Consider the following 72,089-nt stretch of genomic DNA (forward strand, 5'->3'; position numbering starts at 1 on the left):
AACCGGGTCTCTAGAAAAGAGAATGAAAAGCAGGGAAAGGATTCTCCACGATGACACTGTAGATTAATTTAATATGTAGTGCAGCTTGGTGGTGCTTGTTTTGGGGTAAAGAATGTCACTAGTTCCAATCCTGGGCTCCAGTCAATCGACGAAGGCTTGAGTCCCCTACGACCAATACAATGCTCCTTAGATGTTGTTGGAGTAAAGTATCGTCAACAAGAGCGTTCTAGATTCTTATCCAAGACTTGTATCATTTGATGATGTCATGTGAATTGCTAGGGATTGGTCATTCACGAGCCTTCCTTTCTTTAAGAGATCAGGCTAAAAAAAAGAAAGAGTAACACTAGTTAAGCAAAAAAAGGTTGCACAGTAAGAGACTTCCCCAGTCAACAAAGGGAGCACTCATGGCACACTTACTATATCCCATTACAGCCTCACCTTGTAGGTTAGTCCCTTAATGAGAATCCAAATTGAGCCCCTAAGCTACAGGGAGCCAGATTGGCAACCTAGGAGGGGTATCAGCCTACTTGAGCCATATTTAGTGTTGTGATATAGGTTGGATAATTACGCTTTCGATATCGGAGATTTTTTGCCTTTCTTGTTTGTTGCTCTTCTTCTTTCTAAAAGATATCTATTTTTCACCTCTTAGGATTTACTTTAGAACATATTTTGACTCAAAAAGGTTTTGGATTTAGACTTTTGATTGTTCCTCTTCAGTCCAGACCAAATAGGACGATGATATGTTTCATCATTATGTGCTAGAAGGAAAGACAAATTTATGTGTCTACAACGATAATATTAGATTATGCTTTCTTTACGTTATACCAGAAACTTACTGCTTATTCTCATCATAATTGTATTAGAAAGACTATAATAGAAATGTTCTTATCACCCACTCCTTTTTACATTTACTTACAGTCCATATATCTTCAATTTTGTATTAGAAAATTATGAAAAAGTGATAATTGAAAGTACACGGTGAGAAGATTCCAACAAAATCACATAATTTTAATTTATATTATATATTAGAGTCTAAATAAGATCGAAGTTCAGTTTATACAATTAGTCATACTATATCATAAAGATACAAACTAAACAAACCAAATCTTGATAGATTCATTCTTAAGCACCTTATTTTTGATAAAAAAAGAACATATCTTTATATAATTAGTGTGGATTTTAATAATTTTTTTTTAATAGAAGGGTTTTTATAATTTCTTTTATAAGTATGCGAGGTGAACAACTACAATATAATATGATAGCCATCTATTAGCAAGTACGGAAAAGTCGTATTAAATGCGAATTTATATGATCTAACTATTTCTATCAATAAATTACAAGTATATATATGGTATACCTTGGTGTATATAACTCTATGTACACCCAAGCCAATCATGAGTATGTATCTTTTCATATGAGTACCTACACATCGTTTGTAAATGAGCATGATTTTTTCGCAGATGATTACGTTTATTTGCAAATTCAAATGTGTAGGTATGGAGAATATGTATTTTTGACATGTCAGTGTTAGTGATTGTCATTGTTACACAAATGTGTAGTGTGATTTGTGAACGTATAAAATTTATTTGAAATGATCTCTTTTTCATACTTCCAAAATAAGTATTTGATGGTGTTATATTTCAAAGTTAACTATGCAGGCAACTGTAAAGTTATTACTCAATATAAAAATTTGCATACACAATTGAATATTTGGATATTCATTTGTAAATTAACATATATATTCATAATCATTGAAAAGATCCATACTCATTTGTTACATACTCACTTGATCATAAACTTACTCATTGAAAGGATGCATAATTTGATTGATACCACAGTTCGAGATCGACTAGACCCCGAAGCAGCTCGAATAAACCTAAAAGTGATAAAGAGCCAAACCTGTTCGTGAACATTTGGAGCTCGACTTGTTTAAAATTTGGCAAAACTCGATTCAAATAAAGTTCAGCGAGCTCGAATAAACTTGAATGAACACCGTCGAATATACCACAGTTCGAGATCGACTAGACCCCTAAGCAGCTCTAGGCATGACCGAATTTGATTTAGTTTAATAACGATGCATTTAATTTTCCTTATAAGAGAACTAAAGTCAAAGACAAATAAAAAGAACCAATTAGACTCTAGCACATGTCAGACAAGTTTTCATTTTCTTTAAAGAGTTGGTCCCCAACCCATTTGAGTAGTCCTATGTATTCAGTTACAAACTTTTGTATGCAATCTCTTCACTTGATCATAGTTGTGGCCTGTGGGGGCAGATTCCTCCAACTTCCATAGATTGTAGATAGTGGTATCATTACTAATTCATATCATATTAATAAATATTTTTTGTACTAACCAAAGAGTCCAAGATCACTATTTTATGGAGAAAGAGAGTAAAAGAAAAGCCAATCTTTTTCAAAAAAACAAAAAAAATTAGAGGAAAGTCTTGTACGTTTACTCGTTTGTTGTTGTTGGTCTTCTAGAGTGAAGTAATTTTCATGTGCCCTTTTTTCCCATGTTTATCTCCCCCTTTTTGACAAAATTCTACCTCTTTCTTTCAATATTCTCTCTTTCAGTTGTGCACCCATTTCTTCCGCCGATCTCAGGTTAGTTTTTAATGGGTGTGGAATTTTATTATTGAAATTTACTGTTCAGCTTATGATGTAGTTCTTCAAAGTTGGTATTTTTTTCCTTATGATTTGGATTAATTTTGTTTGAGAAAGATGTTTAATTACTTTGATTGATGCTTTTGTAGTACTACTATGATTAATTTGATAATTGAATTGGGTTAGTGTGATGGAAGCTAAAAATGGAGGAAAAAGTGATTTGTACGGACCTTTAGTGAATGAAATGAAGGGTGTAGGAAAGAGAGCATTAGAATGGGATTTGAATGATTGGAAATGGGATGGTGATCGTTTGATTGCGAGTTCGTTGAATCCTGCACCATTGGATTGTAGGAGTAAGCAGCTTTTCCCCCTTGGGCCGGAACCTGGGGCGAACTCGAATGTTGCAAACGGGTCATTTTGTTCCAAGGATGTTGACAAAACTAATGAGAAGGGGAAGAGGGAAATGGAGAAGAGGAGGAGGGTTGTGGTTGTTCCGGAGGAAAACGAGTTTAGTGATGCTGAGCCACTTAATTTGAAGTTGGGTGAGCAGGTTTATTCTATAGTAGAGTGTGAGGTTGATAAATTGGAAGGGAAGAGTGTTAAGAAGAGTAAGTCGGCTGGAACTTCGCAACCTGTCTGTCAGGTTGAAGGTTGTAGGGCTGATCTTAGTAATGCCAAGGATTACCATAGACGTCATAAAGTTTGCGAGGTGCACTCTAAGGCTGGTGAGGCTTTGGTAGGAAATTTCATGCAACGGTTTTGTCAGCAGTGTAGCAGGTTCCATGCTCTACAAGAATTTGATGAAGGGAAGAGAAGCTGTCGTAGGCGTCTTGCTGGGCATAATAAGAGAAGAAGGAAAACACTTGCTGATAGTTCTCCGAATGTTGGCTCCATGGCTGATGAAAGGAGTGCTAGCCACCTACTAATTAGTTTGCTGAGAATATTGTCTAATCTGCATAGTAAGTGTCTTGTTTTTTATTTGTATATTCACGTATCTTTTCAAGTGCAAACTGATTGCTGATGACAGAGTAGATCGACATTGTGAATTGCTATATGATTGTCATGACTCATGAACACATTGGATCATTATATGTTGGTCTGTTTATCTGCTTCTTCTCACCCTTCTACTCCTCAAGGATGTTGACTCTATCACTAAGGTCAACCTCTTTGAGACAATGATGGTTTGATGTGTGATATAGGGTACACTTCACCTTTGTTTTGAATTCATTCATCTTGAAAACAAAAAGATAATGCTGCATTGACTAATAATATCCAGCAAACATCTTGAAGGCAGAAGCCAAAAGTCCCTTTGGTCTCTTTTTTGTATCATACTGTTCTTGTGAAATCTATGTACATGTTTTGACTTCAGGCTTTCCTTTGCCAACCATATTGAATTGAAGAAAAGAATCTTGGTGTGGTTGTTGTGGATATCTATCTCTGTCATGTTGCCAAGGAGACATTCTATATTAAGTGTACGCTTATTCATGACAGACATAATCTCTTCGCTCATATCAACATCATCAACATAACCTTGCCTAAGAGACACGTGCCCATGTAGGGTGACGGACAGTGGAAATTTAGGGGTGTAAATGAGACGACAAAGATTGCGAGCTACACGAGATTGACTCGATCAAAGCTTGACTCGATCCAATCGAACTTGAGCTCGGCTCAAGATATTGCGGGTCGAGTTGAGCAACTTTAGAACTCATGAGAAACTCGAATACCCAATTATTAAGTACCATGAAAAGTAGAATACCTAAATCCAACATATTGTCTATCTTAGGGATGCTAATAAGACGAGACTCTTGTGAGCTACTCGAGATCGACTCGCTCAAAACTCGACTCAAGTGAGCTCGACCTAACTCGAGCTCGACTCGAGATGCTAGCGAGTCAAGTTGAGCTGCCCCAAACTCAAATTAACTCGCATCATCTAGACCCTTATGTTGGATGTATGCTGTTTCCAGTTGAAGTTAATCCAATACGCGAAAACTATATGTTACTTCATACTAAGTAAGAAGTGCCAACACTTCAATTCAGCCTCTTATACTCCAAAAGCATAAAAATAATGGAGTTTTGAGTTTTGGATCCATGAGAAGTTCAACGGAAGGTTGTAATCCTAATATGGGATTGCGATGATGGCTGTAATTCCATTCTCCAATTTAATAGAAAATCTGTGACAAGTTTAGAAGTCTTTATCTAGGGAGGCATAAGTTTAAATGCATCTATGTTACAAGCTACATTGCTTAACAACTTTTATTGACGAAAGGAGTTGGTAAACTAATCAAGTTGCTATCTCCTATATCCATTATAAATGATTCTGCGTGCTGGAATTAATGAAATACATGTGAAATGCAGCAAATGCTTCCAATGAGTCAAAAGAGCAGGATCTGATTTCTCATCTTTTGAGGAATCTTGCTAGTCAAGTTGATGGAAGCAACTTGCCTAATTTACAGCAAGGATCCCAGAGTTTACTGAATGCAGGAATATCTGTTGGAATTCCAGAAAAGGTGTCAGATCTTATCTGATTGTTCATTTGCAAATTTTCTCGTTCTTCTTGCCTCTAATTTTTTCGCCTTTTCTGATAATTAGAATCCTTCAAGAGCTCAAGAATCATCTCATGATGTACCTTCATCAGAGGCAAAGCTTGGATTATTGACGAGGGAGCATCAGCATGAGACACAACAAACTCCACCACATCCCAACCAGGTGTCTACCAAGCAGCTGGCGGCTCTATACCAGCAAAAGGCAGTGTGCAAGAGGCTTACCTTGGGAGACACAGGCTCAGTAACATTGACTTGAATAATGTTTATAATGACTCAGAAGAATGTACAGATGATCTGGAAAAGGGACAAGGTACTGATGCCTGCTCATTAAGGCCAGAACTACATTTACAGAAATCGAGTCCTCCTCAAACAAGTGGAAACTCGGATTCAACTTCTGGTCGTTGCAGTTCTAGTGGCAGTGAAACACAGGTACTATTCTTTTCCTTATGTGGAGCTCCTCTAGTATACATGTACTAGCTATTATGTGCCTGGGCTCGCCCCCTACTTCTCCTCTCTCTCTCTCTCTCTATGCAAATTTTTGTGTTAGATGGTCTGATGGGCAGACCAGGTATTAGTTGAACAAAAAAGTAAAAGTTGCAAAAAAATAGATAAAAAGGTTGTCTATAAATAAGCTATACAAAAGACCTTGAAAATCAAAAGGCTATGCAAAACTACTTAATAGTTTAGCTAATTTCATACAAAGTTAATTGGTTTAACAAAAATTATTTGGTGAGACTGAGAATAGCTACTCTAAAAATGTATAAAAATTTTTAATTGGCAAATGGAATGAGGTAGAACATTGTAGTCTAGGATCAAACTCATGACTTCATGTATAAATGCTTGGCTTTTAAACCAGTATTATGCCTCTAATGAAGTAGATGAATTTTCTTGTTGTCTTTGTTATCACCTGCATCCGCCGACTAAGAGACATGACACTGGGAGATTGATCCAAGAGTATACGTTGTCTTTAAGCTGAGGAAAGCTGGATGTATGACCATAAGATTTTACGGACATGAGTTAAATTATCTTGTGCTTCTATTCTGCTTGCATAATGTTGCTATCTCTATCTAATCGTATAATTTCAAGATGTTATGTAAAGGTGCAAGTACATTCTCAAACTATTATCTTCTAGGAAGAGGGGGGGGGGGTGATACATGAGTCAGGTTGTAATAATTTTTTCAACCCTTCTGGAAACTGTGGCCACTAAAAAAGTCGTGTATGACCTTATGTCATTCATGCAATTGTTACTTTGTCTTTTCTCTTTCCCTTATTATTCTATAATCTTGTAGGGCCGCACTGATCGGATTGTTTTCAAGCTTTTTGGTAAGAATCCAAATGAGTTGCCTCATCTATTGCGAACACAGGTAACGCCTACCCCCTATCCTGATCATAACATTATTTAGCCACATATCTTTTTGATGTTTTATAGTTGAGGTATTTGACTTGATGCTCTCCAGATCCTTAATTGGTTATCTCGCAGTCCTACTAACATTGAGGGGTACATTAGGCCTGGCTGTATTGTTTTGACAATATATCTCCGTTTGAACAAGTCTTTATGGGAGGAGGTTTGTTTCTCATCCTTGACTAGGTGGATTGCCTAATCTTTTTGTGCTACACAATGATTCTGTTGTCATGGTTGTTATTATTGTTCTTGCAGCTCTGCTTTGACATGAGCTCCAGTTTGAGTAGGCTCTTGAGTATGTCTGATGACCCGTTTTGGAAGACAGGATGGATCTATACCAGAGTTCAGCAACGTGCAGCGTTTATCTGTGATGGTTGGTTTTCATCACTCCCATCCCCTCTATCCCGGCTGTTTTTGTTGATTAATGTATAAAATCAGATCAGTTTATTACCAAATTTATCACTTTGAGCATCTTGGACTTTTTATAGGACATATATTTGCTAGCGTCCTTTTTGAACCAACTCTAATTTAATTTCTTTTGAATCTGTGCTGAAGGCCGAGTTCTTCTAGATACACCTTTACCTTTTAAAAGTCGCCAGAGTCGAATCTTAAGCATCAGTCCTATTGCGGTTCCTGCTGCTGAGACAGTGAAGCTAGTAGTTAAGGGTTCTAATCTCTCTGGACCATTTTCTAGGTATTTTTCTTTAACAATCATGTTAATGTGAACTAGTTCAGTTTCTATTCACGAGGATTAATTTATTATTGTTAGTTTCTTACCACTCTGTATAGCTTGCATACAGTAGCTTGTATCTCAACTTTGAGGTTCACTTTTTGGTCCTTTTAAGCTGTTGATAACTTTTGAATCTCTCAATGTTACTACTTTTAGGTTACTTTGTGCTATAGAAGGGAAGTATTTGGTCCAGGAGAGTTGTTATTGCTTGGTGGAGGGAACTAATGCTGCTTCTGAGCACGATGGGATCCAGTCTCTCAGCTTTAATTGCTCTACACCAAATGTTGCTGGGAGAGGATTTATTGAGGTAATACCCTCACATTTTTTCCTGGTTAATTTACTATTCAGTTGTCACATTCCCCCGAGTGTCTCATAAATCATTACAGTAACTTTCTTGTTCAAATAGGACGGTACAAACTAAACAATTCTTCCATATTTTGATCCGTTGTTCATATGTCGCTAATGCTATGCAGTTCTTTTGGTGTTTGAATAAACTTTTGGTTATAGTTGTATTGCATGCTTTCAATCCACTTTTTGTGCTTGTAGTACTTGGAATCATTTCTGCAAGAAATGAGTATTTAACCTCTGCTTCATTTTATCGCAAGTACTCATATTAGATGCTTGACACTTTGAGATACTTCACAATTGTATTTCTTAGTTTTTTGTGCTTTTAATACTCCGGAATCATTCCTGCAAGAAATGAGTATTTTACCTCTACTTCGTTTTAATGCAAGTACTCATGTTGGATGCTTGACACTTTGAGATACTTTACAATCGTATTTCTTAGTTTACCCTATTACTGTCTTGAACCATGGATTGATTGGTACAGTATAAAATATGAAAAATTGGGATAGAGGAGATTAAGTTATGTCCGATATGTTTACACCTTGGTTTGAGATTTAAATCTCATAAAGAAATAGCAAACAAATGATTCTGAAATAAGTATGTTCAATTTTGCGATCAAATTGATTTCAGAGGCTCATGCCAAAGTCTTCTATAATCTGGAATATGTTTAATGCATAATGTGCTCCTCACTCCTGTCCAATTATCATCATAAAGTACCTTCGCCAGAATTTGTGCCATTCTGTTTCAGACACTCAGTTATGTGCTTGTGTAAAATTGTCACTAGTCAGTAATATCATATTAAATTGCCCAATGTTTCTGGATCAGCCTGTTGCTCTTTGTCCACTTACATTTTTCCGGTAATATTCCGTGCAGGTGGAGGATTACGGCCTCAGTGGTTGCTTTTTTCCGTTTATAGTTGCGGAGCCTGAAATTTGTTCTGAGATTTGCATGCTGGAAAGAGTAATTGAGGTGGTTGGTACAGATGAGCATATTGATAGAGAATATGGCACAAACGATGCAAGAAGTGACGCCTTAGACTTTATACATGAGATTGGTTGGCTGCTTCATACGAATAGTTTGAGCTCAAATCCAGGTCAAACTGATCTCCACTTAGAGCTCTTCCCTTTCAGTCGAGTAAAGTGGCTGATAGAGTTTTCAATGGACCATGATTGGTGTGCTGTTCTAAGAAAACTTTTAGACTTCCTGTTTAGTGGAACTATAGATACAGGGAATCACGCTTCTATTGAACATGCATTGTCAGATATGACCCTCCTTCACACTGCTGTCCAAAGAAATAACAGGCAAATGGTGGAATTTTTGTTAAGGTACATACCCAAAAAGGTTAAAAATACTTTAGTTTTGGAACAGAAGCAGCCAGATTATGGACCACCTAGCAGCTTCTTATTTAGACCTGATGTCACTGGCTCCAGCGGGTTGACGCCTCTGCACATAGCCGCTAGTTGTGCAGGCTTTGATAATGTGTTAGATGCCTTGCTTGAAGATCCTGAAATGGTAATTGAAATTATTAATGCTTGCTTTGATACGCATTATTAATTCACTTTTTTGATATATCTTGCTCTTACACATGTAGAAGGCCCATGCTCTTTTGTGAATTATTCTCTGTCTGTGTCTTCTGTGTCGTGCTGTAGAGAACTTAAGATTTAGCTCGGACCCCATATGTTGTATTTTTTGTTGGAGCTAGTCTCGTGTGGACCACATCAATGTAACATAGTGACCCTTTTTCTTCGTATAGTTACCTTTTACAATAGATTGTTACACTAATCAACCATTATTTTAATATAGTGACAGTGTTTTTTCATATAATCACATTTTCTTACATTAGCCTATTATAATGGAAGTCATACTTTATAACAAGTAACTTTTTTTTTCTCACATAGTCACCCTTTAGAATATATAGCTACTCGCCTACTCCTCTCTTATATCTATTATTTTTTAACATATTGACCTTTTTTTCCATGAATCACATGTACGAGCATTAGGTCTACACTAAATTTAGTGTGGACCTGGTCCATATAACTTTTTTACTTTTTGTTACAACTCAGATGAATCTCATCTCTAATGCGTTGAGATTTCGAACTAAGTTTTTTTTATAATCTTTGGTGACCATTTTTAACAATCTAAAGTGTGAGTATGTGTGGTAATGAAAATAAATGTGACAAAAAGTGCCATCTAAAATGATGCATCACCTTGTGCATTGAGAATTGGACATTTTATATGGAAATTACACACAAATATCTTGACTGTTGCTCATATTAGTTGCCCAATACATGAGCCGTTCTTCTTCAAAGATTAAACAATGATTGTTTTTACTAATCATACCGGGTTCTGATATCTTGCTTGCTTAGGTTGGTATTGCAGCTTGGGAAAACGCTCGAGACAGCACAGGGTTGACCCCTAAAGATTATGCTTGCCTGAGAGGTCACAACCATTACATCAGTTTGTTCCAGATGAAAATCAACAAAAACTCATCTGGCAAACATGTAATACTGGATGTCCTTGGATTTTCCGACATAGAATCCAAGCAAAAGCAATCTGATAAACTCAGGTCTGCAGAGTTTGATAGCTTATACACTGAGATGCTGCAAGTTCGTCAGAGTTGCAGACTCTGTGAGCAGAAGCTTGACTATGGATTTAGAGGAGCAACACTAACATATAGGCCAGCAGTGCTTTCGCTTGTTGCAATCGCTGTAGTTTGTGTTTGTACGGCTCTGCTTTTCAAGAGCATGCCTCGAGTTTGTTATGTATTCGAGCCATTTAGGTGGGACTCGTTGAAATATGGAGCAATGTAGGTAGCATCTAGCTGTATAGCGGTACAGATTTTTCGCCTGCCTCGGAAAAAATGTTCGGGGCGAGGGGCTGGCTGTTTCTGAAGAAGAGAGGGTAGCTAACTTATCTAGTTTATTGAGGTATGTTAACTGATGTGAAATACACTCCTTGTATATGTCACCTTATCTTTCGCCCTGTATTTATAAAGCGAAGATAGAGATCAAATGTATAACTCACATAAAGTGTTACTGTGAAGGATGATTATTTGTGAATGTGAATGTGAATTGTGAAAGACTTGTAAATGCTGGTGTTACCATTTTAACTTTGGATCTCACCATTGGCCATTGGGGTTATAGAGCTTCACTCAGGTACAGTTATGACTTATGGTAAGGAGATGTTTGCTTCAGTTTAAGGTGATCTAAATTTTCACACTTTTTGCTCATGTTATTACCACTTTCTGATAAATTATGGATTAAGCCTAGAGTCTCTGTCAATGCATAACAATCTTTAATGCTACTTCCCATATAACTAAGATTTGCAAAATTACAAGATTGGTATATAAAGAAAGACAAATTCTCATACGATGATTTATGATAAGATGTAAGATAAGGGTACTCATTGTCTAGGAGTCACTTGTAGTAGAATTTACTCCGTTTAAAATTCAAGGTGACTCGTTATCTAAAAAGTGACCTCTTTAGCTTATAAAGTGGTCTTTTTAACTTACAAAGTGATCCCTAGATGAAAGACTTAGGCTATGTTTAGTTCACCTGAAATTTTCTGATCTTAACTTATATGATATGATATGATATGATTTGATCTGAACTTATTTTTTCTTATATGATCTGATCTGATTTACAAGATCTTATCTTTTATAAAATATATCATTACTTTGTAATTCATTATTATGCAATAGATTACAAGATCTTATTTATAGTATTACTATTATTATCATTTTATTTCTATCACAACTTTTATTAATAATAATAATAATAATTTTTTTTTTTGACAGGAATAATAATTATTATTATCATTATTATAATAACAACAATAATTATAATCATAATAATAATAATAATTATTACTAAAATAATTATATAACCCAAGTCATTAGTTTATAAGAACACTTATAAAATGTTTCACACTTTCCCTTAAAAAAAATTGTTTCACACTTGAGAAGTCGGCAGACTAACCTCTTTTTTATCATATAAAATAAAATAAGATATACAAACAACTATGACTTGCGCAAGAAAGAAATGGATAGCGTGCAACTTCAAATAGCTAGAAAGATTTGGAATTCGATAGGAAGAGGTATACCAGATCTAAATTTATAATTTGTATCTCGCACTTAGCTTATTTTGAAATGTAATCCGAACTTAGTAGTTTCTTTTCATGAATTTGAGCTATCATATTTTATATATTTCTTATTTTTGCGCCAGTCTTACGTTCTTAACATGTGGCTTTTAATTTTCTATTATTTCATAACAACAAAATAACTTAAAATAATGATAACAATGACATTTATAATGATAACAACAAGATTAATAATAATTACCATTATTAATAATTAATAACTACAACAGCAACAATAATAATCACTTTGAACAAATGTACTAGTAAATAGTAGTATTAATAGTAATAATGAGTTTTTTAATATAAGCATAATCTGATTTGAACTTATTTGATCTGATCTGATCTGAACTTTTTTTTTTTGATCTAATTTGATTTGATCTGATTTGATTAGATCTGAAATAAAAAAAATAGGGTGAACTAAACATAGCCTTACTAGATTTTATTATAAGGTAGTCTTACAGAACACTTACTAGATTTTATATTCAATTAGTTTCAACCTCTTTTTCATTCTCTCTCAACTACCTCATTAGATTAAAAATAAATAAAAGATAAAATAGAAGATGCAAATAATGAAAAGGTATAACACCCCGATAATTCTCTTTTTTTCAAAATACATTTTCAATATAAAATTTAAAGAATCATCAAAGCATTATCGCCCATGTGATAACGTATCGGCTTACTCAAAATTTTGCAGCAGAAAAATATAACTGAACTTTAGATTTGAAATATAATAAATAATCAAAGTAACTTTAAAACCAAACAACATTGTTAACTTTACTTCAAACCAACTTAAATATAAATGTATCTACTATAAAACAATAAATATATCAATCTGTTACACAAGCTCTTCATTCCCAAATCCCCATGATGCAACATCTGCACACCCGTAGATGTCAATGGACAAAAGAATCTGCTCACCAAGAATAGATCATCACAGGATTAATAAGGCGATCAACACATACAAACAAAGCACGTAGTTAGCAAAGCTGAGTACTACATAATAATAAATAAACTATATAACATGATACCAATAAATAATAAGCAGGGATAAATAACATCATAACAATCTAACAAATCTGCAGATAACTTTTACTGAACCAAACTTTAACAAATTTAGTACTTTAATGGAATAGTCATTGGATCGAGTTGTCTCATCTAAAAATCAGCCTTTCCTTTGGAAGACGAAATACGGGCGCGACTCCGTATTCCATAATGACCTACGATATCGAGGAGCCTTTTAATAAAAATAGGAATGGTGATCAGTCCAATTCCCAGAAAAAGTTATGGCACGACCATCATGTACCCCGACTCCTGATTGTCCAACTTCAAACGTGCACCAGTCTAAAGTTTATTACTATCCAAGTTTCATTTTACATGATTTACCAACTATTACTTGTTATGACACACAAGCAACACAAATAATATATAATCAAACATTCACAACTTTATTCCTTTTTATCTTAGGATTAAATAAGTTATTATACAACGTACAACCCAAGATTAATTTATTCTTTAATCCAATCCTTTTTATTTGTTGAACCTAGCCAACAACCAACTTACATTTCAAGGGTAGAAATTATCAACTTACCAAATAAGACCCACAGTTCTCATAGAGTAGTGAAAATAATAATATAAGGGAACACGTGATTCAATTATGATCCAACTGATAAATATATTAATTCCCCCATGTGAATTAATAAATAAAGTTCTCAACCAACATGTTTGAATCAATATTCCATACAACCATGATATTAATCTCATACTTAACATGCTCGCACACAGGCATAAAACATGTAAGATCCAACATCATAGCAATCATATATGAACTCACAAAGTTCCTATACATTATACTACATGACTTTGCTTCCTAAAATCATGATACTACATAAACAACACATATGTATGTACGTATCTTGCGTAGACAAATTGATAGGCCACTTTTAACATTAATCTTCGCCTAAAACAGCCAATAGAATTTATAATCAATACTCCAAATAAATTCCAGCAACTTTAAAATACTTTAAATTCCCTTTAAAAATATTTAAAAGTAATTTTTATCATTAAAACCTCAATTACTCATATTACTATTATACTAGTCATGAAAACCCATACAACTCCATTAATAACAACCTTTCTAAAATTCCAGCAACTTATAAATTATTAAAATTCCCCTTTAAAATACTTAAACATGCTTAAATTCATAAGTTAAATCAATTTCATGGTCTAATTTATAACATGCTACTATGATTTTTCAATCTTTAACACCCTAAAATCTATGCTTTGATAATTAAAAATCCAATTTAAACATAATAATCAAATCTGGATTTTTTATTCTCTCAATACATAATTTATATAATTCTAGACGCTTCTAATCATAATTAGTACTAAAACAAAACATAAAAATATAATCTTTAATTAAAACTTAAGGAAGAAGAAAAGAAATCAAACCAACACAAGAAGGGAGAGGAAGAGGACCGTTGGCGTGCAAGCCAGCGCCGGACAGCAACAGTCGGCGGTGGTGGTCGGCATGAAGTGGTGGTGATGTTTCTTGTGGAAGAAGAGAGAGAAATCACGTGGAAAGAGGGAGATTCAGTGGCCGGCTATTGTGAGTGGGAGGAGCGAGGAGAGAGAGTATTTTGGTGGATAAAATATTTGGATTTAATGATATTTACAAGCAAGCTTTCCTGTTGGGCTTAGGCTAAGGCAATTGGATTCTAAATAGGATAGAATAATGAATAGGATTGATGAATAAACTCCTAACGTTACTAGAAGTTCCTTTTCCTAGTCCAATTAGTATTTGGATTCCAATATTTTTCAAAGCATGCCTTAACAAAATATTTTAACTTTCTTAAATCTTTAAATAATTCCTTTGAGTTTGAAAATAGTCAAACTTTTGAATAAATAAATTATTTTAAACAAAATTATATTTAAATATAAATATATATATACTAAAATATATTTATAAAATCCATAAATTTACGGGGGATTACAAAAGGAGGGTTGTAAGTTGCTTTCACTAGTCTCGTTAAAAGGATTAGCTCCAATAAGTTTCGATTAAGATTTGCCATGACACGAGCCCGAATCGAATCTAATATGACTTGCTCTATATAACATAATTTTAACTGAAATCGAGCTTGATCTCACGTCAAACATATAATCCATTTTTGAGCTTGGCTTGATAATGATAAGTGAATTCGAGCTTCACTCCATGCATTGGGATCCAACAATAAGCAAACTAAAATACTAATAATATCACTACTCGGCGCTATACTACTATTTAACTTGAACGACTTCGATTTGAAATTACTTTCGTTTTGTACTAATTGGAAATTTAGGTCTTAGGATTAAAGAATATGTAAGATAAATTATCAGAAAGATATTTATCATTTTTTAAAATAAAGAGCTCACAAATCCAACACAATTGAGTTTGGTCTATTAAGTATCAAAACTATGATTTCAAGCTTAAACTCAGCTCGTTAGCAAGCAAGCAAGCTCAATACGAGCTTATATCAAACTAATTTCGAACTGGTCATGCTATTGTGCTTGTATCCACCCTTAATTTTAATAAGTTCAGATAATTTCTAACAGCATAAATACCAAATAAGATGAAAGATGAAGTCAACCTACCCTAAACTTATTTTTGCTAAACTTAACATTATTTGGTTGAAGTTGTTTTTTTCTAAACTAATTTTTTTGAAACTTATTTGTTTTGGAGAGATCCAATAAAAAAAATTCTTGACATGAGAAGATAGAGAAATCTATATCTGCATACTCTTTGAACTGAATATAAATATCTTAGTTCCGAGCTTAAAGTACTTTATTGGAAAAAAAAAATCACATACAATTTAAAAAAAAATGCACATACATGATAGAAAAAACATATACACTTAGTATTAAATAAAAATACACATATTTAATTTCAAATATATGAAAGAGAAAAATATCTTCATCTTCTCTTTTTAACGAATTTTCTCTTTTGACTCCAAGAAAACCCTTATATACGAGTCAGAGCCAAACAAATCTTATTTTTACCTGTCTTTTTGTTCATAAAATTAAAAAAAAAACCATTTTAATATATTTGCATAACACATTAATAAATTAGTAGTTTCTTCTTTTCTTTGATAAGGATAAATTAGTAGTTTCCCATTATTTTCTTTGAAAAAAACCAGCATTTGTAATTTTTTACAACACCAAAATCCTCAAAAGAAAAAGTAAAAGAAAACAGGACATCAAGCAAGAGCAACAATGGCAACAGCTTCTCTCTCCTCAATATCTTCCCTCATTCTCACTCCATTACATCCTCAACAAAAACTGACTTATCCCACTTACATTTCTACAAAATACCCACAATTAATCCGGTGTAAAATAGCCTCTTCTCCTTCTCGCAGTTCAAAATCATCATTTGAACCAAAAAACAAGAAGAGAATTTGGAAAGAAGGTGAATTTCCTGCACTTTCTGAAAATTCAATTCCTGGGTTTCCTAAAACAAGAACTCAAATTAAGAATATCAAGAAGAAGCTTGATCGCAAGGCTAAAGCTAAAGCTTGGGTTAATACTGTCACTGAGTCTCTTTCTGACCTTATCTTCAAGAAACAATGGCTTCAAGCTCTTGAGGTACCCCTCTCTTTCTCTCTATCCTCTGACTTTTACTGTCATATCCTTAGTCCAGTCCTACTCTATAGCTATGTTACTCAAACTTTTCATTTTATTTTACTAAGTACCCGTGTTAGATTCTCGACACTTGGACATGGGCATGGGCGTGGATAAAATAGATGAGTCGGACACTAAGACATGTACGGATGTACCTGTGTTTGTATGACATGGGTACCCGAGTCTTGAGTAATGTAGACCATAAGAGTGTATATGCATTGGAAGTTGTTGTAGAATGTTCTGATATTTTTTTCATGGGTGAATTGTTGTGAAATTTTACTTCAATTTTTCTAATACACATTTTAAATTGATTGCTGCTGGTTATGAAGTGGAAGAGAAGTATGTCATATGCTTGAATCGAATTGAATGGAAATGATAGTGATGGTTTGAATTGCTTAGGTGTTTGAGATGCTGAGAAAACAATCTTTCTATCACCCAAAAGAAGGAACTTATATGAAACTACTTGTGCTGCTTGGAAAATCAGGACAACCTCGCCGAGCCCATGAACTTTTCGATACTATGATTGAAGAAGGGCTTGAACCTACATCTGAGCTGTATACTGCCTTGATGGCTGCTTATTGCCGTAGCAACTTGATTGACAAGGCGTTTTCGATTCTTGCTAAAATGAAGGGGCTTCCGCTGTGTCAGCCTGATGTGTTTACATACAGTACTTTGATCAAGACTTGTATTGATGCTGCTCGGTTTGATTTGGTTGAGTCCCTATATAAAGAGATGGATGAGCGAGGAATCATTCCGAACACAGTTACTCAGAACATTGTACTCAGTGGATATGGTAAGGCTGGGAAATTCGACCAAATGGAGAAGATTTTGTCTGAGATGCTTCAGAGTCCCACTTGCAAACCCGATGTGTGGACTATGAACACAATTATAGCCTTGTTTGGAAATAATGGTCATATTGAAATGATGGAGAGGTGGTATGAGAAGTTCCGGGATTTCGGGATTGAGCCGGAAACTAGGACTTTTAACATCCTAATTGGTGCTTATGGGAAGAAACGTATGTATGATAAAATGTCTACGGTGATGGAATACATGCGCAAGCTTGAATTCCCTTGGACTACTTCCACTTACAATAATGTAATCGAGGCATTTTCTGATGTGGGTGATATGAAAAACATGGAATTCACTTTCAATCAGATGCGTACTGAGGGCATGAGAGCAGACACTAAGACCATTTGTTGTCTTGTTAAGGGATATGCAAATGCGGGTGTCTTCCATAAAGTTGTGAGTACTGCTCAGCTGGCTGGGAGATTGGAGATACCAGAGAACACTTCTTTTTTCAATTCTGTTCTTTTTGCATGTGCAAAGGCCGAAGATTTGATGGAAATGGAGAGAGTTTATAGGAGGATGAAGGAGAAACAATGCCAGCCAAATGACACTACTTTTGATACCATGATAGAGGCTTATAGGAAAGTAGGTATGAATGACAAGATATATGACTTGGAGCAGGAACGAGAGAAGACGATCATTACCATTCCTGGAGAGGAGTTGAGTGAACTGATGGACCCTGTTAGTGATGTCTGATTGGGGGATGATCTAATGTGATTGCTGCTCCTTTTTATAGAACTGGTGCAATTTCTTGGTTTTGAATCCTGCATTCTGTTCAATCCTTTCTAAGTACAGTAAAGGATTCCTGCTGCAGTCATCCTGTTTCAATGGCCAACAAAAATCTTTTATAGAACTGCATCAACCGCAGAAATACAGGAGGTCCTTCAATCACTCGAAAAGCGTGTAGGATAGGGAACACATGGAAGTAGCCAACGCATACTCTTCTACAAATTAGTATTCTTGTTGGTGTATCTTCTTCCACTAAAGAGCGGAGATGAGATACTTTGTTAAAATGACAAATTTACATTGGAAAATATGTAAGATAACAGAGTTGATAGGAAATTTTTTACAATTTCAAGTGAAATGCTGTAATATAGGTAAACCTCTTTTAATGGATTCCATGTCTCCAAACGTAACTTGTTCCTGCTTGTCTGCTAGAGCACAATACAGAACTTCTGCACGGTTCAGTCAAATCACTACTATCACGATCATCGTCGCCCATGTAAACATTAAATCATCAAAAACGGCAAGCCTCTTTAATCTTAGGGAAGTGCCGAGAAGAACATTTTCAAATGGGTGGATTACTAGAGAAAGGTGAATCATTATTAAGTAGGGTTAGAAGTGACATTATTTGAGAGAATTCAGCTAACTAGCTTAGCTATACTTGTTGATGCTAGCTAACTTATTTGAGTGAAGTTTCTGACTCACTTGCGATAAGAAACAAACATAAACATTCAGTGCACCACCTGCAAGACCTGAAATCGTTTATCTACATAATGGTCCTTTGTGACTCCTTATAAGTTATAAACCAAAGAGTTTGTCACGATTATTTTATAAGACAATTTAATAGCAAGTAGACAAAGGGGATGAATGCTTGAACGGTTGAAAGAATCCAATTTCTAGCATGCACAATAGAAAGAATTACTTGTTCTCAATTCACGATAGACAAAAGGATTTTACTTAGTCACACTAAAACCATAAGGTTACAAGGCTCAGCTACATCATTTTATTTAAAAATCCTTGCCATGCATGCGAAATTCCTTACTAATATGCTCTTCCACTTGTGGTAAATTCCTTCCAATCGAGAGTTAAGAAAGTAGAAGAATATCATCACATACGGGGAGCGTAAAACAGATTATAATTTCATCAACTTTCTAAATATATTGACCAAATACTATGAAAAAAGAATACTTTTTCAATTGAATGATTCATATTCTTGCTTAAAAGAATATGGATACAGGTAAGCTAGTGTAATTTAGTAATTTACATAAAGCTATCTTCATATATAATTACACATCAAGAATGTACAAATGCAACAATTACCGTCCTCTTATCTCTCTCTCTCAGAGTCCCACTCCTACAGTACCCAACCCGGAAAAATGGAGGAATATGTTGTAAACTTCAATCTTGCATCATGTGTTCATCGTCCATGGAGTAGATTGGTGCTTCCTTCAATCTTACTCCAAAGGACCTTAAGTGTATAAAAACTAGTTTTCACTAAAATCAGCTCAAGAACAAATTTTCAGCTGGCCATCTTCTGTTCCAACGATAAACAGTCGTGAAAATGGAAGAATAGCTATGCTAGACAACACAGACATGTTTCTGGATCCTCGGTCTGTTGTATGTAGAGCCTGACGAACAATACAATGCTGGCCATACTGCAAAAAATGCATCTATATGGTTATACAAAGGTCAACCATTCAAGAAAGTGAAGCCAAACAAATCTTCCATTGAAACGTCAGATGCGTAAGTGCATCCATAAAAGAAACCATGAAAACAGATAGTTGATGAAATCACGTAATATATATTGTTGCAAACAAAGCAATACAATGTGGAACCTACAATCCAGATAATTATGGAATTACCTATTTGTGAAAAGTAACAAGGCCAAACATTAAATAACGACATATACAAATTTTTTTTCCAAATATATAGATGAATAGAAGTATTTGGAATCACTAAAATTTTAAGTCAAAAACGGGGAAAAAAGAAGTCCCTAAAAAGCCTACCCTATCCAAAATGGAGCTTCCTACAAGCCTTATCAGGAGCCAAGAACTAAGCTAAAAAATGAAAGGACTCACAGAAGACCACCTTAAAAGAAAACTAGGCTAGATTAGGAAACCTAATTGAAAATCAGGCCCCTCCCTGGGCCAGCGCAGGCGGGGCTCCCGCCGAGGGCCCATACAGAAAAGATTAAGGAAAGATAATAAAAGCTGCTAGAGAATGTAAAGCAAATTTTGAAAGCAAAAAGAACAGTTACAAATAGGTATTTGGCCTACCCTATCCATTACCACTTTGGACAACAATATTTAGCATTAATAGACATTTGTGAAGAATAACACATGGGCATGGAGTTCCATTGCCAGGGGGAGGGGGGATTTTTCTTACAAAAGTTGCACTAGTAATTACTATTACCATCATTTACTACTGCCTTCAAATGGAGTATGAGCACTTACTTCATCTGCAGTTCCAGCTAGTGAGGAGAGTCCAATTTTATTTTTGGAAATTGAAACTACATCTTGGCCCCAAACAGAAAAATCCAATATGCTATCAGTGTGACCTTTATAGACAGTAGGTTGTGGCGGCATACTCCTGAAAAAAAAGAAAATAAAAAGCAATAGCTAGCAGTTGCAGAACTAACAGTTCAGTAGAAAGTAGCACTTATCAAGACAGAATATGAGATAAGTACCAAGCACTACAGAGCAAGCTGACGATTCAGTGCCCCATAATCAGATAGTAAATAAGGATTCACCTAAAAATCAACTAAGTATTGATCATCATCTATCTGGTGGGGAGACATTTTGCAAACTCTTCATGCTAAATTCAGTGCCTTACTTGCCAATTGGGATCAGCCTTTATAAGGAAACCGAGAATATAGACAACTAGGACATGTGGAAATTTGAAGTCTCATTTCCGACCTTCTTTCAGTAGGTCTGGATGCAAGTTGGAGGAGATTAAAGTAAATGTATCTTCTCTGTCAGCAGCCAGAGTCTATGGGCATTGAACACAATGTAAAGGGCTTCAAAAGATAACTAAAGCAATGAATACATTTACATTGAATATTATCCCTTGTGGATGATCAAAGCACTGGGAGTAATATTCCAATATTTCTAAAACTTGGACAGATTTATTAGCTAGTGTTGGTATAGCTGTTCAAATTATAAATTTACTGCAGAGAGAGAAAATGGAAACAAAGAAAGCTAAAGATACAGATTAATCATCCCTGCTGTAGCGAGGTACATATAGATATAATCAGGAGAGCCTTGCGCTGTTCCAGAGTGCCATCAACCAAATGGAAAAAGATGCAAGATAGATCCAAGAGTACAAGACTCTCAAGTTAGATATGAAGCCCAAATAATTATCTTTACCCTCTTTACCAATTCATCTAAAAGTTACTGTATGAAGAACTAAAACCTAGTTCCTAAGTCCACTAATCTAGTGATAGAATGTCACAAAAGATACAAGATAGATCCAAGAGTACAAGACTCTCAAAGTGGAAAATTATCATTCTCCTGATATGACACAGCTTTGCAAGCCATTTCAGTCAATAATTTTCTTTCAATTTGAAGAAAGATATTCCTTCTTATATGACAAGCCACTACAGGTTCTATCTTCCTAGAAAAAAGGAATGATTTCACCCTGAGACCAGCTCAATCCACTCAGATCCTCGTTACAGCCTTTCAGGGCACTTGTCTTGTACACCACTGAAATAAAGAGCAGTCAAAGGATCAGTCGTTAATGAGATCAAAGGGTGGGAGTAGATCAGGTGAGGGAATGCTAGCCTATCTCCTCAGTTGAGATCTGAAAAGGTCTTCTTGGTCTAACAGTCTCCACTTTGCATCTCTTGCCAGATACAAATCTCAGCAACCGCATATTCTAGTATGCTAGTTTGATTCATTTGCACTCAACATCATGCACTAATCCTTCTCAATCAGCCATCAGAACGCAAAGAGTGGAGAGCGAAGAAAGGATGAGGAGAGAGCAACAAACTATCCTCCCATATCAGCCTGAGGCAATGACTGTGCTCCCATTTGCACTAGACTTTGGATGCGTGCCATGGAGAAAATTGATACAGCCCACTGATAATTTAGTGTATCTGGCTCCAACCCTATGCTATTTAAGATTCTTATGAGACCAGTTCGTCATCAGGCCTAAGGTTTTATGCAAGATTGCTGAGCTCGTGCCTAGTTGACTATTGGATTAAAAATCTTCATGAGAAACGTAATACAGCTTTCAACTCACTCCAAAAAATATACTACATATTATAAGCAGGCATCCACAAAAACTTATATTTACCAGCGTACTATAGAGAACAACTAGTGTTTTAGCTGGGGCGATCAGGTCAATTACAGTTTTCAAATATATTATTATTCTTAAATTTCATAATTGATTTCATTAGCTTTTCGTAATTTTCTATCTAGTGCAAAATTGGAAAATGGATGTTATGCCATGATAAGTTGTTTTTAAAAACTCTAAGGAATTGGGATAAAAATAACAATTTCAGTGGAATTGAGGTAAGATAATGTTATTACCTTAATAAAAGTGTTCGAGATTAAAAAGTTTGTCCATGTCTTTATAGTTACATATAATTACAAGACTTTATTATGTTTTACTTTGAAACATTAAACATTACAAATTATAGTGGATTGTCGATTAAACTCTCACACATTTCATCTCAAAGGTCATGTGTTCGATTCCTAGTAACTGCACATGGTTAATATTTTTAAATGAGACCATAAAAATGTATATTAAATTATTAATAGCTTGAGAAGAGTGCCACATGGCACAGTTTCTTTGATAAGAACACCTTTTAATATATTTGTATAGATATGACCTAGAAAAAAAATGTCAAGACTGGACTTGCTTGCCGAGAAAGCAAAATAAGCAAGGGAAGCTGATTATATCATGCAGGCATTACAGCACTTAAGATTGAACATCAAAGAACACCCAGCTCAAGACTTACTTCCTGAGGTCCCAGATTCGTAAAGTTTTGTCCAGAGAGCTGGAAACAAGTAGATGATCTTCGGGTGCAGCCAGCTGCAGGATCGAGTTATTCACATAAGTAAAAGTGCAAGTTGAAAGACTTCATTTCTATAAAAACATACCTTTGTTACATATCCATCATGAGCACGCCAAGAAGCAATGACATTACCACTTCTGGCATCAAGCAGCCTGCAATTACCAGAACCCAGTCCCACTGCAATCCAAGAATGTGATGAAGCTGATTGCATTTTGTCAGAACCACAAGAACATATGGCAGAGACAAGAGAAGGGAAGCCATAATCTGTAGATTCACTGCTCCACATATGAAGCTTCTCACCGAGTGTAATATCAACAAACCTGTATATTAGCAAGACCGTGAATAAACAGGAAAATGATCAGTTCATATATTTAGTATAAACGGATATTAACGTCTCAATTTCACATACCTAAGAGAACCATTTCCAGTACCAACTACTAGCTTGTCCACAGATTCTAAGAAATGCATACAGGTATACAAGCTACCATCAATGCCACTAAAATTTCCACTTGAATGTGGGTATGAGTTCAGCATGCTGGCTTGGTCAGAATTGACCCTCATTGCAGAGGATGAAGGGACAGAAGGTTGAGCCAAATTTGCAGGTGATTCAGAAATTATTGACATTGCTTTTCCTGTTTGGCTATTCCAAACATGTATGGTCCCATCACAAGAAGCCACCCTTCCACTGTAAGGAAGGATACAGATGTCATTCACAACCTGGAAGTAGCAAGATCAAAAACACCCCGCTTCATCAGATTAGTGTGAAACAGATAACAAGTCACAAGATGACATACAGACAGCACATCCAGAAACTAGACATGCCCAAACTTTTGTCTTGATTTGCATCAAGGAAGAAAGAGCACGAGAGATCCAGAAGACTCATGGTCAAAGAAAAAGGCATTTACAAACACCAGAACAATGTAACAATATATAACAAATTTCAGCAGCAACACTGGTTGGATCACGTGGTGTGGAAATATACTGATATGATTCAGTTCACTGATTCCTGATGGGAAGAGCTCAAAAGTTGCTGTCTAATATGAATCTTCTGGCCGCTTTATGAAGTCATATTGGAACATTGCACTTTGTCATCAAATGCTTGACGTAATAGATGCTTCACAAAATTAACTTTGAAATAAACATACATGCCCAACTGTGTAAGACAAATTATAGCTTTTGCGATTCTACTAATCTATTACTAAGAGCATGTACCTTGGCTATCATGACTAACAGTTGGTTTGGGTATCTTACTGCTTTTGGATTTTATTAAAGGACCGTATGTACGCCTTGCACCACTACTGATAAGTTTGTCCAAGCTGTTCATAATTTATGTAGGTCCCTTTAAAGTTCAAATTCTCATTGAGAACCAAGGGAATATATGCACCGTATGGAAGTAAAGTACATGCAGTTCTCAATTTTAACATCTGATTCCATGGACTATTTTTCATTTTTTTTATCAAACCAATCTAGTGTAATGGACAAAGATGGACACCCAAAATCTCCCCTGATTAACGTCAAAAGTCCACCTCAGAATATGTGTTTTATTTTTAGACCTATGGATGGTCCATTTCTTTCTCTAGTTGATGATCAATATGGTCATCTCTTTCAACTCATGAGCTGTGGAGTAGTAGCAGTCTAGCAGAGCAAGTTTCATTTATAATAGAGCATAATAAACAACTAAACCCACCGCTAACTGCTAAGTGCTAAAGGGAAAGACTAGAAATGGGAAAAGCACTAAAAAGTGCAAAAGTTTAATAGGAAGCAAACCTCGTCATGCCCATAGTATCCTGACACACAATCAACAGTAGACAAGTCCCACCTTTGAACCATTCCCTTATAACCAGGACCAACTCCTGCAGTAAATACAGTACACTCATCTTGGTCCACAATCAAAGACCTCAGTGCTCCATGATGAGCACGAACAGAGTGTACTACTGATGCCTTGATCTTCCATGGAAGTTCATCTTTCAGAGTACCAGCACGAGCAAGAAACTCTGGTCCTTGCCAACTAGAAGCAGGAGAGGGGAACCAGAACCATGGTTCACATTTGCCAACTTTAGATGATTCTGAGTTTCTTTCGACTGAAGTTTGATGAACTTCATAAAAGTGTTCATGAAGTACCATACCATTGCTTCCTTTAATTCCCTGTGATTGAGGTACTGCCCATCCAACTCCATTCATTAGCAGTTTGGTTGGGTTATACTTAGACTTAACATTTTCTTTGTTTGTGGCCTTTATAGCATCCATGTTCCCTGAAATGCTCCTAGAACAATCTCCTGTAAATTCCCACTATATCTTAACAAATTTAGACAATTGAAGTGCACATACAAACTCTATGATATCATTGAAGTCAACATCATCTCTAGTAGAGAAGAAAAAACGTACCTTCCATTGATGACGTACAAGAAGATATTTTTCAAGAAGCAACCATGTAGCACAACATTGCCGCAGTTTCTCTATGCCAAGAAGAGTCGCAAGACTAGGATACAAAAGTGACCTGCACACATCCAAGTAAATCTTAAACATGAGATAGGCATAGACCATGATTCCAAATATCTACAAAGAGCTCCAGAGGTTAATGTACAAGTGCTCGACACCCACACAAGATCCATACGACTTTCAATTTGAGCCTCCTCGGCTGGTCTGAGTTTGGAAGTCCTATAGCTTTTTCCCAGAAAACCAGGTATACTAGATGAATCTTGAGAAAAAGCAAGATCATCAAACAGCTCTTTCAGCTGAGGTACGACATGCACAGCTGTTAAATCTGGACCAATCTGCTGACAAACTGTGATGAGGGTGGCAGCAGCAGCCTGGAAATGGAGTAGCATATTCCATTGAATGACTAAGTAGCTGCCACTTAAATGCATACAAGATACTTCCAAGGGAACGAATAAAATAGAGGAACCAAAAGCAAGAAAGCATAATTACTTATAAAGTGCAGGCCGGACAAGGCTTGATACAAGCCGAGTATGAAAAGTTCATGATGAAGGATGCAGGAAGACCATGCATTAAGCATTTATATATGATTTAAATACAAAGAAAGGTAAAGGACGAAGTTTAGGTGATAGAGTATCGAGTTCAACTTCAAATTTCTACACACATATTCTTGAGTGTCACGAAGAAAGCTACGAGATATATCTCTGCACCAATTATATGGTAAAGCACCAAGATACTAGCATTCCCCAACAAACCCACAAGAAAGATGAAAAATATAAGCATTAAGTGTGAAAATGAATTTGAAAAAGTATCTGATTCACCAGGTCCACAGGGTAGTAGGGATCAAGATTTAAGACTCTGTAGTTCCCAAATAGTTCAACAACAGAGGCCACAAACTAATCCAAACTTTTGAAATTTACTGCTTTGTCATAAAATCTGTCAAAAGTCAGCTAGTATAATGAGCAAACCTCAATATTACCTATTAACTGTCATGATCAAAGTCCATGGAACACAAAAAAGGGCCTTAAAAGTTAAAACTGCATAAACTTTGTCCTGGCAATTGATATGAGTTGGTAAAAGCAGGGCATAGTTCATGCCTAAGAACAGGGTAATAGTATCTTCATTGAAAGAAGGCCAATACCAAAATGGAATGCAGAAACTTCACTTAGCAATTTCTCTTGCCATTCAAGGTGGAAGGACCAAGAATATCACAACAGGAGACATGAGTAGCTTTTTCCGCTATAAGTTATTGATGGGTGATCAGAAAAGACAAGACAAAGAGACAACAGAAAAAGTAGAAATGATTGAGTAAGCAAGCTTGCCACCAGGAATAGGCATCTCAGGAAGACAAGGACATGTCTAAGTAACCACTTGATTAGTACTAGACATTTTTTCTTTATAATGGATCCTCAAATATTTACAGCACATTATGTACACTAGACATCCGCATTCTCCCAACACTTTGCGCAATATTTATTTACACCATGCTACATTTTTAACTCTTATTTGACTAAACTTGGCCTCAAAAGGAAATTTATAATAGAATAATTCCACTCATATAATTGTATTAATGTAACAAAATTTGTACCTCACAGATTCTCTTAATAAGCAAAATTGCTGCAAGTAACCTGAATTAACATGCATTAAAAAATTAAAACTAGGTTCTTACGTCAAACAAACATCTAATTTGCCTCTTACCCACAGGAGACACGACACACTCACAGAATAGATGCCTCCTAAAATAGTTTTTCATGCAAAATCCTAAAGAATAGCAAATTCCTCGAGAAAATCCTAGAACTGTAAAAAGATTGCAGGAAAAAGAAAAGAAAATAAAAGAACCTGTAGAACTGGAAGTTCGAAATTGCTCTGCATAAGAATCAAAACAAACAAGCAACTCTGGTCCTGCATGGTTGCACGTACAGCACGAGTAAAAAAAAGTCTCCAAGTTAAGAAAGTAGGGGAATATTACAAGATCTAATAAGAGAAAATAGAAACAGTTATGAGGAAGGCAAGTACTTCAAGCAGCTCTCTGACCACCACCTCTTTCTGCAATAATGCAATCAACCCATTTAACACAAAGAGACAATCAACAAGAGCTAAAGAGTTCCAACTCTGCAGAGGCTCAGGCTTATTGATAGCAGATGTGTCAATGCAGGAACGAACAACATTTTTGAGTAGTGGTAAAATCTGGGAGACGACAAAACTCTCACCCATAACAGCACCTGACAATGAAAGGACGACTCAAGCTCAGAAGAAGTCAAGGCGAACTTATCACAATCAAATACCACTTTCAAAGTTTAGTGATACCGATTCTAACTAGAGCGTCAGTTCCATCAGCACAAAGTCCCTTGCCAAAACAATATATCAGAGGCAAGATCGTCTGCAGTAACCAAACATTGCTCAGTTCTGCATGATAAAAGAACAAAGAGTCCATAAAATGAGAAGCATAGAAACACATGGCTATAGCTAACCTGCTGAACGGAAATAGGTACACCAAGCTCTTCACTAGACCCAATTAATAGCACAGCTGCAGCAGATGCAGAACTTTTATGAGGAGAGTTAAGCAAGTTCAATATAACCAATGGGTGAATTGCTTCAAGGTATATTTGCTTTCCAACATGATTCCACATTTCACGCACAAATGAATCTTGAAGAAGAGAAACCTTCAAATGTGAATAGCCTGTTGCCTGAAATGAACATATCAGTAGCCGGAAGAATAAATCTTACAAAAATTGCACAGTCATATAAGTTATATAACTAGCCTGTAAAATCTTCCGTATGGAAGGCAGCACCAGTCTCTTGACCGCTTTGGGTTGCAGACATTTTAGGGTTTCTTTAAGAAGTATGTATGCCCACTCAACCTCAGCATCTGATAACGAATTATGTAGTAGAGGTAAGCAATAAGTAGCACAAATTTCAGCTGCGAATGTTCCCATGGCTCTCAACGCCCCTTTCTTCGCAAAATTAGCAGCATAATGGAGACGTGACCCATCCTTTGCAAGCAGCTGAAGGGGGGCAACAAACAAGTAGGTCGACTTGACTGTTGCAGGAAAATACGGAGACTCCAGAAGAGTCTTCGCAGAAGGCCTTCTGAAATTTTTTCAAAAGAAATAATGAGCTGTGTAAGGAGATGTGTCTAGAATAAATATAAAGATAGTCAATGGAGAGAGAGAAAATCAAGTCATGAAAAGCACTTGATTAGCAATAAATTCAGTTACAGATCATAAGGCATAAGAAATTTACCTCATCCAGTCCTTCTGCATGCATGCTTCAACAAGAATTTTCACATGAAGAGGAAGTTCTCTCAACATTCCTGGCAAAGCGCCATTGTCCACATATGACGATAAAGAAACTGAATCAAAAAGAGGCTTCCTCAAGTAAAGTTCAGCAATAACACAGCCCAGAGAAAAAATATCCTTCGCAACAGATGTTGACAGTCTCTTCTGACAGGAAGACTGCTGGGCCCAAAGCAACAGCTCTTGATAACCTCCTCTGCAGCTTTCATCCTCCTCAAGATACTCAAGAAGACAGCTGGCATCAACATCAGGCAACCTACAAATGCTGAATGTGTTGTTCGTTGCTTTAGTTGCATGACACTCACTATCCTGATTCAATGACTCTTGACCAACTGAAGAACGCTTGACAATGTCCTCTGAGTACATGGGAGTCAAATGCCTAGAATGTTCACAAAATGCAGCAGCTTCTTCTATCTTTCTTAAGTAATCAGTTCTGCAGTATACAGGTTTGTCACTATTATCAAATAAGTTCTCACGAAGCAGAGAGACAGGCCCCTCAACAACAGTGTCTCTGGTTTTCTTGGTATAACCCCAACGAACAGGGTGTGGTTGAGTGAAGAGCTGACGACGCCCTATTGACCTTGGAATAGTGGGCTGCGATGAAGGCAACATAACATTCTTCGCAGCTACAGCTGGCTGGCCAGACATTTTGTATCCAAAGGTGATATCAATCCAATTGTGAATTTCACGTGAAATGCGCTCACTCTCGAGTGCTTCTCGATGAAGTTTTGTAAACTCTTGGGGACTTCCAGCCCATGTAGGCACTGCTAAATCGCTCATACCAGAGTGAAGAGAATAAAAGATTTGGTGATCACAATAGAACTCCGGAATGCACTCGTCAGGAGTCCATTGATATAATCTTTGCATGGTGGAAGGATACTCATTAGGTTCATACACTGTACGTACGGCCATGCGCAGGACACTCAGAGGTAACCTCCTTGCTTTGTAGCTGCAAACAGCCAATTCAGACAGGCACTCATCTGAGACATGATGTGGAATTTCAGAGGTTGCATATGTAAAATCCAACTGTTCATCCCCTTTTGCCAGACGCCACTTGCTTTTGCTCAAATCCCTCCATCCTACATTACAGTTTTCATCAGGCTTGACACTAAAATCTATGATCCACGGCATTACTGTATGAAATGTGTAGTCTCCCCATCTTCTGCCAGCTAGTCTGTTTAAGATGAGTAGATATTCGAAGTTGCTGATCTCTCCTTTCCACCACTTATAGAAGTCAGTGGGCCAATCCACTGATGAGGAAAGATTCAGATCAGCATATAGGCTTTTGGAAAGACATTCATGAGTTGAACAACTTTCTCTTGTGGGGGCTGAAACCAAGGAATCTTCATCATTTTTATCTGATGCATACTGCACGTGGGGTCTATCAAATATGCTTAACCAGGCCCATGAAGAACTACCCAACATCACCATAGAGGGACGAATATTTCCATGGGAAAGCCCTAAACCATGGATATAGTTGAGAGCTGAGACTAACTGGTAGATCAGAAATCTTGTATGCCACTCCGAATTCAGTGCTTCAGGACTGTAATGAAGAATGTTTTCCAAAGTATGAGGAGCCTTGGGGTAAACTGCACTAGTATATCCAGGCAACTTTAGCAATCCCAACACAGGGACCAGATTTGGATGCCTCAGGCAACCAGGGACTTGATCATCACGAAATGAAGGTATTCCAAGTAAGCCAAGAAAATTTTGACTAGCACGACCTGTTACTTTCCCTTCCATCATGACACTGAGAGAACGCAAAATGTCATCCTCCAACCATCCAGATGATATGTTGGAAGCAATACTCTCAATCGCAGAGAAGGTGCAATTTCCAACGAAAGCACATGGTGCAAGTGCAGTAATAGTTCTCAAGCAAGAAAACCTTCCAGAATAGTAACAGAAAGAATTCTCGCAATAAAAATCGCAAGCTCCAGTCCTCATTCCAGCATATAGCAATGCAGTGGACTTTTTCCACGAAGAAGACGACGAATAACTGTTGTCATCACCGACTTCTACATCGTTACTTTGGCAACTGTACCCTTGTTTCTCAATGTGTTCATCATCATAAATATGACCATCCCTAAGCCAAGACTTCGCATTAGATGAGATGCATGAAAAATTAATGATTAAATGTAACTCAGAGAAATGAATGTTCTGTATAACCTAAACTTGGACAAGCTACATCAGCAAAGTGAAGTTTAGTGCCTTCACCAAACTTCACATTATGACAATGTTACAAAATGAGTATCAACATATTACCTAGATCGGAGCATCAACATATTACCTAGATCAACATGCATAAGAACATAGGGCACACCCCCACATCCTCATAGAAAGCCTTTCTTGCATACATAGACAACTAGCATCTCCCCAAAAAGAATTGTATTTTCATACCCCAGTTCAAGGTTATCATTTCAGTCTAATGGTCCGAATAAGTTGAGATCTCAAGACCTCGCATCGAATCAGTATATCAAAAAAAACTATAGCTTTGTGATCTTCTGTTCTAGCACCTACTAGGTCACTCCAGCCTATAATGGAGTTTCCCACAAAATGATTGTCATTTTCCGCATTAAGAACCATTATTAGGCCAGGCCTTAGAATTTATAAAGACTATCTCTTTCAAGGGGTTTAAACTTTCATCAGAAGGTCTTACACAAGGGAGAAACTCGTAACTTCTAACAGTTTTTTACTTGAGGTTAGCTCAACTTGTTTTACAATACATCCAATAGGATCCTGTATGCTTACAGTTAGAAACTATTTTACGAAATGCAAGGTAATATAAAAGTGAACCACAAGTAACCTGAGAGATAATATAAGTTCCAAAGAAGCCATCTATATGTTTTTAATTTGCAAATGCATTTCAGTAAAACTTGTGAAGCACTTTAAGCCTAACCACAAAACACCACTTGCCCATATAGCTCTACTCCTAGGGGAAATATATAGATGAAGAGCCCCAACTCTTAAGTAGTTGCTTCGAAGACCATAGAAAACATAGCAGTTCAAAAGACCTAAGTATCATTCCTGTAACTAGTATATTACTACTTCATAGTATAACAATCTAGTTGAGTGATGCTATAGCTGGACCATCCAACCCTTCTTTTTCCCCTAAGTCTCTAAAAGTACTCCCTCCACTCTTCTTCGTTCTTTCAACTTCATTTCCCATGATCTCTAACCTCCAGCTTTGACCATTAATAATACAATCATGCATCAGCAAATCTAACAACGGGAAATCTAACAAGATATACATAATAATGTTTTTCCTTATGACAAATAGCGGTCAAAGTTGATCGCTTTGATCATGAATACAAAAGATCAAAGAACAACGGGAATAGACAATGTGAGATAAAGTTTCTTCCTCTTCACTGTTGATTCAACCGGAACGACATAAGATAAAATCAATATCCAATCTAGTGAAATTACAGTAATCAAACTCCAGTAATATGCCACTACACATAACTTTTCAAGTAATAACCTAGCAAAATATGAAGTGATCATTAAACCAACTACAGCAAGATTATACCCTCAAAATTACATATAAAACTAATCAAAAAATGTGCATAAATTCCATAAACTTGAAAAAAATGACATGAAAGAATGTGAATTACACGTATCTAGTGATGCAATCATCTTCTTGCCGAGGTAAGTACACCAGCATAAATTCAGAAGATACTTCCCCATCTGAATTCGACATCTAAAATACACAAAATTGAAAAGAAAAAAAAATTAGCACCCACAAAAAAATTAGAGAACAAAGAAAGTTGTAATAATTGCTAAAATGGGAAAATGAAAACCCACTTGAACAACAGCCCTAGATGCAAAAGGAAGAGCAGAATCAGAGATTGGATAAGAGAAGGTGAGTTTGTTGGAGAAATCTGATTGAATTCTGCGTTTAAGGCAATCAATGCACATATTTTCTTCCATTGTTCTAAATTTTTGATTTTGTAAGTTGAAGTATGATATGGATTTTGAGGAAATTAATGTTTTAGTAGTAGCTGATGTTGTTGTTTGTTGTTCTGGGAGTTCATAGTTTTGGAAGTTGTTCAAAGTTTTAATTATGTTGAGGTGGAAATTTTAGTGAAGAACTATTGAAATGCCAAAATGGGTGTCCCCGGTTAATTTGGGGAGGTGCCGGAAGTGTCTTTTGCCAGCTCGGAAGTCTTGGTCACACTCAAATACTCAATGGACCTTTCTAGGAGAATAAAGTAAATGACTACTTCCCCTAAAAAAAAAAAAAAGTAAATGACTACTTAAACTTGAGGGGTTTGGTATGATGGTATCCGAGCCAAAAAAATCGCCGGGTAGGATCTGTCGATATTAAGCCTAAAACAGTCTAATTACTCATACTAGTACTATTAATAGTGTCAAAATTAGGATGGGTTGCTATTCCGTCCTTTTGTAGTTTTGTTTCTTAGTAACTATGATGTACATCTTCACTTCATACGTGAAGTTGCACTTCACTACAATTGCTTGATAACTTCTACTATATTAAATTAGAATAGTTTAAGCCTTGATTATTTAAAAGAAAACTTATTATCTTTATATATACTAAGTTTAGTTTAACTATCTAGTGTTAGTACTTTTCACTAAAAGCTACCTACATCATATAAAATATAATTTTGTGGGTTTAGTAGTTAAGAACATACAGTAAGTGTTGGTCAGACGTTGGTCAGCCCTTGTTAAATCCGTTGGTCAGCCGTTAAGAAGAGAAAAGGTGGTCCCGGTAAGGGTGGTCCCGTTGGTCCCATTTATATGTATTTACTTATCTGCTACGTGCACTAAATTTTATTAGTATATGATCATGGCTACTTTTGTTAGAAAGTTATTTTCACATGATAGTGATAACTCAAACATAGTACAAAGTAAGGAAATATCTTTTCCGATTAATTTTCAAAACTGGACTATACCTAGGAAACATATCGACACAATTTATCAAATAGGGAAACTTGATTTTAAGACTGCTTTTTCTATTAAGCATCATGAGGAAACTACGAGTTTAAATCAGGAATTTCAAAGTATTAAATTACTTAATAAGACATCTATAGATAAATACTTGAAAACATATAGGTATATTCATTTTGGTATGGTTCAAATAGCCTTAAAACCACTATTTAGAGAAGGTCTTGATTGTCCAATATATATAGCTCTTAGAGATAATCGCTTTGTAATCCCCCACATTTTTAAAGGATTTTCGTAAATATATTAAGTTATTTATGTAATTATATTAAATCCAAATGAGTTTGGAAAATGATTTGACTTTTAAAAAGGGTTGACTATTTTAAAAGTCAACTAAAAATATTTTTCTTAGCTTAATAAAGTTTGTAATATTTTAATTAAGCGTGTTTTAAATAAGAATTTAATTATTAAAAGCATTTTTGAAAAGAAAACTTAATGGAATCGAAAAGCCCAAAAGAAATAAAAAGGGAAAGGATAATTTGATGACTAAAGTCCTAACAAGCCCATCTTGTTAGTCATCAAAAGGTTTTAATTATTGAATTCCTTTTCCTAAGCCCAATAGGATTAGCCTATTGTTTTAATTATTGAATTCCTTTTTCCTAAGCCCAATAGGATTAGCCTATTTAAATATCCTAAAACCCAAATATTTTGCCCTACACTTTATTTTCTCTCTCCTCACTTGCACGTGATTTCGAGCCTCCTCTCTCCACTCGACATTTTCTCTCTCCTCTTCCTCTTGAGCGTGACTTTCATTCTTTCTCTCAAAAATCGTTTCTTCTTCGCTAAGTAACGTTTATTGTTGAACAAGAAACGTCACAAACCTTTTCTTGAAGCCGAAAAGCGTGATTTCCGCCGGTCCTTACTGCTGTCCCAGCCTCGGCGCCCTCTTTCCTCCTTTTATTTTGGTTGTTTTCTTTACTTCTCCTTTAAGATTCCATTAAAGTTCTAATTTTTATTGTTATTTTATTATTATTTGCATGATTTCGATTTGAGTTATTATTTTATTATGAAATATGTATTTTTCGGATCATATGTATAAAAAGAAAATTTCAGATTTATTATTTTTAGTTTTAATCATGAAAGATGTGATTTTTAGGGTTTTAAATCACTAGAAATCGTATATTTAGAGTATGAATATGAATTTTGTTGGAATACGATTTTTATATTCATTTAAAATATTTTCAGAAGGTTTAGAAAATTTTATAGTTGCTGGAAATTCAGAAAGTTAATTTTTAAGGTTTTTAATGGTTTTTAATCACTAGAATAGTTTATATAATAGGGATTAAAAATAATGAGAGTTTAAATTATAAAAACGATTTTTAAAGAAGTTTAGAAGGGTTTGGGACGTTTTAAAGTTGCTGTATTTTTTTTAGTACAAGTATTTACTTGATTTTTGGTTGTTTTAGGCGGAGAATTCACTGTAGGGGACTTTTAGTGCTTAAAAGTGGCCTACCGTTACGTTTATACGAGGTACGTACATAGTCTACGTGCTAAATGGTTAGAAACATGCTCTGAGGGATGTTTTTAATTTGTAGTATCATGTATAGGACCTTGTAGTTCATATATATGATTTACTGAGATGGCTTTACATGTTATTTGCTTGTATGCTACATGTAAACTAAGAATATGTTAAGTATGACTTGTTTGTATGGAAGTTTGATGCAAGCAACTAAGTTTAGTTTATATTAATTCGTGAGTGAATTAAGAGAGTAAATTGGAATCATGGATTCTTTGAGATTATCTAATTATTATAAGAACCGAGGATCTTATTTGGTAATTTTGAGTTATACCTATATAAAGGTACAGTTTACTGTTGGCTAGGTTCAACAGGCAAGTTAGTAAAGAATAAAAGAAGTTAAAAGAGTCTTGGATGTAAGTTGTGAACACTTTTAATTCTAAGATTAAAAAGGAGTTTTGTGATGTTATGTGATTATTAGTTATGTTGTATGTGTGCTTGGTTGGTGTCAACACAAGTATAAAATGAATGCAACGTAAAGTGAAGAGAATAGGTTATAGACTTTAGACTGGTGCACGTCTAGAGTTGGACACTAAGGGTTGGGATACATAGTCCGCCGTGATATGTATTTCGAGGTTGGATTGATCACCATTCCTCTTTAGTTCAAAGGTTCCTCGATATCGTAGGTCATTCTGGTTTACGGAGTCATGACCGTATTTCCTATTTCAGTATAGACAACTCGTCCCAATAACTATTCCATTTAAAGAAGAAATAAAAGTTAGAGTCTAGTTCAGTAAGAGTCATCTGCAGTTGTTATGTTATTATTATTTTATTCTACAAGTTGTGTTATAGTATCATGTTTAGGATTATTGTTGTCTGATATGTAGTACTCAGCTTTGCTGATTACGTGCTTGTCTGTGTTTGTGATCATGGCTTTGCCTATTGATCCTGTGGTGATCCTTCGGGGAGCAGAGTCAAGAAAGCATTGACATTACAGGTTCGAAGATGCATACCATTGGGGAATCTGGAATGGAGAGGCTTTTGTGACAATAGTATTTAAGTTGTTTCTAGAATTTATATTTTCAGACTTTAGCTTTAAGTTGGTGTGTTTCAGTTCAAACATTGTTTGACTCTTATTTCATAAGTTTAATAAAGTTGGTTTTGTTTTAGTAAGTTTTCCGCTGCAAAATTCTGAGTAAGCCGAAACGTTTCACACGGGCGATAATGCCTGGGTAATTCTCTAGATTTGTTATAAAAGTATTTTCTAGAAAGAGAGAATTATCGGGGTGTTACAAAGTGGTATCTGGGAGCTTTAGGTTAGTTTAAGACTTATAGGCGCCTAACTAACTAGCTTATTAAGTGACTTTAGCTTCTTAAGTTACCTAGCTTATTGATTATTTGAAGGAAACCTTAGTATTGCTCCTACGTTTCATTTCGAAAGATGAACACAAATATTTTGAGGATCAAAATTTTTTTTTAGAACCGAAATTTTTCGGAAATTGGGTTCGAAAATCTCGTTTTCCGAAAGTCGAGGAGTTCGAAATTTCTTTTTGTCGTTTTCGTTTTCGGAAATTCTTTTTAGGAGCCGAATAAAAAAAAAAAAAAATTTGTGTCGTGAGTAAATTTTTTTTTCGAATGTCTTGAGTTCGAAATTTTTTTTAAAAATTATTTAGGCACAAAAGTAATGTTATTTATAAAAAGTCTGCATTATTTTCATACCTTTAAGGTTACAGCATACATTGTGAGAATGGGTAGTATAGGAAGGGCATATAGGATAGAAAATATTATATGCCTGCATTGAAATTTAGTTCAGCATCACTATAATTTTCTTCCCTGCAAATAAGTGCATTATTTTTTTCTTCCCTGCTAACGATGCATGAATGTTTTCTTTCCTGCTAATGTTATATCCTTCTTGCCTATTAAAGTGTTATATTTTACATGCCTTTGTTTTCTTACCCTTGTTATTTGTGGGAACACGTTAGAGAGAGTGCTAAACCATTATAGGTTTATTTGTTGTAGATCCCTAACCATGTCTGCCAGACAAGTTAATAGAATTGTCAGGCAAAGTTAATAGAGTAGGAAGCTATCATAACCCAACTATATTGAGTGATGATGAGAATGTTCGATGTTATGAGCCTTGAAGTTATAGTTACACTAGCTTAGAGAGCATTATGCATTATGTGTTAAAAGTAGGCATCCTTGTTAGTGATATATGAAGAGTTTGATTGTACTAGAGTGCAAACTTGAAAGGACATCTACAATGTTATTTGGAGACTTTATCTGAGCGATGTGAGTGTTTTAGAGATGGATGAAATGGACATCAATCCAAAAGTATTTGAAGATCTACTAGATCTAGGAACTCAAGTTATTTTGTTACTATTATTATTATTTATAGTGAAGACTTTGGAGACTTTGGAGATGAAATGTTTACTCCATATAAAGGAAATAAGGATGAGAATGATATATAACTCCATCGAGTATTTATTTATGGTTTAAGATTAGTTGTTGGAAAGTAGTCAAGCTACAATGGTTTAAATTTCCTTATTGAGTATTCTTTATATTATTGAGGAATAAGTTGGTTATTTTGGATTGGGAAAATATTCTTATTATCGATTGAGGAATAAAATATTATTTATTTAATGAGTGAGTAAGAATTTATTCTGGGACGTGATGGGAATATTTTTTTTTATTATATTCTTTTCATCATGTGATTATATTCTTGCTTGCTTGTTTCTACTTGCACGTTGATGTGAATATATTTTACATGAACGATTATGTGATTATTAGAGAACATTTCAAGTTGAAACTAGCGAGAAATTGTTTGTTGATGCGATCTTTAATGATCAAATCAATTATTGCCTTATTAGAGGGACATATAAGTTATGCTGGAACCCAAAGTAGAGTTACGTAGATTTCAGTTGCGAAGTAGAGCGTCAAACAATATGATGCCTTAGCTTCTGCTATTCGCCTATTGGCAAAGAAATTGACTCAAAAGAGACCTGAGAATCCCGATTCTGCTGGGCATGTTTAGAGACTAGCTAAGATTAAACCGTCGTACCTTATGGGATAAGCTGACCCTATCCTCTTAGAGAGTCGGATTAGCGCGTTTGAAAAGATTTTTGGGGCTGTGAACTATCCTGAGAGTGTGAAAGTAGGTCAAGTTATATCGTATCTGAAAGCTGAGACTAGACTCAGTATTATGAAAGAGTTTATTTGGGAATCCTTTATTGCTGCTTTAAGAGAAAAGTTTTACCCTGCTTTTATGAGGAAACTAAAAGCCCAGAAGTTTATAAACCTTAGGATGAGAAGTATGACTATCTCTAAGTATTATAGCAAGTTCATAGCATTGTCTAGATTTGCACTTGAGGTAATAGCCACTGAGGAGTTAAAGGCTCAACGATTTGAGCAAGCTTTGATTGAGGAAATTCAATTGGGGTTAGTAGATTTTGAAGTGATTGATTTGCCTATTAGCATACCTATTGGAGAAATCATAAGGTATACCAAGCTGTTTAAGAACTTACCTTTGAAGATAGGAGGAAGTGTCTTTCCATCCGACTTAATCGAGTTTAACTTAGGAGATTTAGATGTGATTCTTGGGATGAACTGGTTGAGTCATTACAAGGCCAGGATCGATTGTGAAGTCCAGAAAGTAGTGTTGAGAAACCCTTCGGGAAAATTTACCTCATATAGACGATTTGGGAAACCTAAAAACTTTGGGTGATCTCTGCTCTACAAGTGCAGAAGTTGATGAGAAAGGGGTGTGAGCTGTTTTTCTGTAGTGTGCAAGATGTGAGTAAAGAAGCTGAGTTAAAACTTGAGGATGTTCCAATAGTGAATGAGTTTATGGACGTATTTCCGAGGAAATTTCAGGTATGCCGCCTGCAAGAGCTGTTGAGTTTACCATAGACTTAGTTCCTGGAACTGCACCTATATCTAAGGCACCTTATAGAATGGCACCTCCTGAGATGAGTGAGTTAAAGACGCAATTGCAAGAACTTTTGGATAAGGGTTATATCAGACCTAGTGCATCGCCTTGGGGAGCTCCTGTTTTGTTCGTGAAGAAAAAGGATGGGAGTATGAGATTATGTATAGACTATAGGGAGTTGAATAATGTTACCATCAAGAACAAGTACCCTTTGCCTAGAATAGATGACCTATTCGATCAACTAACGGAGCTAGTGTGTTCTCGAAGATTGACTTACGTTCAGGATATCACCAGTTGAGGGTAGCTGATAAGGATGTACCTAAGACTGCCTTTAGAACGCGTTATGGTCACTACGAGTTCACTGTAATGCCATTTGGGTTAACCAATGCTCCTGCTATATTTATGGATTTGATGAATAGAATCTTTCATGAGTTTTTAGATAAGTTCGTAGTGGTTTTCATCGATGACATTTTGATTTATTCGAGGAATGAAACCGAACACGATGAACATTTGAGGATTATCTTAGAAACCTTGAGGAAGAACCAATTATATGCCAAGTTCTCTAAGTGTGAGTTTCGTTTGGAGAAAGTAGCATTCTTGGGTCATTTTGTGTCTAAGGAAGGAGTATCTGTAGATCCTGCTAAGATTCAAGCTGTGAGTGAGTGGCCAACTCCAAAGAGTGTGACTGACATTAGAAGTTTCTTGGGTTTAGCTGGCTATTATAGGAGATTTGTGAGGGATTTCTCGAAGATAGCGAGACCTATGACGAATTTAATGAAAAAGGAGTCCAAGTTTGAGTGGAATGAGAAGTGTGAGGAAGCTTCCAGATCTTGAAAGATCGTTTAACCACTGCACCTGTCTTAACCCTACCTGATGGTAATGAGGGGTTTGAGGTCTATAGTGATGCTTCGAAGAATGGTTTGGGTTGTGTGTTGCAACAAAATGGGAAGGTAATAGCTTATGCATCGCGTCAACTGAAACCTTATGAGGCTAATTACCCTACCCATGATCTAGAGTTAGCTGCCATAGTATTTGCATTGAAGATTTGGAGACATTATCTTTATGGGGCAACCTGCAAGATATTCACAGACCATAAGAGCTTGAAATACATATTTACCCAAAAAACTTGAATATGAGACAAAGGAGATGGCTAGAGTTGATTAAGGATTACGATCTAGACATCCAGTATCATGAAGGGAAAGCCAATGTGGTGGCTGACGCCTTGAGTAGGAAATCGAGTCATAGCTTGAGTGCTTTGATAGTCCTGAGGAGTTGTGTAGAGATATGCAAAGGTTGAACCTAGAAATTTTAAATCCTGGGGAAAGTGAGGCTAGACTCAGTAATCTTTCTTTGGGAGTGTCATTTTCGATGAGATCATTGAGGGTCAAGTTGGGGATGAGCATCTAGATAAGATAAAAGAGAAAATGAAGCAAGGTAAGGAAGTAGACTTCAAGATTCATGAGGATGGGAGTCTAAGGTTTAAGGGACGGTGGTGTGTACCACAGAAGTGTGACGACCTAAAAAGACGTCTTATGGATGAGGGCATAATACTCCGTATTCTGTGCACCCTGGGGGTGACAAGTGACATAAGGATCTTAAGGTGATATATTGGTGGCCGAACATGAAACGAGAGGTAGCCGAGTATGTGTCTAAGTGTCTAACCTGTCAGAAAGTGAAGATAGACCATAAGAGGCCCATGGGGACAGTCCAACCACTAGAGGTTCCTGGATGGAAGTGGGATTCGATTTCTATGGACTTTGTGACTGCCTTACCCAAGTCGAGGAGTGGAAATGATACCATTTGGGTTATAGTGGATAGACTGACCAAGTCCGCTGTTTTCATACCTATTAAGGAGACATGGAAGAAGAAGCAACTCGCTACAACCTATATCAAGCATGTAGTGAGATTGCACGGAGTCCCAAAGGACATTATTTCAGACCGTGACTCTAGATTTCTATCTAAGTTTTGGAAGAAGGTCACAAACCTTGGGACAACATTAAAATGAGTACCGCCTTTCACCCTGCGACCGATGGTCAGACTGAGAGGACTAACCAAACTATGGAAGACATGTTGCGAGCTTGTGCTATAGATTTTCAAGGAAGTTGGGAGGACCAATTAGATTTATTGAGTTCTCTTACAATAATAGTTACCATGCGAGTATCAAGATGGCACCTTTTGAGGCGTTATATGGACGGAAGTGTAGAAGTCCCATTTGCTGGAACGACTATAGTGAGAATGTAGTTTTGGGGACAGAATTCATTGAGGAGACCGTCAAGAACGTTAGATTGATTCAGGCTAGAATTCAAGCTGCGCAAGATAGGCAGAAGAGTTACGCAGACTTAAAGCGGCGCGAAGATGAGTTCGCTGTAGGTGATAAAGTATTCCTGAAAGTATCACCCACCAAAGGCGTTATGCGATTTGGGAAAAAGGGCAAGCTGAGTGCTAAATATGTAGGCCCATATGAAATTTTGGAGCGCATTGGGAAAGTAGCTTATAGATTGGCATTGCCAATGGAGTTTGAAAAGATGCACGATGTGTTTCACATATCCCAATTGAAGCGCTATATCCCTGATGAGCGCCATGTGTTAGAGCCTGAACGAGTGCAGATAGATAGTAGCCTCACTTATGAGGAAAGACCTGTCAAGATTCTCGACAGGAAAGTGCGTAGTACGCGTAACAAGGATGTGCATATTGTCAAAGTTCTTTGGTCTAACCACGAGTCAGAAGAGGCAACGTGGGAAGCCGAAGAGGATATGAAGAAAAAGTATCCAGACCTATTCCTTGAGGTGAGTTACGAGGGCGTAACTCGTTTTCTTTAAGGGGGTAGAATGCGATAAATTTCGCGCTTTTTGTCTATTTTTATGACATTTTCATGTATATGTATGCCTATGTTGGGCAATTTGCACATGTTAGTGCAAAAGAAGTAGAGTCTCCGCATAAGAAAAGTGTTCATAAGTGACACAAGTGTTTAAAAATGGGAAAGTGCACCAGAGGCACTATCTTTTCTTCAAAGATTTTCGAAATGATGAGTTCAACTTTCGAAACAAGGGTTTTGTGTTAAGTTTCGGGACGAAACTTCTTTTAAGGGGGGTAGACTGTAATCCCCCACATTTTTAAAGGATTTTCATAAATATATTAAGTTATTTATGTAATTATATTAAATCCAAATGAGTTTGGAAAATGATTTGACTTTTAAAAAGGGTTGACTATTTTAAAAGTCAACTAAAAATATTTTTCTAAGCTTAATAAAGTTTGTAAATTTTAATTAAGCGTGTTTTAAATAAGAGTTTAATTATTAAAAGTATTTTGAAAAGAAACTTAATGGAATCGAAAGCCCAAAAGAAATAAAAAGGGAAAGGATAATTTGATGACTAAAGTCCTAACAAGCCCATCTTGTTAGTCATCAAAGTTTTAATTATTGAATTCCTTTTCCTAAGCCCAATAGGATTAGCCTATTGTTTTAATTATTGAATTCCTTTTTCCTAAGCCCAATAGGATTAGCCTATTTAAATATCCTAAAACCCAAATATTTTGCCCTACACTTATTTTCTCTCTCCTCACTTGCACGTGATTTCGAGCCTCCCTTCCACTCGACATTTTCTCTCTCCTCTTCCTCTTGAGCGTGACTTTCATTTTTCTCTCAAAAATCGTTTCTTCTTCGCTAAGTAACGTTTCTTGTTGAACAAGAAACGTCACAAACCTTTTCTTGAAGCCGAAAAAGCGTGATTTCCGCCGGTCCTTTGCTGTCCCAGCCTCGGCGCCCTCTTTCCTCCTTTTTTTTGGTTGTTTTCTTTACTTCTCCTTTAAGATTCCATTAAAGTTCTAATTTTTATTGTTATTTTATTATTATTTGCATGATTTCGATTTGAGTTATTATTTTATTATGAAATATGTATTTTTCGGATCATATGTATAAAAGAAAATTTCAGATTTATTATTTTTAGTTTTAATCATGAAAGATGTGATTTTTAGGGTTTTAAATCACTAGAAATCGTATATTTAGAGTATGAATATGAATTTTGATTGGAATACGATTTTTATATTCATTTAAAATATTTTCAGAAGGTTTAGAAAATTTTATAGTTGCTGGAAATTCAGAAAGTTAATATTTTAAGGTTTTTAATGGTTTTTAATCACTAGAATAGTTTATCTATACTAGGGATTAAAAATAATGAGAGTTTAAATTATAAAAACGATTTTTAAAGAAGTTTAGAAGGGTTTGGGACGTTTTAAAGTTGCTGTATTTTTTTTAGTACAAGTATTTACTGATTTTTGGTTGTTTTAGGCGGAGAATTCACTGTAGGGGACTTTTAGTGCTTAAAAGTGGCCTACCGTTACGTTTATACGAGGTACGTACATAGTCTACGTGCTAAATGGTTAGAAACATGCTCTAGGGATGTTTTTAATTTGTAGTATCATGTATAGGACCTTGTAGTTCATATATATGATTTACTGAGATGGCTTTACATGTTATTTGCTTGTATGCTACATGTAAACTAAGAATATGTTTAAGTATGACTTGTTTGTATGGAAGTTTGATGCAAGCAACTAAGTTTAGTTTGGTATTAATTCGTAGTGAATTAATGAGTAAATTGGAATCATGGATTCTTTGAGTTACTATTTATCTTATAAGAACCGAGGATCTTATTTGGTAATTTTGAGTTATACCTATATAAAGGTACAGTTTACTGTTGGCTAGGTTCAACAGGCAAGTTAGTAAAGAATAAAAGAAGTTAAAAGAGTCTTGGATGCTAAGTTGTGAACACTTTTAATTCAAGATTAAAAAGGAGTTTTGTGATTTATGTGATTAGTAGTTATGTGGTATTTGTGCTTGGTTGGTGTCAACACAAGTATAAAATGAATGCAACGTAAAGTGAAACGAGAATAGGTTATAGACTTTAGACTGGTGCACGTCTAGAGTTGGACACTAAGGGTTGGGTACATAGTCCGCCGTGATATGTATTTCGAGGTTGGATTGATCACCATTCCTCTTTAGTTCAAAGGTTCCTCGATATCGTAGGTCATTCTGGTTTACGGAGTCATGACCGTATTTCCTATTTCAGTATAGACAACTCGTCCCAATAACTATTCCATTTAAAGAAGAAATAAAGTTAGAGTCTAGTTCAGTAAGAGTCATCTGCAGTTGTTATGTTATTATTATTTTATTCTACAAGTTGTGTTATAGTATCATGTTTAGGATTATTGTTGTCTGATATGTAGTACTCAGCTTTGCTGATTACGTGCTTGTCTGTGTTTGTGATCATGGCTTTGCCTATTGATCCTGTGGTGATCCTTCGGGGGAGCAGAGTCAAGAAAGCATTGACATTACAGGTTCGAAGATGCATACTTGGGGAATCTGGAATGGAGAGGCTTTTGTGACAATAGTATTTAAGTTGTTTCTAAGAATTTATATTTTCAGACTTTAGCTTTAAGTTGGTGTGTTTCAGTTCAAACATTGTTTGACTCTTATTTCATAAGTTTAATAAAGTTGGTTTTGTTTTAGTAAGTTTTCCGCTGCAAAATTCTGAGTAAGCCGAAACGTTTTCACACGGGCGATAATGCCTGGGTAATTCTCTAGATTTGTTATAAAAGTATTTTCTAGAAAGAGAGAATTATCGGGGTGTTACACGCTTAGTTGGCTATAAAGATTCCCTTTTAGCTATGATTCAAACTAATATTTGTAATGGCCCAATCTACTTTAATTGTGTCTAAACTTTACAATAGACTTAACCGATCCATGGATACTAGACACTTTAGTTCTAGATGTCCATCTTTCAAATAATTCAACAGTACAATTTAGGGAATATGTTAAAAATTTCGCATTAATTTACCGTGTCTATTTTAGACTTTTATCTTCTCAACTAAATCCAAAATGTTTACTTCATCCCACTATAGATGAAACTATACTCTTAAAAGTTGAAACTGAAAGTGCGGCTACTTTTACTCCTAAAAAATTAAAATGGAATGAAATTACTATTCCTAAATAATCTTTAATTCATTATAATCCTCTTCCTAGAAATATTACTCAAAAGAAAGTTGATCAAATTATAGAAGAACCTAATGGTCAAGTAATAATAAAGTTAGGTACTAATTATGAACGGGCTAGACCATCAACCTCTTATGAAAATGCTCGACCTTCATATGAAGATAATTCTTATAATAATCCTCAAATGTCTACTTCTAAAAATTTACATTTTCAAGAATCTTCAAAATTCTGCTATAAAAACCCAATACATGAACCAGTAGGAGAATCTTCTACTAATTCCAATTCACCTACTTCTTCAGCTATGAAACCTCCTACCTTTTCCTCTATTAATGTTATTAAAAAGGAATTTCAAATAGACTTAGAATATATTCATAATGACTTTTATTCAAAATAAAATAATGATAAAAAAGATTGGTTCTTTGGATGTTTTGATCAAATTGCTAGAAATCATGTCAAACTAGAATGGATTTCTGATAAGAAAAAATTAGAAATTAATATTCCTTTTTTCATCTGGTTTTCAACTTACACCATATAAAATAATATATTTTATCCTTTTAATAAAAACCAAATAAACATGACAGGTAGTTTAATTCAAAGTTGGACTTTAAAAAATGAAAGTATAATTAAGTCTATTCATCCTCCGTTGACTGAAATACAAGTTAATAATAATGAAGGATCTTTCGTTATGGCTCCTTTTAAAAGAGGAAGAGAGGATGACAACTCCTCCACTGCCAACTTAGGTGACATAAAAAAATTATATCACCAAAATAATTATTCAAACCAACTTCTCACCACCATTTCAAAACAAATAGAAATATTATCTATGCAATTAGAGTCAAAAAAATCTCCTGATATTGATGACATTACATCTAAATTAGAAACTTTATCTATAAATAAAAAGGATACAAAATTTCCCTTCGACATAGCTGCTCCGTATATTAATACTTCAAGAATTCCTATACATCGTCAAATATCTCTTAATTTACCTGAAAAAACAACTCCTTTAATTAGTAAGGTTGAAGAAAAATTATCTAATTTAAGTACTTCCAAGTCAACTAATAATATTAATGTTTTGGATAAATATAGTTCAAATAAATCAATCAATTCAGATGATGACGATGAAAATAAAATCAATAAAATAAATAATAGTTCTTGGAAAAATGTCTCTAATAGAAATTATTATACTAGACCTACTCCACCAGATATTCAATATGAAGAACGACATAAATTCAGAGACTCACAATATGATGGAACTGCAGTTTATGAATGGAATATTGATGGAAAATCATAATATGAAATATCAAATGTTCTTTCCGAAATGACTATGACCATAACTACTTATAGGTCAAGGAATGCTCAAGAACATACTATTATAGATTTTCTCACAACTGGTTTTACTGGTCAATTAAGAAATTGGTGGGACAATAGTATTAATATGGAAACTAAGGTTCAAATTTTTAATCACGTTAAAATAGAAAATGAACAACAAGCCTTAGATGGAAGCTCGATTCTTATTAATATGATTGCTATGCATTTTATTGGTAATCCAAAGGAGGAAATGTCAACAAACCAAGTAGTCCTTACTAATCTTAGGTGTGCTACACTAGATGATTATCGATGGTATAAAGATGTATTCCTTAGTAATATTTTTAGACGAGGTGATTGTAATCAATCTTTTTGGAAAGAAAGGTTTATATCTGGTCTTCCATCCCTATTTTTTCAAAGAATATTCCTAAAATTAAGAGAAAGTGCGGGTCAAGACGAAATTCCATATGATAGTATGACTTATGGGCAAATATTTTCCTTTGTTAAAAAAGAAGCAATTGCTTTGTGTCAGAAATTAGCAATTCAAAATAAATATTCATCTGAAAAAAGGGAAAGACGTAGAGAATTAGAAAGTTTTTGTGCTGCATTCGGTTTACCCAAAATTCAACCTCCCCCTACCATCAATAAAAAGAGATATAGGGAAATTTTTTGACCAACTAGAAAAATTATTAATAACGACTCATATTATAAAAAGACCTTTAAGGCACCCACCAGACTACCAAAGAAAATTATAGATCTCAAAAGACCGATTTATTGTTATAAATGTGGACGAGTAGGTCATAAGGCTAACGAATGTGACTTAAAACAAAAGATTAATGAATTATGTGGTCATGATCCAGACCTTCAATAAAAAATTTTAGCCTTATATTCACTAGAAACTTCCTCAGAACATAATCTTACTGACGATAGTGAAGATAATCTACTGCAAATAAAATCAGATAATGAGTCAACCTCTTGTTGTTCAAAAGAGTCAGCCCCGCTTTGTCAAAAAGGATGTTGTAATAATATTTGTTGAATTTCAAAAGATTTATTCTCATAAAAATTATTTTTCATTAATCAAAATTAATTTTTATTCATATTTACTCATTTAATTACTTCAGATGCAGAAAACTCAACCATCTTCCAGTTCCAAAACCAAAAACCTATACCTCACCCAAAAAAGAAGAATTCATACCCAAGGTATTCAAGATTTACTCAAAAAACTTTCCCCCACCACAAAAGACTTATCAAATAACCTCACTCAAACAGCCAAAACCCATGCTTTACCTACAATACATAAAACAATTTCCAAACTTTTCATATATGAACTAATCATCCAAATATATCAGCTTCCAACCGATATGCAGGAAATCATCATCAACAAAGCAAAGCAAGAAAACTTCAACACCTGGTATATCAATTTCCTAACATCCGAAAAAATATCCCCCTATAGCATTTGGCGAACATGGGGAAGGTCTATATTAATATTTTCATATTACCAAACTGGAGGATTCTTTATATCCATAAGAGACATTCAAAAAACTGATCCATATTTTCAATTATGGAAATATGGCTTGGTAAGGAAATTTTACGAAGTACCAGAACCAGACACAGAATTTTTCCAAGAGTTCACAAAATTCCAGCAATATATATTTTCAACAGTATGTTCTCTTCAAAGGAAATAATGAATTTATGAAGAAGTCATTTGCGCCAACATAGAAATGGTGGACGGCAAAATCAAACCAGCCCACTACTTCATACTCATTAATATAATAAAGTGTGATCTTTATTGCAAAGATCCCGCTGTCTTACATCCAACTCAAGCAAGAGCACATGGGTTTTTCTACATCATCCGCAAAATTGAAGAATTAATCCGAAAAAACGACAAAGACCCCGTTACATTTATCCATTGCGGAAATACAACAGTTGTTTTTCCCACATGGCTACAAGAGTATTTCATTACTGGTGTTAATCACTCTGAACCATTAACTCCATATATATTTATCTCAACTCAGAGCTGGCAAATTTCTCTCTCAAGAAGGTAAAATACTCTTATTCAAATTATTAGAAAATTGTCCGCAAGATCTTCCTGGCAAAAGTTAGGACATTAAAAAATAAAAAGATCCCGCTAAGTGAATATCACTTAGGCAAAAATAAGGGACATATTTTACTAACATTTTCAATGCAGGTACTCTTATGACGACTCATCAAATATCCGGTATGCCACCTGACTATCTGATGAATTGTACATTCATCACCCAAAGGCACAAAAGGACAATATCGCAAGAAGACAAATGGATTATTCTCCAAGGTATACAAAAGAAACCACTAGCTTACTAAACAAATCATTCCACATAAGGTCATATAAATCCAAGGAAGCAAAGTTCCAGATTCAAAGGTATCAGCAAACCATAGTATCAATACATCATTCCACGTGAAGTCATATGAATCAAGTCATATGAACCCAAGGAAGCAAAATTCCAAACTCAAAGTTATCAGCAAAGGATAGCATCAAGATACAAGCGATCAGAACAAAGCAAAAGCTGCTTCTGTTTAAGCGGCAAAACTTATCAACGCATTTCACAAACAAATTATGTACTATAAATAGTCTACCTGTATCATCGTAAAAGCTAAGTGTTTTTCTTCAGTACAAAAATAGAGAGAAAAAATTAGGAATCAGTTACAAAAGCCTCTCGCTCAAAATTAGTTGTTACTCAATCCTTGTGTAAGTTCATTCAAAGTTCAATCAAAGTAAGTTATTATTCATATCTGCGTCTCTTTTAATTGCTTTCAACATCTATTCGAACTATTCAAAACATCTGTTCAATTTTTCAAAATTGATTTCATTCAGTTATTAATTCAATAATAAACCTTCTTTTCAAAATCAAAAATAAATTTCAAAACTTTCATTTTCAAAGTTTTTATTAATCATTTGACGAGATTAATTACCTACCAAACAGTCCTCCTTTCGCAATATAATTAATCTGAACTACGTCCGAGACGGTCTATAACCCGTGAAATACTCTTGTAGCCATGTAGGAAAAACAACTGTTGTATTTCCGTGATCACTAATAAGTATCTAAAGTAGAATTCATTGGTTGGTTCGTGAAATTATTTGTTACTCGTATATGTTACTCATAAAATGAAGAAAATATATTTGTAAAAAGTCTTGAATTTTTTTACTTTTCATTTGATAAGAGATTATCCAACCACCAAGTTATGACTTATAATTTGGACGAATTATCAACCCTAAACAATACATTATTTTATAATTATTAAATCATACGGGGTATTGCCCATGCACAACATATAGTGATTTATCAGAGCACAACTATTCAAGTACGCGTCAATGCTAGATGCACAATTATTTAGGCTGTCATCTTCTACACGAGATTTTAGGGACAACTTTCCATATAAAGACCAATTCTTAGCTTATTTTAAACATATTTACACATGACTAATGAAAAGGTAAAAATCATACTCTTCTCTTTCATTACATAGCACTAACTAGTAACTATCCCTGTTTCACAATACATGCACCATTTGCTTTTTCACACACTTCAATGCTCTTTTTTGGACATTAATATCTATAATTGTGTATAAATAAAAGTTGATATTTGAATTCTTTTTATTGAGACGAATTTAACAATATTCCACTTGACTACATTTTTTCTTACATGATAATGAGAGAAAAGATTGTCAAAGTTGGTTAATAAACAATGCCAAAATGAAAAATGGTACATGTATTATAAAATAGAGTTGGTATGTAATTTGACGAAGATTCTGAGTATACTTTTTGGCTTTGAAAGTGGCTCAAGATCTTATACAGCTAGTTTGTTGGTAAGATCAAAGATAGTGATACTTATTCTAATCTTGATTATACGTTTGTCAAGTTTTAAAAGAAACCGAAGCACTTTTACTAATTTCCACAATTCTGTTTACTCTATATTATCAGAATATGATAACAAAAAGGCCCTAACCTTAACTACATTGTACTGGGTAGATGCAAAGACAAATATGTAATTAGAGATTTGGTTAGAGAAACATTGCATGAAAATGATATTATCAGGTTCATTCATCCAAAAAAAAAAAAGTTCCCCTCTCACCAGTTGACCAAATCATAAAGCTGGTTTCGAAAACAACTATGAATCATATAACAGCATCCACAAATCAAGTTACATATTACAACAGAACTGAAGTTATACACGAAAGTAACGAAGACAATTCCATTTTTCCAAAGACAACTCGTCAAAGAATTTCTCACTTTGTATCTATTTTGCAAATGCAACAATCGCATCTATTTCTGTCCCCTCGAAAAAGATCTGTAAATGTTCCTTTGAACATGACAATGCTTTAAAACACAAACTTAATCCTTCATAATGCAATCAATTGCTTGCTTACATATTCCAGTCATGGTTGCCTCAGGGCCATATACCTGCATAAAGCGATCGTTAGAGAAAAGAGAAGAATAATACCAAATCCAAAATTACATTATTGATCTCAGATAAAGGAGTTTGTTCACATCTCATATGTTTTACACTATATTCACCCACCACTCTTTTGACATCTATTGTGGATTTTACGTAATAAATATTAAAATTTTATCATTTTTACTAAAAAGTACTTCCTACGCTTTTTTTTCTTGCTACATTGTTGTTTTCACTAGGTTTTAGAAGATGTCCGTTTTAACATTTTTGGTGTACTTTTTAACCACTTTAACATTAAAAGAGGTGGGAGAACATTACTTTTTATGGAAAAGGGAGCAAAAGAACCCTTAGTTGCTAGGAAAAGTATAAACCAAAATACTTTGTAGTGGGTCAAGTACTCCATATAAGAATTTTTTTTTAAAAAACCAACCATTTAAGGAAAATGTGGCAAGTAAAAAAAAAAAAGTGGAGAGTAATATTAAAAGTTAAAGTTGTGCATTGACAAGCGTGAAAACTCAATTGTTGCAATAAAAAAAAGAATGGAGAAAGTAAAACTGAAAAACGCATAAAGTTGTACGATTCCAATACCATGGGATCTATAACAATATATTAAAGTGTGCAAAATAAATTTTAAATATTTTAGTTGGGACATGTCAATTTGACAATTTTGAAAGAAAAAAATACCCTCTATGTACATGGATAACAAGTCAAATGTACATATAACAAGTCAAATGAGCACATATACATGGATAATAAGGCAATGAACATATGTACATTTCTGTAGGTACATGTTCATTGTTATTAATCTAGTGCTTTATGTTCATCGTGCATATGATCCTCTTCATTATACACTAGTTTGAACTCTCCATCCCAATAGTTTGAACACTTTATTTTTATGTTTCTCCCATATTAGTTTGACCACTCCCTTTTTGACATAATCTCCCTATTACTATATTATTATTTTTACACTCCTTTGGCCTATATTCTACCTTTATCTACCTTCCTACCTTTATCAATAAAAAGTTATCCAATTTTTTCTCTCCTCCAATAAAAAATACCCCACTAACTCCTATCACATCTACTTCTATAATAAAATAACATTAATAACCACACTGCAACTTATCACCTTACACTACGTGTCTCAACCAGTAGGAGGGAGTACAGAAAAATGAGAATACAAAGGCGTCACATGATACCACAGCCTAACAATGTAGCTCCACCCCTGTTTCAAAATCTTACCTCGATAGGGACTCCAAGCTCCTCACCAAGAGCACGCATCTTTTTAAGACCTGTTTGATAGTTCGGACCTCCTCTTCTCACAAAAAGATGCATTCTTGCTGCCTTCAGTTTAGATTCCTGCACGAGACGTCCATAAAAAGAAAGGACAGATCTTAAGAACCAATAAATGAAGACATTCAGTGATCTGAATTTGAAATATGGAACTACCTTTTCTCTGAGGGCTCTAATGATTCCACTAAATGTAGCAGCAACGTCAGTAAAGTTAGCAATACCCCCTCCTATCAGAAGAGCCCTTTTACGACCATCAGGATTTGCTGTGGCGCACTGCAGCACAAAATTCTTCTTAGTCTTTTTTTAATAAAAGAAGAATACCAACTAATACAAAAAAAAAGATTTCTTTGACTAGTTTGACTATAAGTAGAACAAATAATCAACAAGATCAACTGAATGAGACCCTTACATCAATAACTACGCGAGCGTACTGCAAGACCTCTTCTTCATTAGGAGCACCACTGTACTCAGCATAATTCCCAAGTTCAGATGCATAACCCAAGTCTCCAACCTGATAGAAATTCAAGGCATCAAATTAACTTCCAAGCTCCAGATTAGTAATTAAAGCTGAAAATAACCAAACACAAAGCAGAGGAGATGCCATTCTAGTTATCCACTCACAGTGTCGGCATATATAACACTTGCACCACCACCAGCAACCATAGTCCAAATGCGTCCTTTTGGGTTCAAAATGGTGAATTTCAATGATGCACTTGTCTGCAACGTATATATAAAATAAACATCTTAAACTTGGACTTTATTATTTAACAACCATATCTTAGGAAAAGTTCAACCAAACCCAGAAAAATACTTCAGTTCAAAGAAATTAAAGTAACATGAATGCCAAAAAGAATGGCAAAGGAATTGATTATGAGAAATAGAAAATAAAGTCCTTAAAAAATCCCAATAGGATCAAATCTAGTGAAAAGCAAGCACCAGATTGTGCGTGGCATTAACTTTATTCCTGACCTTACACATGCCATCTGATTCTAAAAAGGCCCTTAATCTGTAATAAGACAGTTCTTGGTCGAAATAGACTAATTTGGTATAAGCTGATAGTTTTGTACCAAAAACCCTACAAAATAATCTCATCAGTAAAAACCTTAATATGGAGAATTCAAGAGAAGTTCATGATCACCACTAGACATAGAGGCATAAGAGATAACGACGTTCATAGTCCTTGAAGATTTTATGACGCAGAGCCATATTTACATTCTTTAGAACAAATTGGAAAAACTTATGTTCCATCAAGGAGCAGCCCAGAGATAGTAAGGAGGGGGGGGGGGGGTGATTCCACTCTTGAGAATAGAGTTGAATTGTCATGGGTATTCCTGGCAGGGGAGGAACCAGAAATATATTATCGAGGGGACCACAAAAAAAATGTAGTATTGAAGGGGGCCAAATATAAAAATTAACCTATTTTATTCAAAAATTAACACATTCAACCTTAATTTTTAGGAAAATTCAGAAGTTCGCCGGGGCTCCCACTGGCCCCCATGATGTTCTGCCACTGACTCCTGGGGCTGAAAGGCTCTCTCCCTTCCAAACCTACCAACCCCAAGGTGGTCCAGTCCTACTGCTGCTTAAAAAAGGAAAAAAGAAAAAGGCACAAGAGAACTATGACAAGGTATTTTCAGAATCAAACATGAAAGATATCCCGACATCACCAATGGTCTCGAGTTTAAGGCCTCCCCACTTGAAGAAAGAAGCAGCAGGGAAGTATGGAAGATAGGTCAGCTCTCATCTGACTCTTGATGAAATATTTTTGTTGACTTTGTAAAACATTCAGCCAACTTAAAAAACAACATCATTCTGGCAAAAGGGTATACAAAAAAATTCTGGCGCATACCTTTTCATCCAAAGAATGAATATAACCTTCAGTAGAGCTTAAAACTCGGCCAAAAGGTAATGGGAACTCTAAGTCGCCCCACCTATAGGAAGAAAGAAGATGAGGAAATTTAAAATCTTTTAGGAAGATTAAATCAAATATTCTATTATAATATATTCAGAAAAGCTAGTGTACTTTTTAAAATTCTTGAAAGCAGCTGTATCATCGAGTTCTCCCCTCATGTCCAATGGATATGGTTCCCCATTAACCAAAGTAAAAGGATTCATCTCCAGAAAGCTAAAGTCAAGATCTGTAAGTCAAATAAATGAATTAGTTTTACGACAATGTGTCAATAAAGCATCGCCCCCTTAACATCAATATCCAACCATCTAAAACATAGGAAATGGTTAAAAATCCAAGATTGATATGTAATTATCTGCACAGAATTCTTCAGCAAGGACAAAAGTATAGCATATAATTCAAACATTCTACAATCCTTTAACAAAGCATACCCTGGAAAACTGCAAAGACACCCTTGATGAAATCCCCGATTTTATCCCGTATCTGTAAGAAAAAGTACTTATAAGCACTAAAACAATGTAAAACATACAGTGAACTAGCACAACATATAAGAATAGGAGAAAAAATAATGCAGTCAGATCACGTATCCAGTTAACAGTATTGAGTTATTACAGATGTATGAAAAGCATGATACCACATATATGATTAAAGCATCACCAATATGAATCATTTTCTCACTGCATTTCTAGTTAATAGTCCTTTCATGAATTCATGTTCATTTATTGAATCATAAGAAAAAACTTTCCCTACATGCAAAATCTTGATGCAAAGGGATGAGACCTACCTCCAAAGGAAGTGTAGCAATCAATGGAGCACAAGTATCACTAGTCAGAGGTTTCTCCGTTGGCAAAAATACGGTCTTAACCTGTACATTTCGAGTATCAAGATTGTACATGAGATGCTTACTAGAGGATACTGTAATTGATCATGAAACACAAGTTTAGCCTCAGTTCAAATGTACCTTGTCCCAGTTCTCTTCAATTTCAATACCACCACATTCAGAGAAACTTAAGGTGCAACCAAGCCTTTCAGATACTATGGAGAGATAAAACTCTTGCTTGTGCGGAACAAATGGTTCAACAATAAAAGTGGTAACCGGTGCCTTGCAACCTTCAATCTCAACCTGAAAGATAACAGCGGCCATGTTACTGTATAATAACTTGCATACAAACGATAATGGCCATCTAAAACTGCACTAGCCTACCTCTTTCCCTATGCGCTCTTTCACAAATTCCGAAACTTGAGCCAAATCCAAATTCAAAGCCACAAGGCCACTCTTACCACGCTTACCGAAAAGCATATCTGGTTTTACAACCAATCTTGAAGATGAAAGCCATGTCTCGTCGTTCACCAGTTGAGTAAAGTCTGTGGATCCTGTTACCTGGTTGATGATGATCATAAATATTTTTAATACCGATTAACCATAAGAACCTAAGTATATATAGAGATCAGCCCTCTACAGCCTTAAAACAACCTTTAACCGATTGAACTAAAGTACATGCAGAATCAATAGAGCAAGTGATCTTAACAATTGTGAATTTCAAGCTGCATCAACTCAATGCCAATCAAAGATTTATTAAACATCTGTAGCACCAGCAAGGCACTCGGTTATGAATGAGTTTGGCCCAAAATGTAGTGTCGAAGTATCTATACCCATGTTACAATGTGGAGGATCCGACACAAGTACTTGAGTAGGATGAAGAGTCTTAATAACATAGGCTAAAACAATCAAAGTTGTCGAAAACAGTGAAGATCTCTAATAGATATGATTAATAACCATTACAGATGTAAAAAACTTCTAAGCTTTACACTTGCCAATAAGTGACAAATTGAAAATTCCAACTACACTTCAACCAAATTTAATTTTCCAAAAGCTTCATTCTTGCAAACTGAAAAACTAACAATCATGCAGAAATTTACAAATAAACCCAGAATTCAGAATTCCGATCAAATCCCTATCCAAGTAAAAGCAACAATGTTCTATAAAAGATCAAGCAAAATAACAGATCACAGCAAATGGTGCAAAATCAAGACACCCATCAATAAAAATCTTTGAAACCCAATGATCTATTCTCATTACTGGTAAATGGGTATCAAAGATTCAAACCTTAATCAAATCTTCAGAAATATAACAATAAATCAATAGAACATAAATAAGCAAATTACTTGAGCAGAGCAAATGGGTAAATCGATGTTGGCAATTCGTTTGAGATGTTGCTTTAGAAGTCTCTTGGAATCATACTCTCTGATCTTCTTCCTTGCCATTTTTTCCTCAGAATTCACAAGAGAAGAGAGAGAGAGAGAGAAAGAGGAAGAGAGGTAGGTGTAGCTTGAAGTTATGGTGAAGATTGAGCCTTTCGGTATTACTAATGAGCGAGGGGGGAAGAAGTTGTTGTTACTTGTTAGGTGTTGTTCTTATTATTCAAAGTTTACTCGATATGTTCACCAAAAAAAAAAAAGTTTACTCGATATAAGTATTTGCGAGGTAGATGAGCTAAAGCAGGGGTGTAAAACTGTGACTTTTTGGACATAAGGTGTAAATTTTGGAAAAGTGCAATGCGATAATTTAAGGGTTTTGCTATTTTTTTATTTTTTTTTAAAGTAAGGAAAAGAAGGTTAAGAGACCCTCCACATGATAAGAGCTCCAACCTTATCATTTACAAGGATTGAATGAAGAGTTGAATGAGTATAATTTTCAATACAAAAACTAGAATCTATGAGGTGACCAACGTTGGCAATCCAATATGTTGCTTTGTTAGCTTCCTGGGCAAATAGTCCAAAAAGAAAGGGAGCGGAGAGAAGTCTGGATATCTTGAATAATGTGGGCGATCTGCCAAGGGGGGGATCAGACGCCTTTGATGGAGTTGATAACCATTAGGTTATCTCCTTCGATGTGGAGATGAGTAATAGCATTTTGAATAGCGAGCCTGACTCCATGATGAAGGGCGGTAGCTTCTGCCATCGAGAATGAAGAAATACCAAGCTTTAAGGTTGCGGTTTTGACTAAGTTGGCGTCAGAATTTCGGATGATAAAACATGTTGCGGCTGAAGAATCACGAACAGAACCGTCGAAGTTGAGTTTGAAAAATGGAGATGATGGAGGCTCCCAAGCCACCATTATTGAAAAAGGGTACTTGGGATTGGAGGGGTGGAGAGAAGAGTGGAAAAACGGGAAGCCAGAGGAATTGCAGTAATCAACTACATTCCTAAGACTCCATTCTGAGAAAAGAAATTTGGCTCTATGAAGAATCCTATAAATATTAAGCACTCATTATGAAAGATGATATTATTTTTTTCTTTCCAAATGCTCCAAATTAGGAAGACAAATTTAGACGCGTAGCTGTTATTCTTTTTAATTTTATAAAGAGTATCAAATTAAAAACATGGCTCTAGTTAAAGAATAGGGCAACCAATCGTTAAGTTCTTTAAGTTGCCAAAGGGGAAGGAGCTTGGAAAACTGTCCAAAGATATGATCTATGGATTCCTCGTGGGTGGCACTAAGGGCGCAATGACTAAAAGGGATGATATTTCTTTTTGCAAGGGTTGCACTCACCCCAATACTATTATGGCAGATCTGCCATAGAAAGATCTTTAGCTTTGGCGGGATATCGAGATTCCAAATCCAACAGTAAGACCATTTCTCCTTGCTAGGTGGGAGGTTATGAGCCAGCCAAGTAGCAGACTTAACTGTGAATAGTCCTGAAAGACTAGGGCCCCAAATAGGGACATCAAAGAGGGAGGCAGACGGTAAAGGGATGCCTTTAATGCATTTGATGATATGGTCCAGGAGAAGAGTTTTTAATTTTAGAAGATCCCAAGATTTATCTGGTAAGATGAAATCTTTTAACAGCAGGTTAACATCAACATGATTTTCATTTAGCTTTAAGATGGTCATTAAGTTTTCCTATAGGCACTAGTTTAACACTTCGACATTCACATTGTCGTTTAATATTTTGTCAACTCTACACTAACACTAGTAATCAAAACACATACACCTCGGGTGCACCATACACCCATTGCTAATTGTTTTACTCATTTTGGATTCTAATTAAAAGCCATAAGTATCGTGTGCAATGGCATACCATATTTTTTTGTTAGGCCAGTTCACTTCAGCAAGGATTGGACGGTCAAACTATGTTTTGAGTGTATTATGAATTTGGATCCTTTATCCCTGACCGGGGATTGACAAGGTGGATGCAAAATGGGTCAATTTTTAGTCAAAATATATCACTTTTCAAGTAAAGAGGGGGTGGTCACTTTAAAATAAAGCTTAACTTTTAACCTTAATCAGCTCACTTTTATATAAGTTAAAGTGAATCATTTAGGACAAATAATTATCCGTCTCTGACAATTAACTATTACCTTAAAGGGGTCACTTTTATATTTCCTCCGTTTCTTTTTACTCGCTACACTTTCCATTATGGGAAGTTTCACATTACTTGCTACACTTCTTTTTTGGGCAATAAACTCTCTCTATCTCTCTCCTCCCACATGGGTCCCTTTTCTTTTTACTCTCTACCTCTCTCTTCTCCAAAAATTGCCTAGGAGTCCGTGAAATGAGAAGTGTAGCGAGTAAAAAGAAACGGAGGATAAATTACTATGCACCCTTCACATACAAGAATATTTATCGTAACTAATATTGTCTTAACAAATATTACCTAAATAAATATTATGAAGTCTTCTTTGAGACCACCTTACAATAAAGATAGTGTAAGTCCGCCTCATTTTTTACTATAAAATGGTCAATATTTAAGTTAAATGAGTCACTTATTAAGTTAAAGGGATAAATTTTTGATAAATGATCACCTCTTACATTAACAAGTTCACTTTTATTGTTTTACTGTAATTGACCCTATCTTGATCACGAAATTACCCGTATTTATCACAACGGTCTAATAAATTTTTTTGTAAAAGAATATATACATAGACTCACAAATAAAACTCATGTAATACACAAAAATCCATCTATCACAATTAACGGACAAAAACTTGATGATACCTAGGAGAGGAACTTAATCAAGGTACATAAATACTCACCTAAAATCATCAATGATACGTAGTCTCACTAAATAATTTGATCATAGACCAGGGTACTTTAGTGGACTTTTTCAAAACATGTCTCTATTAAATATTAAGGTCATGTTTGGCAAATAAAGTTTAGAGTTTAAAGTTTGCTGTTAGAGTTTTAACTTTTTGTTCAGCAGATTTGACAAATTTTTTTATAAGTATATTTGGTAACAATTAACTAATTGTTAAAAGCTTATTGCCATTTATTTGAATAAAATGACATAGTCATTTTAATATAATGTGTAGTAGTATTATTAGGTGAAAGTATTGGGTCAGACCGTCTGACCATAAGTTATAATCGGACGAGTCCAACCCAATACTAAAATTTCGTGTTCTTTCCTGTCAGTCCCTTAGATTTTTTGCATATCAAAGGGATATGGAAATTGCAGATCTGAAGGTCAAACTGGTAACTCATCTTCTAACTTCAAATCTTGATCTTTTTTATCAACTTTGATATATCTGCTTCTTTGTTATATAAATGGATACTTTTGCAGGATGATGGCGCAACAAAAACGATTCAGTCATTCTTTTAGCAGATGAAGCCATCCAAGTTTAAACATGCGAAATTATATCATATGATAGATTCTTCTTCTTCAATGATGCGACGAATAATCTGGGCTGAGTTCAAATTTCTTTCTTCAATTTGGAGTGTCTTGAAGATCCAGTGTTGTGTATACTCTAATACTTTCATTTGGAGGTAACTTACTTTCATTTGGAGGTAAGTTACTTTTATTTAGAGGTAAGTTACTTTTATTTGGAGGTAAGTTACTTTCATTTATAGGTAAGTTACTTTCATTTGGAGGTAAGGGCCTGTTCTCCCCAGCTTATTTTCAGTTCAGTTCAGTTCAGTTCAGCTCCAATAAGTTCAGTTCAGTTCAGCTCCAATAAGTTCAGTTCAGTTCAGTTCAGATCAGTTCAGTTCAGTTCAGTTCAGCTCCATTCTTTTATAATTATTTTGTTAAATATTATTATTATGTTGGTATAATTTATTTTACTAATTACTCTTATTATTATGATTATTATTATGATTATTATTATTATTATTTAAATATATATCATTACTATTAAGTATTATTATTATTATTGTTGTTGTTTCTATATATTATTTTGTTTATTATAGCTTTACTCATTATTATTACTATTATTATTAGGAGGAACATGATTTAGGTCAAAGCACAAATAAACCCACTTTTTTTAGCCCATAAACCAATCAAATCGCGTCAAGACGGTTTATGATGTAATTTTTGCGGTCCAACCCAATCATTTTTTTATTACTAAATATTTTTATATTATGAAATCTAATTATTAAAATAGTAATATTAATTTACTTCTTAGATATTATTGTTATTATATATCATCATCAAGCATTAATATATTAATACAAATAATATAAAATAATTATTATTAATTATCATTATTATCATTAATTATTATTATTATTAATTTATGATTATTAATATTATATATTTATAACTATTATTTAAAAATATCCAAAATACTATTATTATTATTATTATTATTATTATTCATTATTATTACTTATCTTTATAATTATTATTTAATATTCATATTATTCTTGTTTAGAATATTATTTATATATTTATTACATTCAGTTTATTTCAATTCAATTCAATTCAATTCAATTCAGTTCAGTTCAGTTCAGCTCCAATAAGTTCAGTTCAGTTCAGCTGTTTTATGCCGAAGAGAACAGGCCTTAAGTTACTTTCATTTAGAGGTAAGTTACTTTCATTTGGAGGTAAGTTACTTTCATTTAGAGGTAAGTTACTTTCATTTAGAGGTAAGATAAGTAACTGAACTTAGAAGACATCCAACTGAAAAAAATTGAAACCAACTGAACAAAAAAAAAAAAATGAAGACTAATTGAAAAAAATTGAGACTAACTGAAAAAAAATTAAGACTAACTGAAAAAAATTAAGACTAACTGAAAAAAATGAAGACTAACTGAAAAAAATTAAGACTAACTGAAAAAAAATGAAGACCAACTGAAAAAAAATGAAGACTAAGTAAAAAAAAATGAAGACTAACTGAAAAAAAAATGAAGACTAACTGAAAAAAAATGAAGACTAACTGAAAAAAAATTAAGACTAACTGATGTGGTCCGACCAGTTGTATTGTGTCAGACGAGTCTGACACAATACATTCTCTATTATTAGAGGCAAAAAAGTCATTGAACACATTTGTACCTAATCCTCTAAAGAAAAAGCTCATATCATGAGCTTTTTCATTTTGAGAGTTTTCATTCCAAAACTCTTTCTAAAACTTTTTTTTACCCGTCAAAAAAAAAAAAACTTTATTTTACCAAACACCCTTTTCAAAGTTTTTGATTAGTAAAAACTCTAAAAGTGATCAAAAACTCTCTTCTTACTCCAAAACTCTAATTGCCATACATCTTCTAAAACTAAAACTAAAAAAAGTCCTTTAAAAATAAGTTAACGTGAGCCTTTTAGGCTATGTTCAGTTCACCTTATTTTTGCTTATTTCAGATCTAATCAGATCAGATCAGATCAGAAAAAATAAGTTCAGATCAGATCAGATAAGAAAAAATAAGTTCAGATCAGACCAGATCAGATCAGCTCAAATCAGTACAGATCAGATCATGCTTATATTTAAAAACTCATTATTACTATTAAATATCTTTCATTACATATTAGTAAAAATTATACTAATTGAATATTAATAAAATACTCATTGAGACGAATCAAACAAGACCCCACATGACTATATTTTTTCTTATATATTGAGAAAAATCTAAAAGATTCTCTCTAATTGTGAATAGTGTCAAGATTCCAAGTGAGAAACATTATTAATCTTGTTGTTACCATTACATCATTGTTATCATTATATTAAGTTATTTTATTGTTATTAAATACTCCCTCTGTTTTTTTTATCATTCTCACTTTCTCAGTGCGTGTCTCCCAATGCACTTCTTTGAACTTAAATATCTTTCATGATATATTAGTAAAAATTATAATGATTGAATATTAATAATGTATTAATTGAGACGATTCAAACAAGACCCCACATGACTATATTTTTTCTTATTGATTGAAAACAATTGAGAAGATTCTCTCTAAGTATGAATAGTGCCAGGATTCTAAGTGAGAAAGATAAAAAAAAAACAGAGGGAGTGATAGAAAATTATAAGCCACGTGTTAAGAACATAAGATTGACGCAAAAATAAGAAATATATATAATATGATAGCTCAAATCCATGACAACGAAACTACTAAGTTCGGATTACATTTCAAAATAAGCTAAGTGTGAGATACTCCCTCTGTTTTTTTTATCATTCTCACTTTCTCTGTGCGCGTCTCCCAATGCACTTCTTTGAACTTAAATATCTTTCATTATATATTAGTAAAAATTATAACGATTGAATATTAATAATTTATTAATTGAGACGAATCAAACAAGACCCCACATGACTATATTTTTTGTTATAGATTGAAAACAAATGAGAAGATTCTCTCAAAGTATGAATAGTGCCAAGATTCTAAGTGAGAAAGATAAAAAAAACAGAGGGAGTACAAATTATAAATTTAGTTTCGGTACACCTCTTCCTACCGAATTCCAAATATCTCTAGCTATTTGAAGTTGCACGCTATTCATTTCTTTTATGCGCAAGTCATAGTTGTTTGTATATCTTATTTTATTTTATATGAAAAAAAGAGTTGAGTCTGCCGACTTCTCAAGTGTGAAACATTTTTTTTAAGGGAAAGTGTGAAACATTGTATAAGTGCTCTTATAAATTAATGACTTGAGTTATATAATTATTTTAAGTAATAATAATTATTATTATGATTATAATCATTATTGTTGTTCTTATAATAATAATATAATAATAATAATTATTATTATTAATAAAACTTTTACTTACTTGTAACTTGTAAGGCTATGTTCAGTTCACCTGAAATTTTCTGATCTAAACTTATCTGATCTGATCTGAACTTATTTTTTCTGATCTGATCTGATCTGAACTTATTTTTTCTGATCTGATCTGATCTGAACTTATTTTTTCTGATCTGATCTAATCTGATCTGATCTGATCTGATCTGATCTGATCTGATCTGATCTGATCTGATCTGATCTGATCTGATCTGAACTGATCTGATCTGAACTTATTTTTTCAACAAGATCTTATCTTTTATAAAATATATTATTACTATTATATTATTACTTTGTAAATCATTATTATGCAATACATTATAAGATATTCTTTATAGTGTTACTATTATTATCATTTTATTTCTATTACAACTTTTATACAACTTTTATTATTAATAATAATTATTATTATTATCATTATTATAAGAACAACAATAATAATTATAATCATAATTATTATTATTACTAAAAATAATTATATAACTCAAGTCATTATTTTATAAGAGCACTTATACAATGTTTCACACTTTCCCTTAAAAAAAAGTTTCACACTTGAGAAGTCGGCAAACTGAACTCTTTTTTTTCCATATAAAATAGAACAAGATATACAAACAACTATGACTTGAGCAAAAAATAAATAAATATCGTGCAACTTCAAATAGCTAGAGAGATTTGAAATTCGGTAGGAAGAGGTATACCGAATCTAAATTTATAATTTGTATCTCACACTTAGCTTATTTTGAAATGTAATCCGAACATAGTAGTTTCGTTGTCATGAATTTGAGATATCATATTTTATATATTTCTTATTTTTGCGTCAATCTTATGTTCTTAACACGTGGCTTTTAATTTTCTATTATTTAATAACAACAAAATAACTTAATATAATAATAACAATGACATTTATAATGGTAACAACAAGATTAATAATAATTATCAATATTAATAATTAATAAGTACAACAACAACAATAATAATAATTTTTTTGAACAAATGTACTAGTAAATAATAATACCCCCTTTGTATTTTTTTTATCTTTGTCACTTAGAATCTTGACACTATTCACATAAGAGATAATCTTTTAGATTTTTCTCAATATATAAGAAAAATATAGTCATGTGGGGTCTTGTTTGATTCGTCTCAATGAGTACTTTATTAATATTCAATTATTATAATTTTATTAATATGTAGTGAAAGATATTTAATAATAATAAGTTTTTAAATATAAGCATGATATAATCTGAACTGATCTGATCTGATCTGATCTGATCTGATCTGGTCTGATCTGATCTGATCTGATCTGATCTGATCTGATCTGATCTGAACTTATTTTTTCTGATCTGATCTGATCTGAACTTATTTTTTCTGATCTGATCTGATCTGATCTGATTAGATCTGAAATAAGCAAAAATAAGGTGAACTGAACATAGCCTAAGTGTGTCTAAACAGTAAACAGTAAACAGTAAACAGTAAACACAGTAAGACAGTGTAGTTTAAAGCAGGGACACAACGGTCAAGACAATTTATTAATGGAGTAGATTTGTCGCCTGTCATGTCGCCCAACTAACTTTTGGCTCTCTAGTCTCTTCATAAAATCATAATCCCACTTTTTCATACTCCTTCTACATCATCTTCTTCCTTGCAACAACAACAACATCCATAACAGTAAGTAAGAGGAGAGAGAACATACAAGGTAGATATTGAAGGTAGAGAGAGAAAAAAAAGAATGACATTGGGTATGGGAGGAACACAGTCATATGGTGAACCATCATACTGGGATAAGAGGTACACTCAAGAAGACTCTCCCTTTGATTGGTACCAAAAATACACAGCCCTAGCTCCTCTTTTGCATCTCTATCTCTCTCCTTCTCATCGTATTCTCGCCATCGGTTGCGGCAACTCCCGTATGTTTTTTTTTTGTTATCTTAATGTTTTCATTTGCAATCTTGGTATTACTTTTAGTAAATAGAATCTTTGATCTTCTAAAAACGGTCATGTCAGTTTTTTTAATTCGTGTCAATGAATATATTACGAAGATCAAACTTTTATAGTTTTTACTAATATGTGCATTGGTAAACGTGAAATGGAGAAATCGGGACATTTTTTTTATGAGACGAAGGGAGTATTATTTCTTTATCTGATCTACTTCATTGATTGTTTGATTAGATTTTATGTTGTTTGATCTAATGTTATTATTATTTATGTGATTTTGTTACTGTTATTTATTCATTTTAGAAAGATGATAGAAGTTTGTTTGTTGGTTTTCTTTTTGTGTGTGACCGTGTGGAATTGGTGATAGTCTTACTGTTCTTGACAATCATTGGAATTTTAGTAAGTTTTGGAAAATGATTTTTGTCATCATCAAACAAAATTCATCCATTTCTTTATTTAATAGTACTGAATTTGTTCTCATCATACTCTGTTTGATTTGGGAGAAGTCAATGATATATTGATATGTAAGTTTGTAGGAGCTCACTTTTGTTATTTCTCTCACATTTTGACATGATTGCAGCAAATAATTCTTTATATGATTGCATTTCCCAACTTTTTCCTGTCAATCAGATTAGGTTTAGGCCTGTAGAAATCACCATAAGCCGCTATTAATTTAGCAAAGTGAATATTTGTTTTGTGCCATCTCGATGTACTATTTGCATTCTATATTACTCAAATTCTTCATTTTTCATCAAGTACTCATGTCGCATCCTCGAAACTACGACATGCTTACGAATACTTTGACACTTCATTTTGGGTCAAATTCATAGAAACATTCATAACATAGACAAGTTTGACATTCAGACACGTAATCTTGTCGACTATACGACACAGAACTCGAGTGTGACTGACATAGTTTCCATCTAAATTGATGTAGAAATTTTATATTTTCCAAGATAATTATTTCGAATGAATTAGTTACTTCACTTTTTCTTTTCATTCAATGTACATGGAACCACCTCCAAAGGTAAACTATCTGTTGTCATGGCTTGTGTTTTCTCCCTTGCTCAATTCATTCGGATGAACATTGAGGTCTTTCTCTTATTGTTTTGAAGCTACTTATATCGTCCTCATCTACGCCATAGCATTAAGTCAAAATGTTGCCTCCAAATATGGAGACCTTAATTTTCAAAAGCACGAGTTAGTGGCATATTCTGAAAGTTTGTGTTGTTCGGTCTTTCAGAGCCTACTATTCTCCATCAATGTTAGGGAGCTAAGTGGTTTGACGGGCCTTTTTTGGTATTTTGCTAGCAATATTTTTTTCTCAATAGTGGTTTTCAAGACCTTATGTGTGTGCGTGCTTTTGTGAATCACAAACACACACACACACATAAGGTCTTGAACAATTGTGATTATACGATGTGTATATTTTGGTATCAGTATGTTTTAGGATATAGCTAGTCCTTCAACAATTTTCTTAATCAATGAAGACTTTTCCTTTTAGCCTAGGAGAAGATTTGGAAAGCTTCAGTAATACTCTTTCATTTTAGTTTATTTCACTCTCTTTTTCATGATTTTGTTTTGACCATTCCTGTAATAAGGAAGAGCTATTTCATGATTTTGTTTCTTTTCTCCCCTGTATGATGTATAATTATTTATCTTTCTCTTTTATTTTTCCAGCTTTTAGTGAAGGCATGGTAGAAGATGGATATGAGGATGTAGTCAACATTGATATATCCTCCGTGGTGATCGAAGCTATGCAGAAAAAATACTCCGACCACCCACAACTCAAATGTATCCTTGATATGTATATTTATATTTTATATCTATAAACATCACTACTTTGAGTTGTAAGATGATTTTTTATGTTGTCTTGTTGAACTTTGGTATTCTGCGAAAGCTGGTCAGATATGAGTTATAGTTCGTGCTTTTACTAATCCTTAACAACTTGTTAGACATTACTATGGATGTTCGAGATATGAGTGCCTTTGAAACGGACTCATTTGATGCAATTATTGACAAAGGTACTTATTTTGTAAATCTGAAAGGCCTTCTCAATTATGCTCATTTTTTCTTCTCTCTGATGTGGCTTTGTGGTACTTTACAGGAACACTCGATTCTATTCTGGTGAGTATTGTTTGAAAGGTAGTTATGTCTCCATCAAGGGCCAGTTTCTTACAACTTTTCATCTAACAGTGTGGAAACGACTCAAAGGAGAACTCGAGTATGATGCTTAAGGAGGTGTTTCGGTATGTGTAGTATCAAAGCTGTCAAAAATTAATGTTACTGATTCATGTATGTTTTTGTATTAAATACATTGATCATATATTGAAGCAGCTCTTGATAAACTATAGGGTCCTCAAGGATAATGGGATTTATATTCTGGTAATCTTGTCTTTCCTCACTTTCCTCCCCTCCCTTCACCTAAAAATATTGAGTACTAGTTGAGTATTCAATTTCCGGGTTCTTGTTAGTAGTTAGATTGATATCTTTTGCATTATAGATGTTTCTAATTCAAAACTTAGGATCTGTTTAACCGTGGGTGGAGATATACATGTAGGCTTTAAAATTGCCCTTCATTAAAGATACTAAAAACTTACTTTGGTTGATAATTTGTATCTTATTTTCTTTAATCAACATCAACACCAACTTTTCTCTATGTCTCTAAAGAAGAACCTGCCAATGGCAAGGTAGGGGGATCAGATTTATGTAGCTTTACCGTCATGGTACTATAGTTATCTCGTGATCCACTTTGCAACCATTGTTCTTTATTTCACAATAAGAAAGAAAAGTTAAAGGTTTACAGTGTCATTTTGATCTAGTCTGTTATAATTGAAAGTTGGAGAATGGTGAATGTTTTGGCTACATTGGAAGCAAACATAAAATCTTGATCTTTGTTTTCTGTTGCCAGTTAATATTGTATATGCTTTCCCTAACGACTCTTGATTGCTGCAGATTACATATGGAGCACCCTCTTATCGTCTAAACTTGCTCAAGAGTTCATGCAAGTGGAAGATAAAGCTCCATGTGATAGGTTCTTTGCAGTCTCACTATAGATTTGATTTTTTCTATTATTTTAATTTGATCTTTCTTATGATTACATAGTTATTAGATTTAGTTATTGGCTGTAGTCGGTTGAACGGAAAATGAGTTTTCTATGAACAAAATTTTTCCAAGGGAGAACGTAATTGCAGATTAGTTTTCCTTTTGGTTTCTTGCATGAAATAAAAGGAAGAATGGAAATGAAAGACAAGTGTGGTTGGGAGGAAGGAAAGAAGAAGGTAAAAGAGTAGGGTAGAAAATGCTGCATTCCTTCATTCATTAAATAAGATTATGTTTTCCACCCTTTGGGATAATTATTTTCTACCATTGGAAATCTATATTTCACCCTTTACAAATCATATAAGGTAGTGTTTGGAAACTTGTATTTCATTTCAAATAATGGAATTGAAATCTGGAATTTAAAGTTTGTATTTCAATTCCTAATCATGTTTTGTAAGAGGGGTTTAATAGAGGAGAGAGAAATAGAAGTTTAATGGAGGAGAGAGAAAAAGTGTGGGTTTACTAAAGGAGAGAGAAATAAATATTAGAAAGAGAATGAGTGAAGTTAGGATATAGATACTCATGGAGTTGGGATATGAATGAGGAGAGAATTTCAAATGACAAGATAATAGCTTGAATTTGAAATTCTACTAATATAGGCTTTTGATAAGAATTTGGACAAATTCCATGCCATCCAAACAATAGATTTCATCCAAATCCAGGATTTGAAATGAAATCTTACTATCCAAACATAGCATAAAGGAAAATGGAAAAATCGCTTTTTGAGGAAATTGTTTTCAGCCAACCAAACCCTCTATTTTCCATAATAGTCTTCATTTTCCTTTGTTTGGTTTGTAAGAGTAGAAATAGTTTTCCTAAGAGTAGAAAAGAGGTCTAACCAAAAGCAGAAAGCATTGTTCTTTTCTTTGGAAGAGATACCATGTTTTCCTCCCTATTCGTTAGATTTCTTTCCTCTTTCTGTCCTTCATTCATTATCTTCGTTGTATTCCCATATCTCATTTCGCCTTTTTTACTTTTTCCCTAGAAAATTATTTTCTATGGAAGATCATTTTCCATTGAAATGGTTTCAGTCCAATCAATGCGCTTCTCTTGGTTTTTTGGGAAGCATTAAAATCTTTGATGGGAAAAGGTTTTTATCGTTATGTTTTAAGCTGTTACCACTCCTCTAAGCCTTTCGTAATAATTCACTAATGTCATGATATTTTTTTTAAGAAAGATTTAACATAGTTGCAAAACTCTCCTCTCAAGACTATCTGAATTCTAATTAGTCCGATAAACTAAGTATATATATAATTAGGGTCTATATTCATTATTGCCATGTGCATTGTTCGAGTGACGCCTGGTTTCAGCAGCTCGATTGGCCTCCCGACAGATATGGAGAATGGACTAATATATAATGTCATACTGACTGGCATCTGCTATTTTCTGCTTATTCATCAAGAGAGCGGATTTATATATTCACCCTGCAACAATCCAATACATGGTTTTACAAAAGCTACACTTAACATCATGGTAGCTCAGATTTTAGCTAGAATATGTTTTGTTTTTGACTCGTGATATTCTATATTCTGTACGGTACTATGAGTGATTAACTGGCTGCTATATTTACATGATAAGTTTAATACTTTCTCAATGTTACGCTACCTATCTAACTAACATGCATATGCAGAAAAATCAGTTTCTGGAGCGAAAAATGAAGACCAACAGAAATGGGAGCTTACTAAACCTGTTCCACTAGATCAGAAGGAAAAGTCCATTGAAGATTTCATAGGAAGTAACCCAGATGTTCATTATATATATGTCTGTACTAAAGTAAGTTTTCAGTGTTACCCCATAAATCCTTATGATGTTGCTATTATTACATCTTCTGATTAGTTGCAGTTTTTTCTCTTACAGGATGATTCTTTGGCACATGGAGATATAGATGCATCAGTAACTGAGTAATAACTATCAACTGTATCCTTCGTCTGCTCATTATCTAGCATGCTTCAGCTATATTATTCCCGTTATAGGATTATTCAGTTGTGCTTGTATTGTACTCTAAAGTCTAAGCTTGATTGAAGTGTTGCTTGACATGAAGTCGGAAATAGCTGAACTTCATTATTATTTTTTGATGGAGCTTTTGTGTTAAATTTTAGTAGCCTTTTTGTTTTGGTTCTTACAACGTCTTACAATTTCAGCTTGCGTATAGTTTTTCTTCTATTTGTTTGCTTTTGGTCGACATGAAGCTCACTTGTATTGTTGACACTTCACTGCACCCTCCTTCGAACCTTTATGCAGTGAAGGTGTGACAGTGTGAATGGAAAGGGATAACTGCAGGAAGGAATGTGGGTATGTGACTGCTGATAGCTGTTGGCACATGACTATTTGTGAAGCAGAAATTTATTTCTTCATAAGGAAAGTTGTTCGATCCGGTTGATCCGATCCTAGACCTGATTTTGGATGCTAATACGAGAATGCAGGCTCAACACAACCGGAAATAAACCCAACTTGAGGGTTTTAAAATATAAACCTCGTTTTCAATTGATTGGAAACCCTTAAGCTCAAAGGAGAATTTATTTTTTTAAGTTTGGAGCAGCGTGCGAGCCCGGGCAATGTAATGTGTGAGCAACAGTTTAGGCAACCAAGTTAGCAAGGGTATCGGCATGCCACTGCTACAGTGCTACGGGATATGTTTACTCAGTTTACACATCCTGATATTCTGCTAATAAGTCATAATGAAGCAATGAAGAAGCAAAACGAAATCCGGGTTTGGCCAAAAGAGGAGCAACTACTTTATAATTCTTTGAGTTGTGGAATTGTTGCTAAACGCAATCTAAATTCTGTCATCAACAAATGACAACGTCACTATGGCTATGTTCAGTTCACCTTATTTTTGCTTATTTCAGATCTAATCAGATCAGATCAGATCAGAAAAAATAAGTTCAGATCAGATCAGATCAGATCTGTCAGTTTTAAAAACTCATTTTTACTATTAAATATCTTTCTTTACATATTAGTAAAAATTATAATAATTGAATATTAATAAAGTACTCATTGAGACGAATCAAACAAGACCCCACATGACTATATTTTTTCTTATATATTGAGAGAAATCTAAAAGATAAGATCTTGTAATCAGATCAGTTGAGAAAAAATAAGTTCAGATCAGATCAGATCAGATAAGTTCAGATTAGAAAATTTCAGGTGAACTAAACATAGCCTATAACAGTGAAAATATTAGTCTTTTTATTATTAACTAATATAAGTATGTAACTACTTTATAATTTCAAAATTAAAAGAAAAGTCTCAAAGATTATGTGTTGTACACTAAGGTTAAATTACAAGAGAACATAATCATTAATCAACACTTTGGAAAGCGACTTCTGCATCTCGATGCAAATATGGATATCCAACTACCTGATATACATTTGGAAAACAGAGAATACGAAGCGACAAATAAGTACAAGCTTCACTGTAGTACTTTGGTCCATTTGGTTTAGGAAAAATTGTTTTAAATAAGCCAACCTTTGTGTGGTCTTCCCAAAATAAGTCAAGCTATGGATTATTCCTGAATAGGTTAAGCTTGTAGTGCCATTATCTTGTTTTGAGTTTTAACCAGTGTTCTTGTATTTGTGACCTGTTTTAATAGGTTACATGGCCACGTGTTGCAATATGACAGGTTTTGCTAATTTTTTATTTTTTTACATAAAAATAAAACAAATTCATTTTTACTCTCTCTCCTCCATCCTCCTCTCATCTTTCTTTGTCCTCCCCTTCACCTTCAAACACCACCACAACTCACACCTCCAAAAACCAGAAAATTAATACAGTACCCATCCTCTTGTTTTATTTTTCTCGCCTCTCTGAATCCACCCACATCACCAGCACCCTTTTTCTCTCCTCCTCTCCCCTTCATTGCTACCAATACCAAATCACCAGCCCCTCTTTGAACCCGCCACCAATCCACACCACCACAACCACAACCTCAACAACACTATTTCCTTTTCTTCCTTTTACTTTATTTCTCTCTCCTCCATATGAGCACCACACCACCACTCTGTCACCCCTTTCTCCTCCGCGAAGCCTCCACCGTCAACCACGACAGTCAATCTTCTTCTTCGCCTCGATTTTTTTGTCATCTTTGCTTGTTCTCAAGA

The 72,089-nt window shown here is 34.5% G+C and overlaps 5 protein-coding genes across 6 annotated transcripts; 3 read left to right on the plus strand and 2 right to left on the minus strand.

Moving 5' to 3' along the window:
* The first annotated feature begins 2,344 nt into the window (after positions 1 to 2,344).
* On the plus strand, positions 2,345 to 10,712 carry LOC104889158 (squamosa promoter-binding-like protein 1). The gene is given in 12 exon segments (XM_010674313.4): positions 2,345 to 2,603; positions 2,790 to 3,562; positions 4,959 to 5,110; positions 5,193 to 5,292; positions 5,295 to 5,575; positions 6,436 to 6,510; positions 6,604 to 6,711; positions 6,804 to 6,921; positions 7,104 to 7,242; positions 7,435 to 7,585; positions 8,497 to 9,135; positions 9,990 to 10,712. Coding segments are annotated over 11 exon segments (2,976 nt in total). The 5' UTR covers positions 2,345 to 2,603; positions 2,790 to 2,793; the 3' UTR covers positions 10,434 to 10,712.
* Positions 10,713 to 15,906: 5,194 nt separating this feature from the next.
* Positions 15,907 to 18,372, plus strand: LOC104889160 (pentatricopeptide repeat-containing protein At3g06430, chloroplastic). The gene is made up of 2 exons (XM_010674314.4): positions 15,907 to 16,374; positions 16,810 to 18,372. Exons 1-2 carry the CDS (start codon positions 16,006 to 16,008, stop codon positions 17,950 to 17,952), a joined length of 1,512 nt encoding a protein of 503 aa, XP_010672616.2. The 5' UTR covers positions 15,907 to 16,005; the 3' UTR covers positions 17,953 to 18,372.
* A 776-nt stretch (positions 18,373 to 19,148) lies between these two features.
* LOC104889161 (protein GFS12) lies at positions 19,149 to 32,910 on the minus strand. Of its 2 annotated transcripts, XM_010674315.4 has the most exons (16): positions 32,527 to 32,895; positions 32,337 to 32,422; positions 28,676 to 30,811; positions 28,195 to 28,522; positions 27,904 to 28,119; positions 27,740 to 27,812; positions 27,449 to 27,654; positions 27,272 to 27,334; positions 25,598 to 25,806; positions 25,382 to 25,493; positions 24,764 to 25,285; positions 23,406 to 23,713; positions 23,082 to 23,316; positions 22,940 to 23,013; positions 20,433 to 20,568; positions 19,149 to 19,634 (listed from the first exon to the last, which is right to left on the minus strand). In XM_010674315.4, exons 1-16 carry the CDS (start codon positions 32,650 to 32,652, stop codon positions 19,485 to 19,487), a joined length of 4,980 nt encoding a protein of 1,659 aa, XP_010672617.2. In that variant the 5' UTR covers positions 32,653 to 32,895; the 3' UTR covers positions 19,149 to 19,484. The 2 variants fall into 2 exon arrangements, with proteins under 2 accessions (XP_010672617.2, XP_010672618.2); XM_010674316.4 differs by lacking the exons at positions 19,149 to 19,634; positions 20,433 to 20,568; positions 22,940 to 23,013; positions 23,082 to 23,316 and having other exon boundaries at positions 23,519 to 23,681; positions 32,527 to 32,910.
* Positions 32,911 to 50,483: 17,573 nt separating this feature from the next.
* Positions 50,484 to 56,400, minus strand: LOC104889162 (ATP-citrate synthase alpha chain protein 2). Its single transcript, XM_010674318.4, has 12 exons — positions 56,149 to 56,400; positions 55,187 to 55,363; positions 54,944 to 55,105; positions 54,767 to 54,847; positions 54,414 to 54,465; positions 54,097 to 54,211; positions 53,923 to 54,004; positions 52,695 to 52,790; positions 52,483 to 52,584; positions 52,230 to 52,346; positions 52,023 to 52,139; positions 50,484 to 50,791 (listed from the first exon to the last, which is right to left on the minus strand). The coding sequence occupies exons 1-12, from the start codon at positions 56,245 to 56,247 to the stop codon at positions 50,723 to 50,725; spliced, it is 1,269 nt and encodes a 422-aa protein (XP_010672620.1). The 5' UTR covers positions 56,248 to 56,400; the 3' UTR covers positions 50,484 to 50,722.
* An 8,120-nt stretch (positions 56,401 to 64,520) lies between these two features.
* Positions 64,521 to 70,087, plus strand: LOC104889164 (uncharacterized). Its single transcript, XM_010674320.4, has 9 exons — positions 64,521 to 64,859; positions 66,568 to 66,681; positions 66,843 to 66,911; positions 66,995 to 67,014; positions 67,084 to 67,136; positions 67,242 to 67,272; positions 67,843 to 67,921; positions 69,620 to 69,762; positions 69,847 to 70,087. The coding sequence occupies exons 1-9, from the start codon at positions 64,682 to 64,684 to the stop codon at positions 69,892 to 69,894; spliced, it is 735 nt and encodes a 244-aa protein (XP_010672622.2). The 5' UTR covers positions 64,521 to 64,681; the 3' UTR covers positions 69,895 to 70,087.
* Positions 70,088 to 72,089: the final 2,002 nt, after the last annotated feature.

The sequence above is a fragment of the Beta vulgaris genome, chromosome 3 (genome assembly GCF_026745355.1).
Source record: "Beta vulgaris subsp. vulgaris cultivar EL10 chromosome 3, EL10.2, whole genome shotgun sequence".
Classification (NCBI taxonomy): Eukaryota; Viridiplantae; Streptophyta; class Magnoliopsida; order Caryophyllales; family Amaranthaceae; genus Beta; species Beta vulgaris.

Coding starts and splice junctions, on each gene's coding strand:
- LOC104889160 (XM_010674314.4), top strand. CDS start 16,006: ATGGCAACAGCTTCTCTCTCCTCAATATCTTCCCTCATTCTCACTCCA. Junction 16,375..16,809: donor AATGGCTTCAAGCTCTTGAG/GTACCCCTCTCT, acceptor TGAATTGCTTAG/GTGTTTGAGATGCTGAGAAA.
- LOC104889161 (XM_010674315.4), bottom strand. CDS start 32,652: ATGGAAGAAAATATGTGCATTGATTGCCTTAAACGCAGAATTCAATCA. Junction 28,523..28,675: donor ATGCAGAAGGACTGGATGAG/GTAAATTTCTTA, acceptor AAAAAATTTCAG/AAGGCCTTCTGCGAAGACTC. Junction 28,120..28,194: donor CCATACGGAAGATTTTACAG/GCTAGTTATATA, acceptor TGTTCATTTCAG/GCAACAGGCTATTCACATTT.
- LOC104889162 (XM_010674318.4), bottom strand. CDS start 56,247: ATGGCAAGGAAGAAGATCAGAGAGTATGATTCCAAGAGACTTCTAAAG. Junction 55,106..55,186: donor AAGAGCGCATAGGGAAAGAG/GTAGGCTAGTGC, acceptor GTTATCTTTCAG/GTTGAGATTGAAGGTTGCAA. Junction 54,212..54,413: donor TGTCTTTGCAGTTTTCCAGG/GTATGCTTTGTT, acceptor TTTGACTTACAG/ATCTTGACTTTAGCTTTCTG.
- LOC104889164 (XM_010674320.4), top strand. CDS start 64,682: ATGACATTGGGTATGGGAGGAACACAGTCATATGGTGAACCATCATAC. Junction 67,015..67,083: donor GAACACTCGATTCTATTCTG/GTGAGTATTGTT, acceptor TTCATCTAACAG/TGTGGAAACGACTCAAAGGA. Junction 67,922..69,619: donor GATAAAGCTCCATGTGATAG/GTTCTTTGCAGT, acceptor ATGCATATGCAG/AAAAATCAGTTTCTGGAGCG.